Here is a 72089-nt window from a genome sequence, read left to right on the forward strand (position 1 = left end):
TGGAGAAACAATAATCTAGCTTTATTTATAATGTTCAGCTACACTAAAGAATACATCCTAAAGACTAATCCACAGTAAAAGCAACATAATTTACACCTAAGGAATATAAAATAGGTCGAGGTATATTATACCATCAACTCTCTTATCATGAGACAATGCTCCATTTACAAATTCTGAATCTTTTTTTCTTTTGGATTCAGAACTGATACAACTCTTGCTCTTAAATATGAATATAAATAAACCTTAAAATAATCAAGGATTGCTTTTCCAAAGGGAGGAAGACTAAGTTTTAGGAGTCAACAATATACTTTTACTCCCTGAGATGGCAGGCCATGAAGAGTAGATCAAAATCTGCTCGGTGAGTAAATTACTTTCCGAGTATCAGGTACTTTGGGAAGTGCAGTCATTCCTTTCAGGATAGAAAGCCACAATAGTTAAAGCCTGTTAAGCCTAATTCAGATAACAGAGATATAAAAAGGTCTGCATCTCTAAAGAAACACACTCCTTTCCTTCTCTGCTTTTCTGAAAATCATTTTAGATACTGAGAAAGGAAGCTATCAAAACACATTTACTCTTGGTGGGTAGATACCCTACCCTGGATAACAATATGACTATTTTTACAGCCTGGAGTTTGACCTTATTAAATAATAACAAAGTTGCCTTGGAACTAATATATCTCAAAAGTACTTAACTTATACTCAGAAAGTAATTTATCCATCTGGCAGGACCTATGCATTATTTATTAAGTGTTTACCTGTTGCGGGATAAGGAAGATGAAAACTGACAGCACATTTTAATAGTGACATCTTATACCAGAAAACAGATATAGGATCATGGAATGGAAAGAACCCAGCTAAAAAAAAAAGAAGGCTGCTTGGATGAAAAAAGGGAAATGAGCTAAAAATACAACACGGAAAAAAGAAGGTGAAAGGCTTGATAAATGGGAACTACAAGAATATTGCTTATTGCTGAACCAATAACAAAACACGTATTTCATTATTATTCTACTCTGAAAAGTCTGTGGTTACAGTGCAAGTGATGAACAAGGCCACTAGAAAATCATGGATTCCTTCCCGAAGGCTCTGGATTTTGTCATTCCCATTGTTGTCTACATGAGTTTCTGGCAGTTAGCAGGCTGCCTTTTCTCTATAAAAAGGAAGCAAGAATGAAGAAAACTGTTTTGGTGTGGCCTATCAGCTTGGGGTCTGAAAAAGGATTCATCATGGTCCTAACATTTCATAAAAAATCAGGGTTTAAAAAAAAAAAAGGTTAAAAACAAAAAATGAAGGTGAGAGAACAAGGCACCATCCAGGCAGGAGGACAATTGTCCCTTTAAACGTATGTCAATATGAAATCTAAACATTCTAATTTAATTATAATTTCAGACAAAAACTTTGAAGATGCTCAGGAGGTGAAAGAGGTGTCTGTAAGGGTACATTGGTAATTTTGAGGTTTTCATTTTTATAAAAGGAAAAACAAAAGATAAAACATATCATGGTGCTACAACTTATCATCCCACATCCCTCTAGTATTATCTCCAATTTATGCTGTCTATATATTTGTAAATAGTTTCCATATTGTCTCCTCAACTAGAATAAGAGGTCCTTGAAAGCAGGGGCTGAGTTTTTTCGTGTTTTTTTTTTTTTTGTTTTGTTTTTTTTGTCTTTCTCTGTGTCCTCAGTGCATAAGACAGTGACTGGCACACAGTAGATGCTTGATAAATACTTGATGAATTTATTTGATTTTGAAGCTATATTTAAAAAATGGTAGTGTTTTCTTCCCAAGTGATAATAAAAGCGAAGGTATTGAAATGATGCTATTTCCATTTGCTTTTGGAAAGGCTCAACTCTGAGAACTGCCCTATTTTCCCTCACCTACTCCCCAAGTTTTAATTAAATTGAAAATATGATTCTATCCATTTTCCCATTCTATTTCTAAATTAATTTTAAACTAACAACATATAGAAAGCTGCTAGAAATCAGATGTTATTTGCTCCGTGCTAAGCTTCATGATCACCTGATAGTTTTTTTTTTTAACTTGATAGTATTTCTAAAGGACTAGTCATATTAACTTTGTATGATTTGGCCAAATAGGAGTAGGTCTATGCTGATAAGATACTTTTAGTAAAAACTAGTATTTAAACCCTCTCTGGATCAGGGATACTTCTGGGGAATGTGGGGAGTCTGCTTAGAATTAGTTTAATATCTAAATATAGGTAGCTGTTTGGGGGAAACTTCAAATACTCTATTTTTATTTTGACATTCAGTCTTGCACAAAATCTCAGGAAATGATATTCGAACTGTCATTCCTAAACACTCGTGATATTTATAGTTCTGGAGTAAAATATGATAAAGTACACTAAATTTTAAAAGCTTCTTCATTCCTCAGATACCAGGTTTAACAAAGAACAAAGGATTTCTATGCCATACATGAAAATTCCCTTCAATTTATGGTTGTACCATAATGGGAAAATATTCACAGCAGTGAAAATATTGCGAATATGACCTGTTCTGAAAATTGAACACATGCAATCATTGATCAGGGTTTGCATTACTAAATATTTTGTGCTAAATCACTATTTAAATAAAATATCCCTTAATAGAAATTGAGCATTTATGGTAGGTCAATTAACAACAACAAAATAAGGTCTGTAACTTTTAAAAGAGCCATCACAATATCTGTGTCTTTACTCACAAATTACTTCCATAAAATGTAGCTCCTATTTTAGTAATTTTTTTCTTTACATTAAACAGTAGTCTAATTTTATTTATTCTCTCTGCATCAAGTTCCCTATAATTTCATAACTGAACTTTTCAGCTGACATTTTTTAATTTCTTTATATTCTTTACCATTTACAGGTAACTTTGACTCTTTTTAGGAGCCATTGGTTTTCCCTTAGTAAGAGTCCCTGCAATCAGAAGTTACTAATAGCTACTTTTCTTTATCCTAACTTTCCATTTTACATGTATCTTTGTTTCATTAAAATGTCAAACAATGATACAAATGACATTTTGCTAGGGATTTCTGTCACTTAATGTTTTGGTCTTATTTCATTTAGCATTACTAAGTACAGAATAGTAATCATAATCAATACACTGGTAAAATGAAGTGCTTATTTGCAAAGTCTAATGAATGAAAAGTTAGAGGAATAAGAATGTTCTGCCACATTGGACAACAAACTCACTCAGCTGTGGTCATCAGTGCTTGCTATGAACTCTTTAGAAAATTTCTGTTGCAAAAGTTCTTTTATAAACCAGCTTCTTTCCCAATTTATAGAAATTAGCGTTAGCTTATCTTTTGTCTTTCTCATAGAGTTTCAAGGAACTCAATCTCTGTGGTAGTTCACTGTTTTCTCTCTCTTTTGAAAGCATTAGAATCTAGCGAACAAGGAGTTATTTTTGAAAAGCCATTTAGTCAAGATACATATTTCTTCCTGAAGGAACTCATTAACCTACAGAATCAAAAGACTTAAGGCTGGAATTTGGAACTGATATCCATTACATATGATGAAATGCAAAAGGAGATGTCCATACATACCTAGTTGTTCTCAGTCTGATGATAGCTACATACTAAAGAAATCCAAATAGCTTTGAAGTGGTCTTAGCCTTGACTACCTTCCCAGAAACATATTGCTTTTTTTTCTGGATGACTTATGCATTTAGAATCTGAGAATATCCAAAGAAATGATATTGTTTTAACTTATGTAATAAGTTATTTATTAAAAAAAGAAGTTATTTTTTCATTAGCTCAGTCAAATTAAGGGGTATTTTTAAAAGGCAAAGGCACTGAAATATTTAAATTCTTTTTGCAAACAAACCAGTACATAATTTCTTTATTTCTTTTCTCATAATTTCTTTACTTCTTTTCTTTACCTCTTCCCTCCCCAATGTTTTGCCATTAACTGATCTTGGAGACCTACTTTTTAAAAAGAAGATTTTTAATTATTTTTAGTGGTTATCTTTTATTTGAATAAATACCTGAATTTTATGTCAGAGACACATATATAATCCAGAAAGACAAATGTAAAAGTGGTCACTAAACTGCTGGATTTCAAGCCTATGGTCCAATTAACATTTTACATCCTTTTCCAATGTAAGTATCTAACAAATGAGAACATTTAGCATTGTAAGAAGAAAAGGGAGCACCATCTCTTTTTTTTTCTATTTAAATTGGCTTTTAAACTTTTTTTTTTTAAGGAAATGACATTCTCGAAAGCTTCCTGGTTAATGACAATGAGAAACAGAAGACTAGTCGACAGATAAGTGTGACGCCTTGACTGCCATTCCACAATGCTGAATGAGAAACCTCAGACATTTTGGGAGGGATTTAATTTTCAGGGGAGGCAGTGCATCACTCTCTATGCTGTTTCAACTCTTGGCCCTTCTGCTAATGATAGCCACTGATAGTGCTGATGAATGCCATATGAAGTGGTGATTTTAGGGATATGGACATTTGTTCAGTAGGAATTTGACAGAGGCCACCTACTAATTCCACCAACAACTCAAACATCTGAGATGTTTACACATTTTGGTCTCCGCAAACCTAGGTCAAATTCAGACCAGTAACCATATCCCGCTACTGGTTCCCTGAGCCACCCAATCCCCATAAATGTATTTTAATCAGTTTTCATGTTAGGTTTATTCATCTCCCCAAGGTTGAAATTGAACTCTTTGAAGACTTGTATAAGGACAATGCCAATGGAAACAGTAGTGAATCCACATGCCATTCCCAAGAAATCTACCAGTCCTACATTACTCCATTCTCGAAAAAGAATCGCTGAGGCCAACAAGACCAAAGTGGTGAATACAACATAATAGATGGCACCAAATACAGATGAATCAAAGCACTCAAGTGCCTTATTAATATAGCGAAATTGAATGATGATACTACAGCCAAGTACAGCTAAAAGGACCAGACAAAGGTATAGGGCTCTTTGACTTGATGGATTATTATGAAAGATATCTTGAGCAGCTAGCCCGATTCCTTTAGTGCTTGGTACAGTGAAACTCCCCAACAATGAGCAAATACTGATGTACACCATGATATTGGTAGGTCCATGGGCTGGTGCTATCCAAAAGATGAGAAGCAGCAGCATGAGGAGCACTATGCACAGGTAGCCAACAAACACTGAAAAACAAATAACACATTGTTAATCAAAGGGAAAAAAATAAAATATGAATGAATCACACAGCACATTTTTAAAAATGATAAAAGCAAACATCACAAATCAGCAAAGTATGACACTGACATTAAATACTCTTTAATCTACTCTCATTAGACCATAGTATGTATAATCCTCTAACCAGATTAATTAAACTTTTTATTACGTTTCCCTCATTCTGTTACGTTCTGTTCCCATGTCATTTCTTGCCTTAATGGAGCTACAATACCATCAGTACTCTCTCTACCATCATACTCTTGCAATGCCTTCTCTTTTCATATTTCTTCTCATTTTCTCATAAATCCTTCATTGAGAAGCTACCCTAACCCTAGAACCAATTCTCTTTTTTCCCCTATTCTTTTTGTTAATATAAGTCTCTGTGGTATACGAATGTACCACTTGGGCTGACCATCTGTCATCTGTTAGTCTCAATATCTGACTGGTCCCTTTCTTATTTTAATCACACACATCCTCAGTAGTTATCTTTTATATTGCTTCTCATGCATAATCCATGTTTGACAACATGTTTGATAGCATGTTTGATAACATGCAACAGCTCGACACCCATTAGATTTTTATCCATTGACCTCGGAAGCGGCATTTTAACCTTTGAGATAATGAGATTCAGTTATTCACAGTCATTTGTCAAGAGTATATTAGTATTAGAAAGTCCTTTATCACTAAAGCAGACAGTCTGAGATCACCAAAAGCATTATGCAATTTCCCAAATGATCTCTAGCCCCAAACTTCTCATTCTTGGCTTACCTCATTGCCCATCTGCCCAGAGGCAGCTGGTGGTGCAATGGATAGATCACTGGGCCCAGAGTCAGGAAGATCTGGGTTCAAATGCAGCCTCAGGCACTTACTAGCTGTGGGGCCCTGGGCAAGTCACTTAACCTCTGTTTCCCTCAGTTTCATCAACTGTAAAAATGGGGATAATAACAGCATCTACCTCATACAGGTATGGTATGAGGATCAAATGAGATATTCGTTAAAAACAAACAAAACAAAACAAAACAAAATGCTTATCATAGTGCCTGGCACATAGAAGACACTGTGTAAATGCTTATTCCCTTTCCCTTTTCAATTCCCATCTATAGCATTCTTTACTAGATAGCCTAATTCAATAGACCACCCATTCAGTTACATATCATTAAGGGCAACATAATGTTTTCCCCCCAAAATGGATGGTTAAAACCTATTTCTTACTTATTATTATAGATCACTGAGCAGATTGTGTAGTACCAGAGCTCAATAAAACTAATACAATGTTACATGTGAAAAGAAACAACTGGAGAACTTCTCTATTAATAATTTATCCTTTAGTTTGTGTCTAATGGAAGACAAATTTCATACCACAGAATATCTGTAGTGAATAATACATCTTTCTGTATCAACACTTTGACTGATGTCAATACTCAATGTATTAGTGAACAATGATCTCAGATACATCAATCTTAGAGATTTGCAAGATAATGATATACAGGAATTTCTTATATAAGAAGATTGAGTTCAACTGCTCTTATAAATTTCACATTCTTCCTATGATAATACATCTGAGGCAAGAGGCGATGGTATCCAAATGTGATGGTCCATATTGTGACCAATGAGAATAAAATAGGGAGAGGAAACAGACCTGGAAGTTCAATGGTATAGGGAATTTCCAAATGAGGAAACTCTCTATATCCAAACAGGTTGACACTTTCTCTGTAACTTGGTAGAGAGCTTCCAAGAACAGTAGGAGGTTAAGGGACTTGTCCAGCTGTGTCTGAGGTTGTACCTGAGCCCAGGTCTTCCTGGCTCTGAGGTCAGTACTCTACAATGTCTTTTGCCAATGAAAAGAGATCACTATAAATTAAGTTAGCAGATCAGTCCCTTGTCTTGTTTTATCCTCCTTCTGGTTACAAATACTTTTAGGATAATTTGACTTCCTTAAACATATCAATGGCTGAAACCTCTACCATTACTTTTTTCGTGTTAAAAATCACTTAGAGAATCAGATTTCCTGGCATGGGAATTACTCAAGGCTGAGATGAATCTACCAGGGCTAAAGCTAAGATCAGTTTCTAAAGCTAGGCCCAACATGGACTGTCTTTTGACAATGAAAGTAAGATAACAAATGCTGTGGAGTGAATTAAAAGTCAATGCAGTCTGATAAACAGTGAGAGGTCAGAAGAGGAAGGAAGAGATAAGAAGTAGAGTTGGAATTTGGATTTCTACTGACTCAAAAACCAGAACTGATGGCAATACTCTTTGTATTAGGGATCAAATGTACTTAAAGCAATATTATGTCCAAAAAGCCAGGGAAATCCACAGAAAAGGCAGAATCATTTCCTACTGAAAAAAGCGAGTTGTGGAAGCCCTGAGCACAGGTGCAATAAATAAGTATTTTTCTGGAAGCAACTATAGACATTTTTTTTTTCCACAGAAGCCCTTTTCTTCTTTTGTTGATTTCTTTGGAACGCAGACCTGGTAATGGGTCATAGGGCACATGCAGTTTAGTAACTTTGGGAGCATGATTCCAAACTGTCTTCCAGAATGGCTATACCAGTGACAATTTTGTTTTCTCTTTGAATATGCTTATTTCCTCAATTTTTTTTGTCTTATTGCCATGATTAGCATTTCAAACACTACATCAATTAACAATGTGATAATAAACTGCCTTGCTTTACCCCTGATCTTGCTGGAAAATCTTCTAGTTTATCCCTATTCCATATAATGCTGGATTCCGGTTGTAGAGAGATACTATTCAGTCTTAACAGAAATAGTCCATTTATTGTGATGTTTTCTAGTATTTTTTTTTTTAACAGAAATAAATGTTGTATCTTGTTAAGAGATTTTTGTGGATCTACTAATGTAATCATGCGACTTTTATTGTTATTATTAATATCCTCTATTATGTTGATAGGTTTCCTAATACTGAACCAACCTTACATTAGTACAAATCCAATCTGATAATAGTGTATAATTTTTGTAATGTGTTGTTGTCTTCTTCTTTTTAATATTTTATTTTAAAAATCTGTATCAGTATGTTCATTAAGCAAATGAATTTGTAATTTTATTTCCAGATTCTAACTCTCCCTGATTTAGGTACCAAGAAAAAGTTTACATCATAGAAGAAATTTGGTAGGACTTTTTTTTTCCCTCCAGGTTATGTAAGCTTAGAATTAATTGTTTTTTTGAATGATAAAATTTGTTTGCAAATTCATCTGTTCCTGGGTTGTTTTTTTTCCTTTGGGAGCTTATGGTTTGTTCAATTTCTTTTTCTGAATTTGGGTTAAAGTCTTGTATTTCTTATTCTGTTAATCGAGGATTTTGTATTTTATAAATTTTCCTCCATTTTATTTAGATTGTCAGTTTTATTGGCATATAATTGGGCACAATTGTTTCTAACCCTAAATTACTTATTTTTTTCTTCATTTGTTGTAAATTCTTTTTAAATTTTTTATACTGGCAATTTAAAAAAACCAGAGTAGCCAGTGGTGTCCCTATTTTTTCCCCCAAATGACCTCTTAATTTTATTTATTAATTAAATGCCTTTTGGTTTTCCACTTTATTAATTCCTTTGATTTTCAGGATTTCTATTTTGAGATTTTATTGGGGGGGTTTAACTTGTTGACTTTCTAGTCTGTTTTTCTTAGTTGCATGCTGAATTCATTGATTGTTCTTTCTGTATTTTGTTGATAAAAGTGGATAGAGACACACATTTCCCTCTAAGGATTACTTTGGCTACATTCCAAAAATTCTGGTCTGTTGCCTCACTGTTATTACTACCTTCAAAGAAATTATTAATCATTTTTGTGATTTGTTCTTTGACCTACCAATAGTTATTTTGTTCTAAATAATTTTAAATGTTTCTTTAGTGACTATCATTTTTATTTCATTGTTGTCCATAAAAGATATGTTTAATATTTTTACTTTACTGTATTTTATTTGTGAGGTATTTATGTTTTACTACAAGGTCAATTTTTGTAAAGATGTTATACACAGCTAAAATACATTTATATACCTTTCTACTCCTATTCAATATTCTCCAGAGGTCTATCATATCTAATTTTTCTAAAATTCTATTCAGATTTTTAACTTATTTCTTGTAAATTGATTGATTAGATTTGTCTAGTTCTGAAAGAGGTACACTGAGGTCCCTTACTATTATAGTTTTATTGCCCATTTCTCCCTGTAACTCCTTTAAGTTATAACTATTTAGATGCTATTCCATTCAGTGCATACATGTTAAATATCAGTTTTAATTTGCTGTCTTTGTTACCTTTTGGCATGATGTAGCATGCCTATTTTATCTCTTTTACCCAAATCTATTTTGTGGTTACTTTGCTTAATGTCAAGATTGCTACTCCTACCTTTTTTACTTTATCTAAAGCATTACAAAACCTAGCAGAAAAAGCCTGAAAGAAATTTCATTGGGGCAGCTAGGTGGCACAATGGATAGAGTACTGGCCCTAGAGTCAGGAGGACCTGAGTTCAAATCTTCAGACACTTGATACTAGCTGTGTGACCCTGGGCAAGTCACAACCCTAATTACCTCACCAAAAGGCAAAAAAACTTTTTTAACATTCAAAGAACAATTAATCCCAATACTATATACATTATTTGGAAAAATAGGCAAAGAAGGAGTTCTACCAAATTCCTTTTACAACACAAATATGGTACTGATACCCAAATCGGGAAGAGCCAAAACAGAGAAAGAAAATTATAGACCAATTTCCCTAATGAATATTAATGTAATAATTTTAAATAAAATACTAGCAAAGAGATTACAGCAACATATCACAAGGATCATGCACTATTACCGGGTAGGATTTAAACCAGGAATTCACATCTGGTTCAGTATTAGAAAAACTATCAGCATAACTGACCATATCAATAACAAAATCAACAGAAATCATGATTACCTCAAGAGATGCAGAAAAAGCCTTTGACAAAATACTGCACCCATTCCTATTAAATACACTAGAGAGCATAGGAATAAATGGATCTTACCTTAAAATGATAAGTAATATTTATCTAAAACCATCAGCAAGCATTATCTGTAATGGGGATAAGCTAGAAGCCTTCCCGATACAATCAGGGGCAAAGCAAGGATGCCCATTATCACCTCTATTATTTAATACTGTACTAGAAATATTAGCTATAACAATAAGAGAAGAATAAGAAATTAAAGGAATTAGAATAGGCAATGAGGAAACAAAACTATCACTGTTTGCAGATGATATGATGTTATACTTAGAAAATCATAGAGAATTAATTAAAAATTATTGAAATTATTAGTAACTTTAGAAAAGTTACAGGATATAAAATAAACCCATCATCAGCATTTCTATATATTACCAACAAAGTTCAGCAGCAAGAGATATAAAGAGAAATTCCACTTAAAATAACTGTAGACAATATAAAATACTTGGGAGTCTACTAGCCAAGACAAACCCAGGAACTATATGAACACAACTATAAAACACTTTTTACATAAATAAAGTCAGCTCTAAACAACTGAAAAATATTAATTGCTCATAGGTGGGTTGAACCAATATAATAAAAATGACAAATCTATTTAAATTAATCTATTTATTCAGTGTCATACCAATCAAACTATCAAAAAATTATTTTATAGAGCTAGAAAAAATAATAACAAAGTTCATCTAGAAGAATAAAAGCGCAAGGATATCAAGGGAATCAATGAAAAGATGTGAAAAAGGGTGGTTTACCCATACCAGATCTCATACTGTATTATAAAAAGGTAATCATGAAAACCATCTAGTACTGGATAAGAAATAGAGTGGTGGATCAGTGGAATAGATTAGTACAAATTACATTATAGTAAATGACCATAGTAATCTAGTATATGATAAACCCAAAGATCTAAACTTTTGGAACAAAAATTCATTATTTGACAAAAACTGCTGGGAAAATTGGAAAGAAGTATGGCAGAAACTAAGAAGAGACCAAAACTCACACCATACACCAAGACAAGGTCAAAATGAGTACATGATTTACACATAAAGAGCAAATTAAAAAAGAATGGAATAGTTTATCTGGCAGATTTATGGATAAGATAATAATTTATGACCAAAGAAGATATAGAGAGCATTACAAAATGTAAAATAGATAATTTTGATTATATAAAATTAAAAAGTTTTTGCACAAACAAAACCATGCAACAAATTATAAGGAAGGCAGAAAACTGGGGAAAAATTTTTTTTGTAATAAGTATGTCTGATAAAGCCCTAATTTCTCAAATATATAGAGAACAGAGTCAAATTTATAAAAAATACTATTCATTCCCCAATTGATAAATGGTCAATGATATGAACAGGCAGTTTTTTGACAAAGAAATCAAAGCTATCTATAGTCATATGAAAAAATGCTCTAAATCACTACTGATCAGAGAAATGCAAATTGAAACAACTCTGAGGTACCACCTCATATCTATCAGGGTGGATAATATGACAAAAAAGGAAAATGTTGGATGTCTGTGGGAAAACTGGGACACTAATGCACTGTTGGTGGAGTTAAGAACTGAGAACAATTTGGAATTATACCCAGAGTCCTATAAAAGTGTGCATATCCTTTGATCCAGCAATACCACTGCTAGGTCTGTATCCCAAAGACATCCAAAGAAAGGGTAAAAGGACATATTTGTACAAAAATTCTTTATAGCAGCTCTTTTTGTAGTGGTTAAGAATTGGAAATTGAACGGATGCCCATCAATTGGGGAATGGCTAAACAAGCTGTGGTATATGATTGTAATGGAATATTATTGTGCAATAAGAAATGACAAGTAGGATGATTTCAGAAAAATCTGGAAAGACTCACATGAACTGATGCATAGTGAAGTGAATAGAACTAGGATAATGTTGTACACAGAACAGCAATATTGTTCAATGAAGAACTGTGAATGACTTAGCTATTCTCAGCAATACAATGATCCAAGACAATCCCAAAGGAACTAATGATGAAGCTTACTATCTGCCTCCAGAGAAAGAACTGATATTGTTCTAATATAGACTGAAGCATGCTGTGTACTGAAGCATGCTGTGTACTGAAGCATGCTATTTTTCATTTTCTTTCTTTCATTTTTTTCTTTTATTTGCATCTGCTTGTACATAATGACTAAAATGGAAATGTCTTACCTATATAACATATATATACACATATATATTACATATATAGCACATGTGTAACCTATATCTGATTGTTTACCATTGAAGGGAGGAGGGTGAGGAGGGAGGGAGGGAAATTAAATAAACACAAAAAGTGGAGGCAGGGGAACATCCCAGGCCAATTTCACTCTGAGCCATTCTTAAATATCTCAAGTGCGCCTGTGGTTACTTCAGTTATACTTGCCTCAATAGGCATTTGTCTGTGCTATGTTTCACACAATTGGTCGTGGTGGCATGCAGGCATCCATGGTTTTGGAGTAAAGGAACACATGGTACCATTATCTGAAGCTGCTAACTGGGAAATATGGTAAAAAATTCTAGAAAGAAGATTAGTTTAGAAGAAAACCACATCAGAACTTAAAGTCTGCTTAAAGATGCACAGCATACTTTCCCTTATTTGATTCCAAATACCATTTTGTATTACACATTTCATTCAATCGTGAGAATGGCTTTTTTTCAACACGTCAGTGTTGAAGCCAAAGAACATATGATCAGACTTCAAAATACTAGGCAAATTAGAAAATGAGACTATATAGGTGACTATTATGATATTAGAGGATTATACACACTATAATTTTTCTTTCTTTTTTTTTGTGAGGCAACTGGGGTTAAGTGATTTGCCCACGGTAACACAGCTAGTGTCAAGTGTCTGAGGCCGAATTTGAACTCAGGTCCCCCTGACTTCCAGGGCCAGTGCTAGGAAATTTTTCTAGAGAATATCACATTAGGAAAATTTTTCAGGACAGTTAAAAATTCCTTAAGTTTCCTTAGGCTACCTCTCTTCATAATATTTAAACAAGAAAATGAGTTACCTGGATTTGTAAGTTTCTCTTCCAGCTCAGCCTGAGTTGTTACGCTCTCAGATTTCGGGGAATGAATGATAAGAACAACAGAACCAGCACAACTTAGCAAACATCCCAACTTGCCCAAGATGTTCAGTTTTTCTTTCAGAAGGTAAGAAGCTAAAATAGACCTTCCACAACAAAAAGAAAATGAGAATTTTAAAATCAAGCTATTTGTCATAACAGTAATGAATCTTACTTTAGGTGCTATTTTGTTTAATGATTCAGAAGAACTCGAATTTCTCTGTAGTATTTCTTAATTGGGTTTAAGGTAATGAACGAGAGGGCCTACACCTATGATTTCATTGGTAGAGGGAACTCCTGCGTGACAAAACTTCCCCTACTAATGTGGGGTAACACCTTCTCTGTAACACATACCCTTAAAGAGTTGCCCAGAGTCCTGAGAAATTAATGACTTGTCTAGGGTCACAATGCCAGTATGTGTCAGAGGTAAGACCTGCCCGGGTTTATACCCACTGTGCTATACTGTGCTTCTTAAAAGATTTAATAGTAAGAAATTAGAAAGTTTCAGAGAAATGAAAAAACAAATACAAACATGATATCACAAACAAATTTAAATGTTTCTAGTATAGTGATGGTGGTGATGGTGGGGATAATAAGAGATCAAATAGGGCTCACTGATCATTTGAGTTTCACACAATTCCTCTCTGGTCTACTTGATGAAATTACAGGGTAAGGTAAGAAATATATGACAAAGATAATAAGACTTTATGGTCTTAAAGGAAGTACAAATAAGTGTTTATATTCTGTTGCCACTTTAAGGGGCATGAAGAAACTCTTCTATCACTTTGATGGAATTATAGGCAGAGTAGCTATCGACTATGAGGCAGCTAAGTTGTGCAGTGGATACAATACCAGATCTGAAGTTAGGAAGACTCAATTTCCTGAGTTCAAATCTGGCCTCAGACACTTACTAGCAAGTCACTTAATTCTGTTTGCCTCAGTTTCCTCATCTGTAAAATAAGCTGGAAAAGGAAATGGCAAACTACTCTAGTATCTTTGTCAAGTAAACCTCAAATGGGGTCATGAAGAGTTGGACACGACTGAAACAAATGAACAACAACAAAAAAAAGTTGCCAGAGTAAAAAGAGAAGTCTATCTCACAACAGAATAGGAAGATTATCATATCTGATAAGTCATATAAAAATATCACCCATAGTTCTAAGAGTTACACTGACTCTTTAATATGATGAATCTAAAGTTATTGTCAATTTATTTCTTAATTTCTCTACAATGAAACTAACAACAAGGGGTTAATTGTGATGTATCTTATGAGAACCTAGATGCTGAAGTCATTTTACAGATCAATTGTTAACATAAAGTTGCTTTGAGGCCACTAATAAGTTTCTCATTATATTGCCCACTTACTATGTGCTCAGCACTAACAACCATCACATTTGTATAGCGCTTTTACATTAACAAAGTGTTTCTCACAACAATGTTGTGAAGCAGATAAATTAAGCACTACAGGGGGCACAGATTTCTGTCTTCCAGCACCTCACAGAAATGGAGCAAATCTGAGCAAAAAGCACAAGACAGTAGAGCATTAAGTCATGCGATGTTGACTGACACAGAAAGGGACATAGCCAGTAAAAGTTTCACTGAAGAGATAGGACCTGAAGGGTAGGATGGAGGTGGATAGGCAGAAAGGTCTTCTATGTATGGGGAATAATGTCAGCAAAGGCATTAAGGCAGGAAATAAGGATGATATGGTTATAAGACTTGTTTAGTTGTTATAAGTCCTGTCTGACTCTTCATGATCCCATTTGGGGTTTTCTTGGCAAAGGTAATGGAGTGGTTTGCTACTTCCTTCTCCAGCTCATTTTGTAGATGAGGAAACTGAGGGAAACTGGGTGAAGTGACTTGCCCAGGGTCACCCAGCTAGGAAGTATCTGAGGTCCTATTTGAACTCAGGAAGATGAATCTTCCTAACTTCAGGCCTGGTGCTGTATGCACTCTGGCACCACCTAGCTGCACAGTTATAAGACTAGAGGGTTTTTTTGTTTAACATTTCCCCCTCTGTAATCAAATGATACCCAGACACAAATTTGGCTGAACCAAACAGTCAAAATTATTTTCCTTCTTTTAATTTTTAATAGTGATGACATCATAATAGGAAGGGTCTTATGAAGGGTTGGAGAAGTCCTGATGTTATTTGACAAGTGATTTGGAATACAAAGTTCCTCTAAAAAGAGATGCATACTCTGATTTTCTGTTCTGTTTTATTACACATACTATAGGTGCTAAATTAATTCTCTATATTCCATATTAAGGGTAACTGAAAGAAAATAGTAGTGCTAATGATTCAAAAAATAATACATTTTTGGCTTTGGAATGCCACTTCTCTACATGTCTGCTGTTCTAAGATTTCATAATACTTCAAACTAGATAACAAAAAGCTGTCCAGCTTTTCTGATCCTTCCCTGCTTAGATCTCTTCCCTTTTTCCCATTTCACTATGAAGGGACATCTCTGACATATGCAAAAGACCAGACTAGGGCAGTTTTAACCCATCTAAAATATGTTTGGTTTACACTTCTTCTTCAGAATGATTATAACTAATCCTATGTATGGGCCTAAGAAGCCTTCTTACTATTTTTTGAGCTAGAGTAACTATGATCATGTTTTTATTAAGAAAGGACTTAGCGGAGACCAAATGAGAATGTATATATGTGAAAGTGCTTTGAAATCTACTAAGGGCTATACAAACAAAAGATATTAAGTGTAAGACAACAATGAAAACAAAGCCTTGCATGAAACCAAGACTAGTAAAATCTGCCAAGCTCTAAATGAAAATAATCCTGTTAACTATTTGCTAGGATTTCACTGAACAAATAATTTTTGGGCATAGGAATTCACCATGTAAATAATGTGGTACCTAATCTAGAAACTTAAGAAATACTGCAAACATTCATTTGGAGATCTGTCTGAGAGCCACTTTGGAGAGGAAGGCTAAATGAGAAGAAGGGTACACACCTTTAAAAAAGGAAGAAATAATTCCCCTGTCTTCAGAAAATTTTAAATGAACTGGTCTGTTAGGAAATACTAAGACTAAAATTTTAATAATAAATAATTACAAGGGTGGATAGTGAAGCTTATCTTAATGCAGGTGAAACTTCCCTTTCAGAAGCCTGTGATGATGATAACAAATGAAGCATTAGGGATAAAGCAATTTTGAAGTTACTTCTCATATGCATTAAGTCAGTAAAGACGATAAAGAAGAGAAGCCTCAGAAAGACAGGCATATTCATACACTGTACTTCAGCTATGAAGTAGTTCAACCATTCTTGGAAAACTGTTTGAAATTATCAGAGCAAAGTGACTGAGTTGTTCATACACTTTGACCCAGAGATATAATTCATTACTGGGACTATGCCCCGCCTAAAGAGGTCAAAGACAGAGTTCCCACATATACCAAAATAATCCTTCCAGGACTAACTCCAATCTTGATAAGGTATGTGAGTCTAGAACAGATGGGCCCCTTACTGAACATGGAGAGGATGCAGAAACCTTGCTACTGTGGACCCAGCAGTTGCTCTAACTTTTAGATTTGCTACAAGAAAGCATCCTGTGAAAAGCATTATTAGAAATCAGCACTAGGATTTAAAAAAAAAAAAGCATCAACAGATTTTTAATTTTTTTTTTTTTTTGGTGAGGCAATTGGGGTTAAGTGACTTGCCCAGAGTCACACTGCTAGTAAGTGTCAAGTGTCTGAGGCCGGATTTAAACTCAGGTCCCTCTTGACTCCAGGGCCAGTGCTCTATCCACTGTGCCACCTGGCTGCCCCTATGTTGTTGTTGTTGTTGTTTTTTTAAATAAAGAAGAAATTGCTGATAATGATGGCTTAAAACCAGATTTATTAGAACAAATCTCATGTGGCAAAAGTTGTATTCAAACAGTTGGGAGTTTTTTCCTCTCTGTTTCTTTCTCTCTTCCCTCAGCTCTTTTTCTAAAAAGAGTACTTTCTATATCTGCTAGACATTTCAGAGATATGACAATGCCAAGAGGCACAAATTGTCTTGTTTTACTACAAGATGTTTATTATAGAATCCTGGGTTTAGAGCAAGAAAGGCCCTTAGCAGGCAAGTTTCTGACCATTTCTCATCAACTAGGAAAAACAAAGATCCTAAAATCCTTAACATTAAGAAGCTAACATGTTAAATACTACTTCAGCTATTAAATTTGTGAATACCATCTAAGTGAAGTAACACTACAATTTAAAAGAAAACAATAAAATAAATATGGGAACTGTGTTACAATTGGGGAGACACTGCTGTGTTCTAGAAAGCTGGGTGGTACAGCGGGTAGAAGGCTGGACTTGGAGTGAGGATGAATTCAAATCCTGTCTTTGGACACTTACTAGCAATGTGACCCTGAGCAAATCATTTAACCTCTCTGTGCCTCGGTTTCCTCCACTGAAAAGTGGGAACAATAATAGCACCTACTTCCCAGGGTTGCTGTAAGGATAAAATGAGATAGCTGTGAAAAATAACTGCCACAGTGAACAAGTCTACTAGGAATTGTTTTTTAACGTAACAAAGGACAAAGCCACTTGAAGCCTCATCTGTGAGTAGGAGGGAAATGAAACCGGCCTGGGGAAAAGGAAGCTTATGTTCTCCTCCCAGCTCTGCCAGAACTAGCTTTGTGACCTTGACGAATTTTTCCAGCGTCTCAGGGTCTCCCTTTCTTCATCTATGAAAACGAATGGGCTAGTTTATGTGTTCTTAAAGATTCCTTTCCATCCTATGATTCCATAACCTGGAGTTCATTTGTGCCTTTGCTTGTGGCAAAATGAAAGCTTAGACAGTCAGATACCATATAATTATATGCCAGGAGCAAGCAATTTATACCTATGATGATAGCTATTCTCCATCTCTGCTGGGATTTGTGTATAAGGTACAGGGGTTCATAACCTGTGGTTCAGGTTATAAGGGCAGCTAGGTGATACAGTAGATAGAGCGCTGGGGCTGGGTTCAAATATGACCTCAGATACTGACTAGCTGTATGATGCTGAGCAAGTCACTTAGCCCTGTTTGCCTCAGTTTCCTCATCTGTAAAATGAGCTGAAGAACGGCAAACCGTCCTGGTATCTTTGCCAGGAAAACTCAAAGTGGGGTCAGGAAGAGTCAGACATGACTGAAACAACTGAACAACAACAACCATCTCAACACAAAATCTATGATCCTTAAAAATAACAAAAAAAAAATTTGGGGCAGCTAGGTGGGGCAATGGATAGAGTACCAGCCCTGAAGTCAGGAGGACCTGAGTTCAAATCCAGCCTCAGACACATAGCACTTACTAGCTGTGTGACTCTGGGCAAGTCACTTAACCCTATTGCCTAGCCAAAAAAAAAAAAAATTAATTAAAAAAAAACCAAACCAAACCATAGATTTCAGGGGGTCCTTGATAATGAATAGGTAGAAATTACATCTTTATTTTCACTAATCTTTAATTGAAATTTAGCATTTAAATATTTAAACTTTTTTTTTTCCTGAGAAGTGATCCATAGGCTTCACCAGACTGCTGAGGGGGTACATAACACAAAAAAGATTAAGAACCCCTGATATAGAAAGAAGAATGAAACAATGTGGAAAATGTGATAGTTACTTGAAAGTTACCCAAAATGCCCTATAAAGTTACAAGTTTGGGTTTTGTGGAATCTCAGGAATTCCCAAAACAAGGTGTTTGATTACATATTAAATGCTGCTTTGTATAAGCAAATGAGATTTTAAAAAAAATCAAGAATACTGTATTTTAAGATGGCTTTTTTGGTAAAAGGTTTGATATTTGTTGAAAGTGTTGAAGGCAAAATGGAAGAGTGACAGGAACCTGTGCAGCCTAGCTCCCTTCCACAAAACTCCTCTAAACAGATCCAGAATATGTGCCACACTAAATCGTGACGAAGAAACCCAGAAAAAGTCACGGTGAATCATCTGTCCAGCCTAGCTTGGCATAAGGAGTGAAACAGGGAGGTCTACGGACACTGAAGACTGAGGTCAGGCCAGGAGCATGTCTGCTGTAGAACACTCTGACGTCCAGGGAGAAGCTGTGCAGTTGGCGAGAACCATGCCTAGGTTCAACCAGCGCCATACTGGGGCATTGCAGCAAGGACAGATGTGAGCTCTAGGTTTTGTTGCACATTAACCAGTTTTGGGTCAGTCACACATGGTGGACTGAGAGAGAGACTTATGCACCAAGGTGGCATTCCTGAGAAGGGAAATCCTGAGAGGTGGAATGAGAAAAGAGAAGTTTAAAATCAACCCGTAGCAAGTAGCAACATCAAGGTGGCTCTGAGCCCAAGAGCAGACCAGGGTCCCATTCCCAGCATCTAGCTCAGCATGCAGAAGAAGAACCAGGGCAGGAACCCCAGTCCAAAGGGAAGCCTACAATTTCACCCCTCAGAACCAGCAGAGCTTGCTAGCTGGCCAACAGAGGCCAAGTCCAGCAGCAGTCTACTCTTGCTTAGACCTAAACACAAGTTAGGAACTCAGACCAAGGAGGAAACAATCAGGTTTTACCCTGGATCAGGTCACTCGGGTAGCACTGGCAGCTTGCAGATCCCCAGACTATCCCTGAGATCACAGAACAACACAATACTCAATATCAACAGGACCAATGCAGACCTTCCGTCTAGAAGCACAACAGGACTCAGCCCTAACATTAAGTCTAAAGGCAAGAAGCACTTGAAAGAATGAACAAACAACAACAACAACAAAAAGATGTGACGGCAGAGAAGCTGAAGACACAAACCTAGAAGAAAATGACTCCATAACCTCTAGAAACAAAGGCTCAGAGAAAAACAGAGCCTGGGCAAAAACTCAACTCGAATTCCAGGAAGAGATGAGGCAAGAGTTAAAAATAGAGTTTAAAAAGTTTTTTATAAATTAAATAACAGTGCTTTAGGAGAAAATTAGAAAAGAATTGACAGCTATGAAAGAAAGAATTGGAAAGGGAATTAACAGCTTGGCACAAGAGTACAAGACCTTGCCCAAGCATCAAACTTCTTGAAAATTAGAATGGACTGACTAGAAGCCAATGTCTCCATGAGGCAACAAGAAATATTAAAGCAAAGTCAAAAGGCTGAAAAAAAAGAAGAAGAAGAAAATGTAAGGTATATCAAAGCAAAAAATTGACCTGGAAAACAAATCAAGCGGATAAAATTTAAGAATCATCAGACTATCTGAATAGCATGACAAAAAACAACAACAACAACAAAAAAAGGAAAAAAACAAAACAAAACAAAAAAAAAAACTGCCCAGATCTCTTAGAACCAGAGTGCCAGCCGGAAACAGAAAGAATCCATCTCCAAAAAGATACCCCAAAATGAAAAGTCCCAGGAATATGATAGCTAAAATTTAGAGCCTCCAGGTCAAAGAAAAAATACTGCAAGCAGCCAGAAAGGAAAGAATTCAATTACTGAGGCATACCAGTCAGTATCACCTATGATTCAGCAGCCACCACTAGAAAGGAGCAGAGAATCTATAACACAATATTCCAGAAGGCAAAGGATATGATCTTATAGCCAAGAATAACTTACTCAGCAACAATGAGTAAAATGATATGGGGAAAATGAACCTTTATGAAATAAAGGACTTCCAAACATTCCTCATGAAAAGACCAGAGCTGCAGAGAAACTCTGTAATTCGAACACAAGAGTGAAGAGCAACAAGAAAAGGCAACTATGGATGAACTAAAGGACAAAACAAGAATGAACTGCTTACATTCAAATATGAGGAGCTAATATATGTGTCCCCTCTCATCCCTATCATCATCAGGGGTCATAGAGGCAGTCCAATTACACGAGGTTTGGGAGTAGTTCTGTCATGTCTCAGAGTTTTTAAAAGAATGGTGAGGGAAGAGGATATACTGAGGGAATTGGAGGTTGGGAATGAAGGGAAAGGAAAGTTAGAGAAAATTATCTCATATAATCAGGATGAACAAGGAGATATCTATACCAACAAGGAGTAGGCTAACACCTGACACTTCTCACACACACACACACACACACACACACACACACACACACACATGAAGTTGGATACAGAAATACATTTCACTCAGTAGTGAAATAGGAAGGAAAAGGGAGAAGGGGGGAGGAGGAATCTGAAGAATGGGAGACTAAGGGAGGGATCAATCCTAAGGAAAAAACAAAAACAAAAACCAATAACAACAACAATAACAACAACAAAAACTCTAAAGGTGTACAAAAATGTTTATAGCTCTTTGAGGCAGTAAAGAATCAGAATCTGAGGAGCTGCCCAGAAACTGGGGCATGAATGAACAAGTTATGGTAATATAAATGTGATGGAAGACTAGTGTGCTGATCTCTCATCACCAAAACCAATCACAATTCCAGAAGACTAATGATGAAACATGCTACCCACCTAATGAGAGTAAGGACTCAGAAGACAGAAGGAGCCTTTTTTTTTGGTAGGGCCAGTGTGGAAATTTGTTTTGATTAACTAAACATGTTTGTAATTCGTTTTGTTTTTCTTATGTTCTCAACTACAGGGAGGAGTGGGGTGGGAGAATGTGAAGGGATATTTTGGCTGATTAAAGCAAATAAAATATATATTTTTTAAAAGTATCATCATGTTGTTTCTATAAGCCACAAAGGAAAATCACTCGCTCTATAGGAGTGTGTTTGTATACATACACACACATACATATGTACATATATGCAAAAGGGAAAATTTATTAGTCTTTTAAAGAATTTTTATAAAAGTAGTTTTATAAAATTTTTGAATAAAATATGATTTATTGGATAAATGAGTGAAGAACGGAATTAATGAATTTGTGAGGTATTTCTTTCTAAAACAGTGACTCCCTAAGGCCTGAAGGCAGTTGAGTTTTGCACAATACTTGGAACAGTAACATTTCCAGTGTGACTAATTAAACATTAATGGTCAGCCAAATGATAATGAGAGTACCTTAATAGAAATAACTATGTAATATGTGAATGAAAACTTATTAAGTGCTTACTATGTACTGCACACTGGGCTAAGTATATGTTAATATGTATCCAATAGCTATGATTTCATTGATGCAAGTACTCCTTCCACAGACACATATAATTCTTATATGATACTTAGTAGATGGTCTTCTAGTCAGTTAGCTAATTTCTATCTTTATTAAGCCCCTACTATGTGTCAAGTGAGGCAGCTAGATGGCTCAGCAGATAGAGTGCTGTGCCTGCAGTCAGGAAGACTGAGTTCCAATCCAGCCTCATACACTTAGTAACTCTGTGATCCTCGGCAAGTCACCTCTGTTTGTCTTGAAGACAGCTAGGTGAATCAGTGGATGGAGCACTGGGCCTAGAGTTGGGAATACCTGAGTTCAAATCCAGCCTCAGACACTCACTAGCTGTGCAACCCTGGGCAAGTCACTTAACTTCTGTTTGCCTTAATCCACTAGAGAAAGAAATGGCAAACCAATATCAATATCAATATCAATATCCAATATCAATGCCAAGGAAATCCCATAGGGGTCCCAAAGAGTCAGACAGGACTGAACAACTAAACCATAACAACATCAATCCGCCAAGCACTATGCTAAGTGCTGGGGATACAAAGAATGACAAAAAACAGTCCCTGCTCTCAAGTTGCTCACACATGACATATGAACAACTATGAACACACAAGATGTATACAGCATGAATTGGGGGCAGACTCAGAGAGAAGGCACCTAGACTAAAGCCTGAGAAAGCTGCTTGCAGAAGATGGGTTTAGCAGAGACCTGAAGGAAGTGAGGGAAGCCAAGAGGCACAGATTAGAAGGAAGAGTGTTTCAGGCATGGGATATTCAGTGCCTTGAGAGGGAAGCAGCAAGGAGCTCAGCACCACTGGATTGCAGAGTATATGGAGGGAGATAAGGGATAAGAAGACTGGAAGAGCAGGAAGGAACCATGTTAGGAAGGGCTTTAAAAGCCAAACAAAGGATTTCATATTTGATCCTCGAACCAATAGGGAACCAGTGGAGTTTATTAAATATAGGGTGATACTCAGAGCTGTGTTCTAGGAAGATCAGTCTGAAGTTGCTACAGTCAAAATGTCATCACACTACAACCAAACTGGTGATAAGCCTTTCCAAACTTAGTTAGGCTGACCCTCCGAAAAAGGACACTCAGTTCTTTACCAGGCCCACAGCCAATGCCTTTCCACTTTGGCAGGAACTGCCAAAGCTTATGATCCATCAGCATAGACTTTAAGAACCCAAAGTTTTTTGTGACCAAGAGAACAATCTGACCAAGGGTGCAAAGGTAGGAAAGTTGAATATCTGCTAGGAGAATTAACGGTAGAGTCTGGTTGGCAATACGACTTTTAAAAGAAGGGAAGTAGTAGAAGATAAGCCTGGAAAGGCTTTTAATAACAGTCTAAAGAGTCTGAACATTTAGTAAGCAATGGGGAAGTAGCGGCAGTTTCCGAGCAGGCTATTTGCCTAGGTGATGCAATGGGTAGAGAGCCCTGGAGTCAGAAAGACTGAGTTCAAATCTGGCCTTAGATTCTTACTTAGTTGGGTGTCCCTGGGCAAGTCATTTAATTTTCTGCCTGCCTTAGTTTCCTCATCTATAAAATAGGCCTACCTACCAGAGTTGTTGTGAGAATAAAATGAAATAAAAGTTTTGCAAATCTTAAAGTGCTCTATAAATGCTAGTTGTTGTTGACGATGATGATGATGGTGGTGGTGATGATGATGATCAAAGCTGTGCTTTAGGACAATTAATCTAGCAGCAAAATGTAGAATGAATTAGAAGGCAGAGAGGTCAGCTGAGAGACAATTACAATAGTCCAAAAGGAAGGTAAAGGGCCTAAATCCAAGGTGGTAGAAGTACTACCTCAGAAAGAAAGAAAAGGATAGATTAGAACAGTGATCCACAAACTATAGTCCAGGGGCCAAATTTAACCCACGGTCTGTTTTTGTATGCTAAGAACTATTTATACTTATAAATAAAGTTTTATTTTATTTTAAAATGTAAATAACATTTTTAGCTCACAAGATACACAAAAACTGCTCACCCCTGTATCACACACACAAAATATCACACTGAGCTGATCCAACCCTTTTGGAGAGCAATTTGATTTTGATTGCCCAAAGGGCAATCAAACCATGCATGCACACCCTTCTATCCAGCAATACCACAACTAGGGCTGTATCCCAGAGAGATCATTAAAAAGGGAAAAGGGGGGGCAGCTAGGTGGCGCAGTGAATAGAGCACTGGCCCTGAAGTCAGGAGGACCTGAGTTCAAATCCGGCCTCAGCCAGAACACTTGACACTTACTAGCTGTGTGACCCTGGGCAAGTCACTTAACCCCAACTGCCTCACTAAAAAACAAAAAAAAAACAAACAAACAAAAAAAAAAAAGGGAAAAGGACCTACATGTACAAAAATATTTACAACAGCTCTTTTTTGTGCTGGCAAAGAATTGGAAATTGAATGGATACCCATCATTTGGGGAATGGCTGAACAAGCTGTGGTAATGGAATACTATTGTGTTATAAGAAATTATGAGCAGGCTGATTTAAAAAAAACCTGGAAAGACTTAAATGAACTGATGCTGACTGAAATGAGCAGAACCAGAAGAACACTGTACACAATAACAGCAATACTGTGATGGACTATGATTGACCTAGCTCTTCTCAGCAATGCAATGATCTAAGACAACTCCAAAAGACTTGTGATGGAAAATGCTATCCACATCCAGAGAAAGAACTATGCAGTCTGAATGCAGATCAAAGCATACTGTTTTCACTTTTTTTGTGCTTTTCGAAAACCCTTTTGTTTTGTTTCTTCTTTCACAACATGATCAATGTGGAAATATGTTTAACATGATTGCACATGTATAACTTATATTAGATTGTTTGCCATCTTAGGGAAGGAGGAAGAAGGGAGAGAAAAATGTGGAACTCAAAATCTTATAAAAAATGAATGTTGAAAAGTAAAAAAAAAAAATGATATCACACCAACAGAAACGGGGTTTATTGATTTGGATGTTTTGTTGTTGTTGTTCACCCCATTTGGGGTTTTCTTGACAAAGATACTGGAGTAGTTTGCCATTTCTCTCTCCAGTTGATTTTACAGATGAGGAAACTGAGGCAAAGAGGGTTAAGTGACTTGCTTAGGCTCACACAGATAATAAGTGTCTGTGGCTAGATTTGAACTCAGGAAGATGAGTCTTCCTGACTCCAGGCCCAGCACTCTATCCACTGTACCACCTGGTTGTCCTATTGACTTAGATAGGAGAGGGTTTTTGTTTTTTGAGGTTTTCTGCCAGATGACTATACAGTGATATTCCTAAAGCACAGGTCACTTCTCTTGCTCAATAAACTCCAATGGCTGTCTATTAATTCTAAGATAAAATACCACCTTTTCTGTTTGGCAAAGAAAGCCTTTCCCAATCTGGCTCCAACCTACTTCTATTCATTACTCCCTTTCAGCCACTGTACAGTCTGGCTAAACTGGCCTTTTTGTTTTTCCTCATGCTATTCCTCTCTCTCTACCTTTGTCTAAGCTATTCCCCATATTTGGAACATAGTCCCTTCTCACTTCTGCCTCTTAAAATCCCTCATTTCCTTCAAATTCAGTTCAATCACTATCTTATGGTGAGGCCTTTTCTGATCCCTCTAAGCTGCTCATACTTCGCCAGAAAAATCACCTTGAACTTATTTGTATATACATATTTATGTCCCTGTCTCCCCTAATATAATCTAAGTTCCTTGAGGGCAGGGGCTGTTTCTCCCCCACCCTTTTTTTTTTTGCCTTGGTATGCCCACTGCTTAGAACAGTCATGTAGCACATAGCAGGCCTTAACAAATGCTTGCTGATTGATTAAGGTTGTCCTGTTGTCAAAGAGAGGAAAGTCAGAAAAAAAGCATCAGTTGATAGGAAAGATGAAGAGTTTGGTTTTGGACATAGTGAGTTTGAAGTCCTCCATGAAGTCACACTTGGATACCGTCTTACCATGCGGAAGTAACTCTGGGTTCTCAAAGACAGTAGCAATGGAGCACAAACTTGGGTGGGTTCTACCCAGTTGGAAAGGTTTTCAATACAGTCCTGGCCACAGACCATGTCTGCTCTTTAAGAACCAACCTAGCCAAGTACAGAGAAGTGAAACAACAGTATGTTGGTGATTATTTGGCCATGGCAACCAATGAAACAAAGAAAAACATGATCCTCATTCCTGTTCAGCCCCTTCCCTTTCTGCAGTAGCAGTGACCAAGAGGTAGAAAAGGGAACAAGAAGTATTAGAAATCACTACTCTTCTGGAGTGTCATCTGTTGTTACTATATGACTGAGTAATAGAATACTACAATCTTCAAAGAACTGAAATCAAGAGTCATCCAAAGAGCAGTGGAGAGGCACATGGTGGATACGAGGCTACAACATCTCACTAATGAAAAAATGCACAAAAGTAGCCGCATAAATGATTTTAACTATATGCAGGCCAACCACATGGCAAAAGGAAGGGGTAACTGAGGAAGAGATGGCATGCTTCAACATTATCCACTTCATGTCAAGAGAATTCCAGGAAGATCTCCAGTATAATGGGTGGACCCCCATGAAGGATCTGCAGGAACACAAAGGCAAGAATCACATAAGATTGATGTATGGCAAGCTGCATTGCTGGAGCCGGTACCTAACCATCAAGATCACTGATCCATCGGAGAACTGAAAATTTTGAAAAGCTGGAAGTATGTTCAGGTAGAGATACCCAGGAGATAGAAATATGAGTCAGGAGCTCAAGAGGGTTAAACTTAAAAAGTCAAAACTCATCTGAAATGATACATGTAAAATAACCAAGGGAAAGAACATCAAGAAAAAAAGAATGCAAAAGGCAAGACTATGAAAAATATCAGTTAGCGGTGGGAAGAACTAGGAGAGGGCAATGTCATGGAAGTCAAGGTAGAAGAGTGATTAACATGGTTAAATACAGCAGAAAAGATAAGGAGAAGATAGACTAAGAAAAAGGCCACGGGATTTAAAGATTAGGAGATCAATAAAGACATCTGAGAATAATTTTGGTGCAAAGTTGGTAGGAATAAAAGATTACAAATGGGTTAAAGAGTGAGTGGATGTTGAACAAAAGGAGGCAGTAGGTATGGTCAACTATAAGTTTGGCATGGAAAGTAAAGAAAAAAATGGAGCCTAAAAAGGTAACATGGTCTGGAGAAGCTTTTTTTTTAGGCCAGTGAATCCTTTAAAAAAATTTTGAGAGATGTAGCGAGTATAAATAGGAAGAAGTATATTAACTAATGATAGCTTACATGCAAAAGGTGACATAAGGGATATCATCCAGGAAAGAACCAGAAAACAGGTGAGCCAGTTATATAACTCCAGAAAAGATGCTTTTCTTATACCCAGGAAATATAAAAATACCTAGATCAGAGGTTGCTGATGTTTTTGTGTATCACAGATACCTTTGGTGATCTGGTGATGGCTACTAAGTAATGGTTTTCAAAGAGGCAGAGGAACTAGAAACCAAATTGCCAACATTCACTGGATTTTGGAGAAAGCAAGGAAGTTCCAGAAAAACATCTACTTCTGCTTCATTGATTACACTAAAGCCTTTGACTGGGTGGATAACAACAAAATGTGGTAAATCCTCAAAGAGATGGGAGTACTAGATCATATTACTTGTCTCCTGAATGACTGAACAATTACAACAACTAAATAATGTTTTTAAATGCATAAAATCAAATAGGATTACAAAGGAAACCAATTGTGCTGAAACACACTTATCAAAATATTAAATAAAACAAATTCATGAATTACAGGTTAAGATCTCCTACACTAGATGAAAGCTTCCATTGGATAGATGTTTTCAGCAGGATTAACTGAAGTATACAAGGACTGCATGGTATGAGAGGGTGTAGATGTGTGGCAATCTGTGCTAGAGGAGGGAGTACTCAAACTGATGAGATCACAGACCCAATGAAGGACTAACTCCTAGGGAGAAGTCAAGGAGCTAGTGGAAAGGGGAAAATGGAAAATACAAAAGGAAAGGGACCTTGATGAAAGAAGGTCCTAGAGAAATCAGAAGGTGTTGTTTATTCTGTGTATAGTTATTTATTGGGATCTAAGTATTTTTTCCCCAAGGGGATATATCTTCCATTGCAACTGAAATCAGAGAGAAAATGTGATTAAACACATTTTTAGTTAATAAAACTGTCAGCAAAGTGTAAAAAGCAAAAGTTACATCAGAGAGGTTATAGACTAACTAAATATGCAGAATGAGACATATTTTTTAGCTAATGTGGGAATTTGTTTTATTCAAATATTTATATTTGTTCCACCCTCCCCAGTTTTTTCCAGGTGAGGGGAGGGAGAGATCGGAGGAAAAATAAATACTTATTAATTTAAAAAGTAACTCTTAAAAGTTATATCAAATTGAGTATAAAAATAGGAATTTTAGATACTTTATATATTTGTCACCTTTACAATCTATGCCCTATGTAGACAGGATATATAGCTATACATAAAGCCCTAGATTCCAATTCAATTTTTCAAATGTTTTGAAATTATGGAATGTCTGCACTCTCTGCGCGAGGTGGCAGGGAGGACACAAAAATTAAATTCGCCTACTTTGCTTATACTTTCAAAAGGACTCTGGAATTTCTTTAATTTAAAAGCTTCTGATTCAATGGATTAAAAAAAACAGATTTTCTCTCTGTTCTCCCCTATTTTTCTCTGTAATCCGGCTTCTGCCAAAGACAAATTGGATACTAATATTTAACAAAGAATTTATTTTTTACATTAAGCTATGCAGTGAATATTCCATACAAATAATTAATATAGTTTTTTTTAAATTACAGATTTTAATTCAATTGGATTCATAACTAGCTTTGGAATACTTGCCAAGAAGTCAGAGAAGAGTTGCTAGTTCTTTTGGAAAAGTACCAGGCTTCAAGAGTAATAAACCAAAAACTATTATTCATACCATAACTGGAAGTTTGAGGTGTCCATAATTAAGTCATATTAACACATTCTAAAATATACTAAAGCAAATTTCTGGAAGAAAAGTTATCTAAAAAAGCAGGATTAAATTAAATGTGAGAAATTCTGGCTTACAGTAAAAAAACCAAAGATATGTAACTTACTATTTTTATTCTTTTAATTGAAAAACACTAAGTTTAAAGCAAAAACCCTTTCATATCCTACCAATCCATGAAGTATCACAATGCAAAATTCCAATGCTCACCCAAATGGAACACCAAGGGCACCCAGAGGAGTGACGAGCACAGTCGGAACTGCTGTATAAGCCAAGAAATTTCCAATCTGACCAAGAGCCACTGTTAAGAAAATCATAAAAATATGTCTTATAATCATTACATTAAGATGTATGTTAGCATAAAAGGATTACTATTTGGACCAGAAGTGAAGACATAGTGATAGAGCTTAAATTTTACACTATTAGTTTGAAAAAAAAAACAAAAAACTACTGATGTACATACTACAAAATACCCTACCCCAAAACTCTGGAGAATTATTATCAAACTATTAAAATGATTTAAAATATATTAGTTTTATAGCCAATATTAGAATAATACAGCATTGAAATAACTAGTTTTCAGTCACCTAACAGCACTGGCAATCCAAATAAAAACAAAGTATGAGCTACATTAGAATAAGGGAAATGAATTTTATGGAGTCTCTTCCCTCAACTTATATAAGTAGGGTGGATAACAGATAATATTATATGTACATTCCTTAGGTCCACAAGATGGACCTTGAAACCAATGCTCTCCAAATGTCTTAAAAATATCCATAAAGAAAGAACTCTCAGGTTTGGAGCCCAAGTTGGTGTTGAAATCATATACATTTCAATGCTAACTGAAAATCTGTAATAATTCTTTAAGGAGAGAATTTCAATTAAAAAGACACTTCATATTTCTTATCATAAAAAAAGCTTTAAAAATAAACCTCATAGAATCCGTTCAGTTTCTAACATGCCTTTCCTTTGGGGAATTTAAGGTGCAGAATTAAAATTCTCACTATACATATATATATATATACACACACACACACATATATGTATATATATATACACTATACAAACTATCATATAAATTACTGTACAGCATTTATTTTGATGAACAAAAGTGAATATTTCAACATATTAAATTCTACTTAATTCATGTGATACCTAAGTGTTTCCTTGGTAATTTGAAAAAATAGGATATTTAGGATATAAGTGGCCTGAAACTATGGGCACATCTTGTGCACTGGGAAAAGCTGACTCAGAAGCAAGGTTTGAGGTAGAAGAAAAAGATAATGGCATAATTTTTCCCCCTATTCCTTCCTCCCCATTCCCACCACCAGTTCTCTCCATCTGTCCCCACTCTCAGCCTCCTTGTCCTTTCTACCCTAACTTATTCCATTCCAAAAAAAGGAAGAGAATAGTGAGGAGGAAATGAGCTCCGGAAGGTACTTCAGGTACTCAGAAGAAGCAGAATGAAATTAAAGCCACCCAGAAGAACCAGTACGTCATTCCCCCAGACCCCTAACTATGCTTGGAATGAATGATTGCTTTTAAAAAAAAAGAAAGAAAAGTCATTTTAAGATATACTTACTTGCAATTGTTCCAGACCACCAAACTATGTCTGTTAAATATGAAGTACCTGTGAAGGACAAGAGGAGAAAAAAAATATAGTAACAGATGTGTGTCTGTAAAGTGAACACAACTGCATTTTCATGTAATGAGAAAAAGCAAGTTCTTAATCACAAAATTAGTGTTAGAAGGGGTCTCAGAGGTCATTAAGTTCAACCCTGCACCTGGACAGGCACCTCTCCTCTATTATCTATCTATCCACCCATCCGTCCATCCATCTATATTACATATCTATGTTCTACTAGTATATAAAATATGCTATACAGATGATACATACTAGCCTATATACTATAGACTACATATATGCTATAAACTATATATACTATACATAAATTCTCTATTTCTCTCTATGTATATATACACATACTATCTATATCACACATACATACTATATTTTCTATGTGGTATATAAAATACGCTAATGGATGATATAACTATATAATCTATATACTACATATATACTACAAACTATATATAATATATTTAGATTCTATTTCTCTCTCTATATATAGTGTCTATCTATATCACACATATATACTATAGTTTCTATGTGGTATATAAAATATGCTATATAGATTATACATACTACATAGTCTATAACTACATATATACACTATAAACTATATATGCTATATATTTCTATTTCTCTCTATAGTATCTATCTATATCAGGCATATATACTATATTTTCTATATAGTATATAAAATATGCTATATAGATTATATATATACAGTCTATATGCTACATATATACACTATAAACTATATATACTATGTATAGATTCTTTCTATTTATATAGTATCTATCTACATCACCTATACACTATATGTTCTATATAGTATATAAAATATGCTATATAGATGATATGCACTATATAGCCTATATCAGGCCTGCACAATTTGTGGCCGGTGGGCTGCTTACAGTCCGCAGGCCACTTGTGGAATGCCAAAGGATTTCTTCTACCTTCAAAGGAGGTTTTCCTCTACATTTTTTGCAGGTTGTCCAAAATCCTTTGGCATGTGGCAAGTGGCCAAGGGCTGTAAGCGCCCATAGGCCACAGGTTGTGCAGACCTGGTCTATATACTACATACAGATTATAGAGTATATACACTATAAACTATATATAGATTCTCTCTCTCTCTCTCTCTCTATATATATATTTATGCACACACATAGTATCTACCTATATCACACACACATATACTCTATATTTTATGTAGTATATAAAGTATGCTATATAGACAATATGCACTATATAGTCTATACACTACATATAGATTATGTTATATATAAACTATATATATACTATAAACTATAAACTATATATACTATATATCGATTCTATTTCTCTACATCTATATACATATATGAAACTACCAAGGTATATCTGAAAAACTGATCTAACCATTAAAATAATTTAAAATGTTTTAAATTTTGTACCAAATATTAAAGCATACACACATACACATATATACATATATATACACACTCAAACCTTCTCCCATATCCCATGTTTGTTGATGATACTATCATCTCAGACAAGCAGTCCTGAAACCTTGAAATCACTGATTCTTCCTTCTCCCTCATACAGAATTAGTTGCCACAGCCTGTCAATTATACATGGCTAACTTTTTTTCATCTACTCTATTCTCTCTACTCTTATTCTGGCCTTCATCCTACTTCTTGCCTGGATTATTGTAGTTGCCTAACTCATCTCCTTGTTTTCAGTCTGTCCCCTCGATTCAATTAGGGAAGCATTTATTAAGCACCAACTATGTATAAGGCACTGGCGCTAGATACTGAAGATAAAAAGGCAAAAATGAAACAGTTCTTGATCTCAAAAAGCTTATTTTCAACATGTACACAAATAAAGAAAAACAAAAGTATATGCAAATTTTAACAGAGAAAGGAAGAGAGATGAGGAGGGAATAAGGGAGGGATAGAAAGAGAGAGGAAGGGAGGGAGAGGGAGGAGAGAGAGAGGGAGAGAGAAAGAGGGAGGGAGAGAAGAGAGAGAAAAAGAAAAAGAAAAGGAGAGAAAGGAGAGAGGGAGAGGGGGAGAGAGAGAGAAAAGAAGAAAAAGAGAGAGAGAAGAAGAGAGAAAAGAGAAAGGGCGAGGCAGATGGAAAGGGAAAGGGAGGGAGGGAGGTAGGGAGAGAGAGAGAAAGAGAGAGAGGAGAGGAGAGGGAGGGGGGAGAGAGAGAGAGAGAAGAGGAGAGGGAGAAAGGCAGGGGGAGGGGGGGGGAAGAGAGAGAGAGAGGAGGGGGGAGAGGGGGGAGACAGAGAGTGAGGGGGGGGAGAGAGAGAATTAATAACTGGGGGAAAGGGATGTCAGGAAAGGTGTCTTGTAAGAGGCAGCACCTGAGATATTCTTGGTGGTTGTTTTTGTTTTCGAATGATTAAGCATTTATTCATTTTTTTCTTCCTACCTCCCCCATCCACGAAAAAAAAAAAGAAAAAGAGAACAAAACCCTTGTAACAAAGCAATTCCTATGTAGCAAATGTGTCTCATTCTTCATATCTAATCCATCACCTCTCTGCCAGGAGGTGGGGGGCAGCATTCTTTATCATTACTGCACTGATCAAAGTTCTTAAGTCTCAAATTGTACACTTTTGCAATGGTATGGCTGGTGTAGAAATTACTCTCCTGCTTCTGGTGTACCATATATGCTTTCATTGCAAGTAGGGATTCTAAGAAGCAGGTGAAGCAGGTAAGGTCCTTGAGGGCAGGGGCTTTTTTTGTGCATTTGTATCCCCAAAACTTAATACTGTGCTTCAAATATAATAAGAACTTAACTTCTTGTGAATTGATTGTTAGATACTGTTAGACTACAATATACCTCTAGGAAGAAGTGAAGAAAAAGAGAACATTCCAGCAATGGAAGATCATATGTGAAAAGACATGGAGGTGAAGCAATGTGGCTTATGAGGAATGGTTAGTAGGCCAATGTGACTAGAACTGAAGTACTGAAGGAAAATAACATGAATGTAAAATGAAATTAGAATGGCAACTAAGAAGTTAAGGAAAGGCTTCATGAGATTGACTCGAGTTCAGTAATTTGGGAAACCAGATATTCCAATGGGGGAAATGAGAAAGGATGGCATTCGAGGCTTGGGGTACACCAAGTTTGAAGTCAAAGAGATGGGAGATGGCGCATCACCCCAAAAAGTAAGTATTCTGGTAGAACTGCGCAGTTTAAGAAAAGGGGTAAATAGAGGCAGCTAGGTGGCGCAGTGGATAGAACTCCAGCCTTGGCATCAGGAGGACCTGAGTTCAAATCCGGCCTCAGATATTTGACACTTACTAGCTGTGTGACCCTGGGCAAGTCACTTAACCCCGACTACCTCATCAAAAAGGAAAAAAAGAAAAAGAAAAAGGTAAATTGTAGGAAATTTGTAATGCTAGGAATGGACCAAGTTTTGAAGAGCTTTAAATGACAAACTCAAGTTACATTTGATCCCTGGCCCCACTCCAATCCAAGTCAGCAAAATAGGAGCAGGTAGATGATGTAGGTCCAGACCAGCCCATGTGAGAGGGACGAACTGCATCACTGCCCTCTCTACTCCAGCCTTCCCAGTGAGCCCCAGAAGAGGAAAAGGGCTACTGATGATGATGACAGTTAGCATTTATATAGCACTTGCTATGTGCCGGGCCCTATGCTTTATAATGAGTATCTTATTTGATCCTCACAATCACCCTGGGAGGAAGGTGCTATTATTCTCCCCAATTTACAGACAAGGAAACCGAGGCAGACAGGGGTGAAATGACTTGTCCAGGATCCTATAGCTAGTGTCTGAGGCCAGATTTGAAACCAGAACTTCCTTATCCCAGGCGTAGCACTCTATTCACTCCCCCCGCCCCCCCCATCCGGGGCCCTTGCCCAGTAACAACATCCACTGGAGGCTTTAAGCATTATTATCCATCTGCCAATTATTACTTCCCCAATGGCTAATTTCCTCTGACTATTTTCTCCCTATTCCTGGATTACTCAATTACCAACCATGCAGAGTCACCTACTGCTCAAATCCCATCTCTTATTCTCTAATCCTCATTCTTCTCAATCCTCCCCCACCCTATCCTTCTAAAAGGGACTGCATGCCCCTATTACAACACCATTTCCTCCTGACTAGAGTTTCCTCTCTGCTCCTTTCCACAACTGTAGCTTCACTTTTCCTTAAAGGATGGCTATCAGAGAGTAGTAGATAAAGAGCTGACTTTGAAGCAGGAAGACCTGGGTTCAGGTTCTGTCTTTATCATGTATTAGTTGTGTGACCCTGGGCAAATCATTCTAATTCTTAGTGCTCAAAGTGACTCTGTAGCACTATAAGTATTAGTTGCTCAAAAAGTGTCTTACTTGTATTGGGTGAGGGGGAGCTCCTCACCAGGGGGAAGGGGCTCCAGGACCAATGAAATCACAGGCCCAGTTCCCGTGCCCACTGCTATCCCTATGTTTATTCTATACATTATTATCAAGGTCATTAATAATAATATTATTTTTCTGTACATTCCATACGTACTCCTAAATTGTTTCCCTTGTTGCGGGTTATTAAAAGAATTGTGCAAATTTCCTCACTCGCTTCTTCCTGTTCAATTTTGAGCCCAGTTCATAGGCCATAAGCAACATCTTCAGTGAGATGTTTAGAATATGAAAGAGAAGGATAAGTGGAAATTTTAATATCACCAGTGCTTATCTTACTTCCTTATGTTCCCACACTGAAGGTTTTACATGACAACTCTCAGGAATTTCACAAATTAAATGGGGTATAACAATGTTATTTGAAACAATACCACAAAAAACATGTATCACTGGAAGACCAATGGAAGATTCTTTGTTTCAACAGGGCCTTTTCAGGTTCAGGCAGTGAAACCCAAGGGGCTGTCTTCCTGTCTAATTCCTAAGTTACAGACAAAGAAACCTAGAAATAGAACTGAGTAGAAACACTGTCCCACACATTGCCCACCGAAAACCACAAAACCCAGATGAAGTGGTGGTTGCTGGACTGGATTCTCCCTCCAAACACAAGTGCTCTACATATGATCTTGTACCTCTGTTGCAGCTCAGAGAACAAATTAATCACTTTTCCCACCAAACCATTTCCTTTTTGCCATCGTTCTATTTATGTGAAGGACACCACCATTCTTGCAAAGCATTCAACTGAACTCAACAAATTATTTATTAAGTACACACTGTATCTTATGTACTTGGGGTACAAAGATGAAAAACAGCAAAGTCCTTGACTTTTGTGAACTAGCCAACTAGGAGACTTGGGGTCAACACCTTGGCAAGGTCTTTGACCCTTCCTCCTTTAATTTCCTACAGACAGTCCCTCCAGTTTCCTTTGGATGGTCTCACATACTTCCCCATTACTTTATGTGTGTGTATATGGAGAAAATATACCACCATCATTTCCCGATACACTTTTCCTGACCACTACTCCAAATCCACCCTTATGACAAATGAAACCAATCAAATATGACTGTCATAGCAACCAGTTTGTCACTATACACTACATTTAGCATTGAGGGGAGAAAAATATGTTCTCCTGATCATTGCACTGAAGGTGAGCTTTGCTGCTTAAACGTAGGTTTCATTTACATCATTACATCTCAACTTCAGGATCACAGTACCAGGCACCAGCTCCTTCACCTCCAGAATCAGAGCCTCCAACAACCAACCATCTCCAACCAACACAATCTATCCCAGAGTGCAAGACTCAGGCACCTAATGTCTTCATGAGGAGGAACTGATGAACATCAAGCTCAATCTCCCTTCTCTAACACTAAAAGAGAATGGACATCCACTATCATTTATAAGACAGACATCCTTTCTTACACAGTTTGCACTTTCTCTCCTCTTCCCCCTTTTCTTCAATACAAAGGAGTGTCAGCATACTCTTTGTTTCTCTCCATCACTTAGCAGCCTCTCTTCCTGGTGGCAATTATGTAATGGTCCCTAAATTACATCTCCTCCTTCCTAAGGAGTTTGGTTCTTGGCATTCAGTCTTCCCCTCCACCCTAAACTGTGCTCTGATACCACAGTATTTAATGTACATACTGATTTTTCTTCAAACACATTGCCCTCCCACTTTCTCAATGTCCTCCACACCCACGAGTTACACCTTCAATCTATATAAGGCACACAGACATAGGGTCACACCCTTGATTTCATCATCACCCACAAGTGTTTAGCTCCCACTAATAAGAATTATGAAACCACTTTCTCCAGATGCTCAGGTGAAATCAAACCCTGGATTACTCAACTGCCCCCTCTTCTTATCATACACTGTTGGAGAGTACTGCCGGAAGTCACCTACCCAAGGGTGTTCATTGGATGCACTACAAAATTTATGTTATCAAATCTCAACAGGTATCCTCACTATAAAAATGTATTACTTTTACTACACCTCATTGATTTTTTATCATATTCCCCTCAACTGATGCTCCAAAACTCTTTTCTAAGCCTCATGCCTCACCTGTGGTAGGACTAGGATTCCCCCATTTCCTACAATATGGATTAATTTTCCCTAAAAGGCAACGAAACTGTCTCCAGGACTTAATTGGGCCCTTTCCTCTACTGATACTGCTTCCTGGTCACGTTAGGGCATAAAAAGTTTCACCCACATGCAACTGGGGCCCCTACAACTTGGTGGATTTCTCAAGATGTAGTTGTTGAGTCATTCAGTCATATCTAACTCTTCATGACCCTGTGAACCATACTATCCATGGGGTTTTGTTTTTTTAGCAAAGATACTGGAGTAGTTTGCCATTTCCTTCTCTAGTGGATTAAGGCAAACACAGGTTAAATGACTTGCTGACACACAGCTAGTAAGTGTCTGAGACCAGATTTGAGCTCAGGTCTTCCTGACTCTAGGCCTAGCACTCTATCCACTGAACCACCTAGCTGCCTCTATTCTTTACCATATCCTTCCCTAACAATCAGACTAAATCTCTATATTTTCCTACCATCTATAAACATATTTCCATATGAGGGTGGCTGTGTACCAAGAAGCTAGGTGCCACTGTATCCTTGCTGTGTTAGGGCAAAGCAAACCTGCTGCCAGCCTGATCTCCCAAATGCAATGTGGATCATACAAAGAGGAGCAAACTTCCCTTTGACTCAGGCCTTTCATCTCCCGCCCTGATCATCCCTTGAGGAAAGAGGAAGATGAATGGCAGTGGCGATTTGATTCTAGCACCAGACTCCAAACTCCTTTCCCTTTGCAAATAAGAGAGGTGCCTTCCACTCACTGATGACCATTTTCACATACTCAAGTCATATCCTACACATCCCAGTAATTCTAAACCCTTGTACGCCATCATCCTAATCCCATTCTCTTTTCCTCATCTCAATACCTTGGTGAACCAATTCAACTCTACACTGTCCTCTTCTCTAGAGTCCCTGGCCCTCTCATCATTTTGCTATTTGTTTCCTGCTAAACTTCAACCTTGCTGATCACTGCCTGTGCTGCTGAATCAAAGTGGAAAAAAAATGTCATTGTTCTGAGTCCATTACAAATATATGTTACATGACAATCCTACCATGCCTGCCTTATCAATTCACTATCCCTCTCTCCACTGAAGCTCTCTCAATTTTTTTCATCATCCCTCCTCAAATCTCCCATGGTTCCCCCCTCCCCCACTCTCTCAGCTGAGAAACTTGCCTAATGTTTCACTGAAAAAATTGAGGCCATTCACCATAAGCTCCTCCTTCTCCCCTTTGCCTTCTTTCACATAACTCATAAATGCCTTCTTCTTCTATTTCCTCCTTCACCCTTGTCTCACAAGATGAAGTGGCTTTATTTGTTACCGACGCTAACTCCTTGTTCTGCTCAAGAGATTCCATTCCATCCAGTCTCCTTCAACAAACTGGCCCCTCCACAATCCCCACTCCATCACTTATTTTCTTTCTTTCTTTTCCTTTCAAATACTACTTTATTTTTGCCAATTGCATGTAAAAAGATAATTTTTAACATTCATTTTTAAATAAAATTTTGAGTTCCAAATTTTCTCCTTCCCTCTTCCCTAAGACAGTAAGCTATTTGATATAGATTATATATGTGCAATCATGTAAAACATATTTTCATATTAGTCATGTTGTCTGTCACTTATTTTGATCTTTCCCTGTTTAGTGGATCATTCCCTTCCATCTATAAACATGCCCATGTTTCCCCCATCCTGAAAATATCTTCACATAATCCCTCCATCTTTGCTAACTACTGTCCTATATCTCTTCTGCCCTTTGTGGCTAAACTCCTTAAAAAAGCCATCTACAATAGTTGCCTCCATTTCCCTCCTCTCACTCTCTTCTTAACCTTTTACAATCCAGCTTCTGGCCTTACAATTCCACTGAAATAACTCTCTCCAAAGTTACCGATGATTTCTTAGTTGCCAAGTCCAATGGCTTTTTCTAAATCCTCACTCTCTTGATCTCTCTGCAGCCTTTGACACCATTGGTCATCTCCTCCTTCTTGATACTCTCTTCTCTATGTTTTTAGGACACTACTCTCTTCTAGTTATTGTTTTACCTCTCTGACTGCTCCTTCTCACTGTCCTTTACTGGATCCTTATCCACACCCTCTAACTGCAGGTGACCCACAAGGTTCTGTCTGGGGCCCTCTTCTCTTCTCCTTCTATACTGCTTTACTTGGTGATATTTTACTGATACATTACATCACCCCCATGGATTTAATGACCATTTTTTTACGCTGACAATTCTCAAATCCTCTGCTGATCTCCAACTGCCTTTCAGGCATCTCTAACTAGATGTCCAGTAGACATGTTAAATTAAACATGTCCAAAACCAAATTCACTATCTTTCCCCCTAAACCCACTCCCTGTCCTAACTTTCCTATTACAGTTGAGAGTAGCACTGTCCTCCCAGTTCCTCCAGTTCAAAACCTAGGTGTCATCCTTGACTCCTCACTATTTCTTATACCCCATATACAATCTGTTCCCAAGGTCTGTGGATTTCACCTTTGCTAGATCTCTCAAATATGCCCCCTTCTCTCCTCTGACACTGCTGCCATTTTGGTGCAGGCCCTCATCTCCTCATGCCTGGACTAATGCAGTAGCCTGCTGGTGGGTCTGCCTGCCTCAAGCCTCCTCCCACTCTTATCCATCCTCCTTTCAGTCACCAAAGTGATTTTCCTAAAGGGCAGGTCCAATCACACCACTCCCCTACTCAATAAACTCTAGTGCCTCCCTATCATTTCCAGGATCAAATACAAAATCCTCTTGCATTCAAAGGCTTTCATAACCTAACCCTCTTTTTATACCTTACACCACCACTCTTCTTACACCTTACCCCTCTCCATGTACTCTTCAATCCAGTGTCACTGGCCTCCTGGCAGTTCCACGAATAGGAAACTCCAGCTCTCAACTCCAGGCATTCTCTATCTCTCATTAGAGAGACATCCCAACCCCTAATGAGAGACATCTCTGTCCTCCAGGCCTGGAATGCGCTGCCTCCTCATTTCCTCCTACTGGCTCTCCTGGCTTCCTTTAATTCCCATCTTCTACAAGAAGCCTTTCCCAAACCCTATTAATTCTAGTGTCTCCCTTCTCTTAATTATTTATTTATCCAATACATAGCTTGTTTTGTATGTATTTGTTTGCTTATTGTCCCTTTCCCCCATTATATTGTGAACTCTTTGAGGTCAAGGACTGTTTTTGCCTCTTTTGTTGTATTCCCAGAACTTAACACAGTACCTGGCACAGAGCAGACACTTAGGAAGCCTATATTGACAGGTTGAACCATTCCATGACTTTCAAGACCCTTATTTTATCCAAACAAAGAACCTGAACTAAGAGAGAACTGATGGTAGAGATGCCTCGAGCATCCTTCCACCCTCCCTCTTAGCAGAGGACCTGGCCTTATAGTTTATTGGGTAAAGAGAGGCCTGAGCCTACTCTTCTCCCTAACTCGGAATTCCTTGATATCGTCCCCCATTTTTCTCTTCTTTCACTTCAGTCTCTGGTGAGGAAGTAGCCCTTCTCACCAAGTCCAACCAACTCCTCAATGTATACCTTTGATCCCATCCCCTAATGATCCCTCCAGACTTCCCCCATGATTATGTCTCTTCTCTCTAATTTTTAATCTCTCCCCAGATATTGGCTCTTTCCCCATTGCCTATAAACACACCTAGGTCTTCCACATCTTTAAAAAAAAATCAAGTTATAGCATCCTATATCTCTCTTCCCTTTCACAGTCAAACACCTAGAAAAAGCTGTCCAAAGACACTTATATTATACTCACTTCCTCTCTGCCCTTTTTTCAATCCCTTGCAATTGGATTTTCCACCTCATTCAATTGAAAGAGATCTCCAAAGTTACCAAAAATCTACTGATTGTCAAATTCAATGGAATTTTCTCAATTTTCATTTTCTCTGTCCTCATCCTTCTTGACTTCTCTGTTGTATTTGACACTATTGGACTACCCTCACCTCCTAGATCCTCTTTCCACTCGTTTTTGTGGCACTGCCTGCCTAGTTCCCCTCCTGCCTGTGTGACAACTCTTTCTTAGACTCCTTTGCTGAATCCTTATTCATATCATGTCCCATGTGGTTATACCCCAAAGATTGTATCCTAAGCCTTTTCTCTCTATATATTCTTTCATGGTTTCGGTTATCTCTATTAACATGACTGCCAAAAAAAGATAAAAATAATAGTATAAGACAATATATATATATATTCCCTCTAGGTCTTGTCTTCCCAATACTTTCAAAAAAAAAGTTTAAATTTCATGAGGGAAGGTGCTATGTCATGCTTTTTTCTCCCATTTATTACCTTGAATGGAAAAGATGCATAGTGTAGTGGAATCTGGGGCTAGGCTTCACTCAATACATTCAGTCCAGTTATTCACACTCAGGATTAGAATATAATAGGGGACTTTTTGTTGTTCATTTGTTTCAGTTGTGTCTGACTCTTCGTGATCCCATTTGGGATTTTTTTGGCAAACATACTGGAGTGGGTTGCCATTTCCATCTCCAGCTCATTTTACAGATGAGGAACTGAGGCAAACAGGGTGACTTGCCCAGGGTCAAACAACTAATTAAATGTTTCAGGCCAGATTTGAACTCTGGAAAATGAGTATTCCTCATTCCAGGTCCAGTACTCTATCCACTGTGGCCACCTAGCTGTCCCATAACAGGGGACTAATGGACTATAAAAATGCAACAAAAACTATATATAGAATGAGATTGAAAAGGATATGGTGCCTGAAGCTTAAACTGATACTAATTCAGATAAAAAAAATCATTCCAAAGACTACAACAAGATTAAATCAGAAAGGTAGTAGTTCCTATATGGCAACAGCAATTCAAATAAACGCCCTCCTCTCCCCCCACATCAATTCCCCATAAGGTGGGCCTTTTATACTTCAGGTGGTAAGGAAGCCAAACCAACAAAGATGCTGAGAAGTCCCAGCCTCTCTGCCCCCTTAAAGGAAACAAACCCATCCTACACAAAACTGGTGTCATTTCTATTACATGAGGGAAGACTTAAAAGAGTGGTAGCAAACTCAAAAAGAAATAGGGACCACTAAACCATACTAAGAATCCCTGCTGGTCACATATTGACCTAGAAAACCAAATATTAACATAATCTGTGTTCTATTATATTTTTATTTTGTTAAATATTTCCCAATTACATTTTAATCTGGTTCTGACAAGACACAGCCTCTCCTGGTTTAGTTTTCTTTCTTTCTTTTTTTTTTTTAAGGCAATTGGGGTTAAGTGACTTGCCCAGGGTCACACAGCTAGTGTCAAGTGTTTGATCTGAGGCCGGATTTGAACTCAGGTCCTCCTGACTTCAGGGCGGGTGCTCTATCCCCCAAGCCACCTGGCTGCCCCTGGCTTAGTTTTCTAATCAGTAAAATGGGACTAAATTATATTTACAGAGTAGGTATGAGGAAAATATTTCACAAACCTTAAAATACTATTTAAATATTAGCTGCTGTTGTTATTATTATGTCCACCATAACAACAAATGATGAGAAATTTGAGACTTGGAGTGGCTAAATTATTTGCTCTCTTAGTAGCTAGAGAAACAAAGATCCTTTTCATCTGGGTCCCAGATCTACCTGCCAGGGGGTGTTAGATTAAAACTTCCCTCTTCAAAGTTACTTTGCACCCTGACTTGATGTCCACATATGGCTGCCTCTACACGCATGCTACCCTGCTGAGTTTCCTGAATCTCAATCTATCAAAGTCACTATTTCCTTTTTAACCTGCTGACCAGTTTTCCTTGTCTAAACTGGCTTTTTCTGGTTTCTTCTATTTTCTTTCTATTCTTGGCTCTTTTTAAAACTCTCTCCACTACCACCCTACGACTAAAATCATAACTCAGAGCCTTTATCTGTAAGTCATGCTCTCCTCTCAGACAACATTAACACAGAATCATTAGTGTGATCAGTACTATATGGCCAAAGATCTCGGTTCCAGCCAGTCTCTCTATCTCCCATGATGCAACACTCTCCCTCCTCCATTCTGACTTCTGACCTCTCTGTTTTCCTTTAAGTTCCAACTAAAATCCCACCTTCCCTCTGTTAATTATTTCCTATTTATCCTATATTTAGCTTACTTTGTATATATTTGTTTTTATGTTGTCTCCCTCATTAGATTGTAAGCTTCTTGAGGGCAGGGGCTCCCCTATTAGACTGTAAGCTTCTTGAGGGGGCAGCTAGGTGGTACAGTGGAGACAGCACTGAGCCTGGAGTCAGGAACACCTGAGTTCACATCCAGCCTCAGACACTAACTAGTTGTGACCCGTGGGCTAGTCACTTAACCCTGTTTGCCTCAGTTTTCTCATCTGTAAAATGAGCTGGAGAGAGAAATGGCAAACCATTCCTGTATCTTTGCCAAGAAAACCCCAAATGGGATCACAAAGACTCAAACATGACTGAAAAAAATAAACAACTGAACAACAAGCTTCTTGAAGGCAGGGGTGGTTTTTGACTTTTTTTGTATCCTGAGGGCTTAGCCCAGTGCCTGGCACATAGTAAGTGCTTAATAAATGTTTACCGATTGATTTTTGGATGGTCTTCCTATGCTATTTAGTCCAACCCCCTCATTATACAAATAGGGAAACTGAGGTTAAGTGGCTTGCCCAATGTCACATAAATGGTAAGAGGCAGCCTATGGACCCAGATCCACTCCATCTAGAGACAGCAAGCTTTCTCCTGGATCAAGTTGCCTCCATCAAATACAGTTACAGTTTAGTACCTCTGGCTTCAGCCTGACTGGAGATATTTGTGTGTGTATATATTTATATGTATGTATAATATTTTTTGCCATTTTGAAAAAAAATCTGTTTATTTTTACATGCATTTGTAGTCTGTCCCTCCCACAGTCTCACCCTACATTGAATCAAAAAACAAAACAAAAACAAAATCCTCATAAACACACAGTCCAGTAAAATAAATGTCCACATTGGCCAAGCCTGAAAAATATGTGTGTCTCTGTATTTTAAATTCATTATCTCTCTGGCAGAAGGTGAGTAGCATGTTTCATCTTCAGTCTTATGGCTCATTATTGCATTGATCAGAGTTCTAATGTCTTTTAAAGTTGTTTTTCTCTATACCTTTGTTGTTATTGTATAAACTGTTCTCCTAGCTCTGCTCACTTTATTCAGTATCAATTCATAAAGGTTTTCCCCAAACTGGATATACTCACAAATCTACATAGTATATTAATATTTGGGATGGGTTGTTTGTGTTTTAATTTCTAATACAGACACCACCTGTAAACACTGGCAGCTTTAAATCTTCGATGCTACAATGCTGTGATTTTGCCATATTACCCGTCAACTTACCCCAACTCCCCAACCGGAATGCTAGCTCATGGTTCTGTTTTTCCCCTTTGTTCAGAAACCTTGGGAAACTAAGCTAAATTTGAGCATAGCAGTTTGAACTGTCAGACAAAGAAGTCTTGTAGACAACACAAAAGAGATTTGTAGAAATCATGATACCAATTGCCAGTAATGTTGGCACACATAAAGTTTATGCCTAAACATCTAATATTTAGCTATAAATCTATGTGAAAAATTTCCTTGTAATATGCATTTTCTATTCTGCATATATGCAAATATATCTGGGATTGATACTAATCCTAATGATCATAGAATAAAAAAAGATCCTCCACTCCGACATGGTGTGGCCAGTAACAAAAGAAGTGTCTACTCATAACAAAGAGCGGAGGATGAGAAACTCTGTGTCCTTTATGAATTAATGCCTTTCCTTCAAAAAGGTTTTATAAACAAGTTACAGTCTTAGCTGAGCCCTTAATAAAAAGTTGAAAAGCAAGAGCTTGCTTCCTGACGTTAATATAGCTAAATATATATTGTAAATATGAGCACTGGTTTATAGATACAGGTATTCCACAAGTAATAGATAATTCTGAAAGTCTGTTTACTAATTGGTTGTATGGAACTCAGCGCAGCTAGGTGGCACAGTGGATAAAATGCCAGGCCTAAAATCAGGAAGACTCATCTTCCTGAATTCCAAGTGGCCTCAGACACTTAGTAGCTGTGTGACCCTGGGCAAGTCACTTCATCTGTTTGCCTCAGTTTCCTCATCTGTAAAATGAGCCAGAGAAGGAAATGGCAAACCACTCCAGTATCTCTGCCAAGAAAACCCCAAATGGGGTCATGAACAGTTGAATATGACTCAAAAACGACTGAACAACAGAAGGAACTTGGAGCTCATTTCCCCCCTAAAATATTATTTTATATATGGTGATTAGATTCTCAGGCCAATTCACAAAATCCTATTTTACCCATATTGTGAATAAAAAAATTTGAAAACTGAAAAAAAATTTCAAAAATTTCAAAAATTAAAAAAAACAATTTTAATCAGACCTGTGATTTCATGGGTATACAAAGCTCCTGGGGAAAACTTCCTCAACTATCTCCATTGGTTCTTGCTTACCCAGAATCACAACCTGTGTCAGAGGTATAAAGAATTAAGTGTTTTGACTTAAAAGGAAGAATTTCTAGTCCCTCAGAATGAATGTAAAATAGAGATCCAATCTTAGTTGAAGGGATGAGAAATATAAAGTATTCAAAAGCAAGATCTGCTTTTTGAAAAGTACATTTAACTTTTTTAAAAACAAAGATCCTCTTCTTCCTCCCACCTTTGTACTTCCTCCCCCCAATTTGGGAAGCAAGAAAAACAAAATCCTCTGTTACAAACACATATAGTCAAACAAAACAAATTGCCACATTTTTTGTTGTTCAGTTGTTTCAGCAATGTCCAATACTTTGTGACCCAATTTGGGCTTTCTTGGCAAAGTGATATTTCCTTCTCTAGCTCATTGACAGATGAGGAAACTGAGGCAAACAGGGTTAAGTGACTTGTCCAGGGTCATACATACATTAGTCATGTCCAAAAAAAATGTTTCCATCTCCATTCTAAGCCCTTCATCCTCTCTATCAAGAACGGGTTGTCTGTTTCGTTATGAGACCTTTGGAATCATGGTTGGACATTGTGTTCATCAGAATTCCTGAGACTTTAAAAGTTTAATGTCTTTACAATATTCGTAAGCAAGATTTACTTTGGGTAATTACTGACTAGACAGGGAAGCATGTATAGTACAGTGAAAAGAACATTGGCTCTAAAGTCAGAGCACTTGGGTTCAAATCCTACCTCTGAGGCTTACTACCACCATGATTTTAAGTAGATCATTTAACCTCCCCAGGTCTTAGTTGCTTCATTTGTAAAATGAGGTGGTTGGATCAGATGACTTCCAAACTCCTTTTCTATCTCAAAGTCTATGATACTATGAAATAGAAAAATGAACTTAAATGGTCTAGAGTAGCAAATCTCAAAACTTTTTGGTCTCAAGACCCCTTCACATTCTTAAAAATTATTAAGGTCCCCAAAGAGCTTTTGCGTATAGGGGTTATATCAATCAATATTTACCATATTAGAAATGAAAGATGAAAAACTTTAAAAATATTTATTCATTCATTTAAAATAATAAATCTACTACATAACATGAACAATATTTTATGAAAAAATAATTTTATTTTCCAAAACAAAAAAATTATTGAAAAGATACATTATTTTACATATATTTGTAAATCTCTTTAACACCTGGCTTAATGGAAGACAGTTTGATCCTCATTTTCTTCTACATTCAATCTGTTGCAATGCTGTTTTAGTTACAGTATATAAAGAAAATGGTACTTTGCACAGATATATAGTTGGGAAAGGGTTAATATAACATCTTAGTATTATTATGAAAATAGTTTTGATCTTGTGGAACCCCAGAGCTACATGGATCACACTTTGAGAACTGCAGGTCTAGATTAAAATTGGAGTTTGTAATCTGTTTTCAATTCTATCATGTAAAAATAAGGATAAATTACTATTTGTCTGCAAAAATGTTCTACTAGATACATTCTTATTTAAACCATTTATTTGTTGGGTTTTTTTTTTTTCAGAGCCAACACCTATAGCAGAAGCTCTTATTTTCCACATACTATTATTTCTTTATGGAAAGATGATCCACCAGGGCAGGGTGAGGCATTTGGAATCCCGTGACATCCTCCAATCCCTTGACAAAGAATAGCTGAGTCAGAGACCTCCTCTTAGCATTGGATAAAGATCAGATGGTATTAGATCTAGCAGTAGCTATTACTGTCCAGTTGGTCACTGACAAGTTGGAAATTCCTATTGGGGACAAATGAGTTCCATTTCAGAGATTCCAGTCTTACCTCTAAGTAAAAAAAATTAATTGCACTGAGGCTTTATCATATAATATCCAAAAGTGTTCTCCTGCATTACTCTTCTCAGTCCAGGAGAACCTTCGCATGCTCTAACCCTAACCTTACACCCTAAAAGACAGGACCTGTGATTTCACTGTGTAGGGAGCATTTTCTACCAACGCAGCTAGGCAACTCACTGGTAATGCGTGGTCTTAGAGAGTCGCTTGTTAACGTTGAGAGGTTAAGCCATTTGCCTTAGGCCATTCAGCCAACCCCGGTCACAAAAAGTCAGACACTGAAATGACTGAACAAGAACAACAACAACATGCAGGCAGGAAACTCAAAGGTGGGACTTGAACCCAGGTCTTCCCAACTCCAAAGCCAGCTGTCTATCCACTCTGACTAGACCATGCTGCCTCTTACTTTTTTTATAGGACCTAAAAACAGACCCAATACCAAGTACACATATATTTATAACCATCTCTCTGCCTATCATTTTGCTTAACCACATCACTCAAAACCTCAACCAAAAAGATTCAATTGTCCTTTCCATATTAAACTGTCACATATTTTTTTTTTCTGGTGCTATTATTGTTGTTGTTGTCATTCAGTCCTGTTGACTTTTCATGATCCCATTTTGGAGTTTTCTTGGCAAAGACCCTAGAGTAGTTTGGATTACCTTCCCCAGCTCATTTTACAGATGAGGAACCGAGGCAAGCAAGGTTAAGTGACTTGTCCAGAGTCACAAAGCTAATAAGTGTCTGAGGCCGGATTTGAACTCAGGAAGATAAGACTTCCTGACTCCACGCCAGCCTTCTAACCACTGCACCAGCTAGCTACCTAGTGTTATCATTGTATTAATCAACCTAAGTTAAAGTCTTAAATTCTTAACATCCATGTTTCAGGTAAAAGTTTTAAATTCATAATAACCATCATGGTCACAGTTCAGACCATGCACAATTTTAGGAACTGAAGAATTCTACTTTATTTCTGAGTAACTGACAACATTTACAATGGAGAGGCCTCAATTCTAGAATTTGTTTTCCATAAAGCTAAAGGCCTCTTATTCTAAGTATGCTGCAGAGCAGTAATTTTTTCTTCAAAAGGGGATATATGAAAAAGTCAATGTCTGATTATTCAGGGACTGATTACTCACTCATACTTCTTCTTCTCATTAGCTTAAACATCAGGGTATAAGTAGTAAATTGGAAATAAATAAAACTACCAAACAAATTTACTCATCCTTAGAATTGGCAAAAAAAAAAAGCAGATTCTAAAATTTGATACAAGATGTTATTTGAATTATCTGCCTATTTTAAATCTTATGTTCTCTCTTCTCTATTAGTACAAATATCAAAGTTGCTTTAAGCTACTTACTTTTGGGGGGGGGGTATGTGTGCCTGAATGGGATAGTAGTAATCTAGAAGTCAGTACACTTGTTGTCTAACACATGGTGTCTTGATATTAATAAATGTGTGTGTGGTTGTGTTTTCATATTCTGAGAGATGTACAGCTGTGCAAAAACAAAACAAAACAATGTAGCTGGTCAATTTCAAGTCATATCTAAAACTCTTGCCATCACTAACATAAGCAAAACTGATAAACAGATATCATGCAAAGAAAACACGATGGGTAATGAAAGAATGAAGAGAAATCCTGAAATCATGAGGCTGACAGTCACAGAATCATAGATTCGGAGCTAGAAGGAATCTTACCTTAGAGCCATCTAATCAATCCAACCCCTTGATTTGATTGACAAGAAAAATGAAACTTAGGGATTAGATAACTTATTCAGGTTCACAATGGTAGCTGACAGCAGACCCTGTCCCTTAATTTCAAATTCAGCATTGTTTCCATTGCACCAAACTGCTGATACATGACTGTGAGCTATCGCTACATTACTGGGTTCCACATTCAGCTTTTTCCATCCGTTTTGTACACAGGATGAAATCCTTTCACTCTGATATAGAACTGTTCACTCTAAGTAAGAAAACCTCTATCTCCTGCCTAGAGTACTACTGTCAAATGTATTTATGTATTTAAATGTATTTAAATATCTCAAAGAAGGAATTCATGGGCCATAATTCCAGAAACTAAGAATAGTACACTTACATTCTAGAATCTGACTAATCAAACTAATTTAATTACTTTTGCAACTCATAGCTTTGAGGTAATTGTCTTCCTTAGGCATTGTGTAAAATCTGCTAGAATATTGTTACTAATTCCATGAATCGCCAAAGGCACAGAGGTAAAAACAAAACAAAACAAAACAAAAAAAAATTGACTCATGGTCAACTTCTGTTTGGAACTTCTTTTATATTTGAAAGCTCTTTAGCACTCTGAGTGATGCTGGCAAAGAACTTCGAGTCTCTTCTTTTGGGGTTTGATCATAGTTTTAGTATTTTTATTTTGGTTTCTGCCCAGAAGAAAATACAATGGATTTGTGGGTTGAGTTTTTTTCTTAATTATAAACAAATGAATAAGAATCACAGAATTTTCGAGTCGGAAGGGGTAATAAAGGCTAGCTCAATCTATAAATGAAAGATTTCTCACTATAATAATCAATCAATAAACATTTACTAAGCACCTCCTATGTGCCAGGCACCGTGCTAAGCACTGGGGATACAAAAAGAGGCAAAAGGTAGTCTCGGCCCTCAAGGAGCTTACAATCTAATTGGGGAGACAACATGCAAACAAATCTATACAAATCAAGCTACATTCAGGATAATGAGGAAGTAATTAGTAGAGGGAGTAACAACCTAATACATGATTGTCAAGTCTCTGCTACAAGACCTCTAACCCAAGGGAATTCTCTATTTCTTTGGCTACCCCTAATAGTAAGGAAGTTTATCTTGACATCAAGTCTAAATTCCTGTTTTTTGCAACTTCTACCCAACATTCCTGATTCTACTTTCTGGAGTCAAACAGAGCAAGTCTTAGGGTAGCTAGTGGATAGGGCACCGGCCCTGGAGTCAGGAGGACCTGAGTTCAAATCTGGCCTCAGACACTTGACACTTACTAGCTGTGTGCCCCTGGGCAAGTCACTTAACCCCACTGCCTAGTCAAAAACAAACAAACAGAGTAAGTCTAATCCCTCTGCCACAGGATAGTACTTCAAATACCTGAGAACCGCTATCATGTCTTTAAATATTTCTAGTTCCTTCAAATGACACTCATGTAACATGGCCTCAAGGCCCTTCAGATGCTTAGAACAGAACACAATACTTTAGATGTGCCACCTGACCAGAGTACCATGGAACCTCATCTCTTCATTCTTGGAAACACACTTCTCAATGCATGGGATGGTCACATTAGCTCTTTTTTGATTTGTTGTTCTGTCATGTCTGACTCTTTCTGACCCCATTTGGGGTTTTCTTGGCAGACGTAATGGAATGGTTTGCCATTTCCTTCTTCAGCTCATTTTACTGAGGCAAATAGGGTAAAGTGACTTACCTAGGGTCAAACAGCTAGGAAGTATTTGAGGTTGGATTTGAACTCATGATGAGTCTTCCTGACTCCAGGCCTGGCTCTCTATCCACTTCACCATCTAGCTGCCCATTTTTTGGCTGTCACATCACAATGCTGACTCATATTAAGCTTTCAAACCACTAAAACTCTCAGAACTTTTTCAAACAAATTTCTAAGGCTGCCCCATAGTGCATTTGTGAAATTGTTTTTTTGGACTCAAGGGTAAAACTTTATATTTGTTCCTACTGAGTTGTACAGTATTCAGTTTAGCCCAATGAAAGCTGTCAAGGACCTTCTCAGAGCCTGACTCATTCAATGAAATAACCATCTCTCCCAGTTATATGTCATCAGCAAATTTAATAAGCATACCATGTACACCTTGATTCAAGTCACTGATAAAAACTGCAGTAGACATAGAGCTAAAAAAATGGCAGTCTAGTGAACAATGGGTGAGAGAAGTATGTTCTAGTGGGTTTAGGGAAAGGATGACAGTGATACAGTAATAAGGCATGAGGAGCCCATGTTGGAGCACAACCTTCAACTCCTCGGATGATACTTAATGAAGCAAAGATAGCTAGATGCCCCCTTTTCAAACACAATCTGTTCTCCTTTCTTCCCATTACCATTACTCTTATAAAAGTAATGGGCGTTATGTATGGTTGATCTCAGGAAAATTTGAGTCTCTTTTCCATGGTTTTCTCTTGGGCTTCCCACTAATGCAGAGGTAGAAAAATGTGTCAAGAAAGCAGTTTTTATTTTCACAAAATTCTCCTGGAGCCTACTCAACAGCCTGGCTCTTGAGCAGCCTGTCAATCACTTGCTTCTGTTTTGGTAAACCACATCAAAGTCCTATTCTAATGTCATATTGGGATTTGGAGGTGACTCTGGGCTCTCAAAGCATTGCCAGCACAAAGAATCCAGGTCCAACAATAGACTGCATAACTATTATTTCAGAACCAGACTAGGTAAAAGCCTAATCGTCAGAAGCATGGCCACCAGGTGATGGATTTTATTGGCCACAGAAGCCTACTAAGGCAGTTATAGATTACAATCTACATCCTGAAAGTATTAAATATTAAAGCAGGTGAATTTCACTAACTTTGGACTGGTCTATTCCTTAAAGTGGATAGAAGACTATGGTAATTGTAATAGCTAACCTTTATAAAGTTCTTCAAAGTTTGCAAAGCAAGATTTTTATATATATTATCTCCTTTCATCCTTATAGCAATCCTGCAAATAAGGTGCTATTACTACTATTCCCATTTTACAGATGATGAAACTGAGGCTAAGAAACACTAAGTGACTTGCCAATGTTCTAACAGCAAGTAACCATCTGAGCCAAGATTCAAACTTAAATTTTTCCCAAGTACAACACTCTATCCACTATACCATCTACCTCTCCAGATGGGGTAGTATTTCTATCAGTAAGGGTGGAGTGGAATTGGTATGAATAGGAGACTGACCAGGAGCTAAACTCTGAGCCAAGAGGTTCAGATTGTTGTTGTACAAAATTAATGGGGATCAGGTATAGGGAAAAGGAGAGCTTGATCTGCAACTCCCAAGGTTAACCCATCATTTTGAACTATAACTTCAGACTATAAGGTGGAAAGCGCTGGCAACATCAGTGCCATTTGTCCAGATGTTGCCAGGAATAGGGGTGGCAAGAATAGCATCAGCAAAAGAGTTGATTTTTAGGAGAGGAAAGGACTGAGTTGACAGATCTGCCTAGCATTCCACCAGCCTTAGAGTTGAATGGCCATATTCTTTGATATTTTTACAATGAATTGGATGTTTCCAGTCAGAATCTAATCAGTGCTATGTCTACAATGCTTCCTTTTCCTAGTGTTTAAGTAATACCAAGATATTGCTAATCATTTTATCTAACTAATTAAAAGTTTAGAGGTTGACTATAAGCAACAAAAATAAATTTAAAAGTCTGCTCACAGCCCCAAGTAACTGTGCACAATCAGGCTTTATGTAAAGGTTTGAAAGTCAGTAACTTTTTTTTTAATGTGAAGGTAACTAAAACTCTGAAAGTGAAAATGGTTGCTTACTTTGGAGGAGATCAAACTTTAAGCAGGACAGAGAGACAGAGTACAGTAGAAAACAGGTCTGGATCACCAAAATCACTTCCATAAATGAAGACTACTGTATGTCATTTTCTCTAATGCTACTCCTCTTCCAGCCCTTGAACGAAAAACTATTTCCACTCTTAGACGCTTTGAAAGCTGATCTAGGATAAACTGTGGCTGAAGCACTTAAGAGAATTTCATTCTCAGATAAAGGTTAAATATTTCCCAATTGAGGATAGGATTATCCAACAGAAAGGGAATAAAAACATTTTTAAAATGCACTTTCCTCTCATTTTACATTACTGGGGGCGGGGAGAGAGGAGAGGAAAGCAGGTATCTGAATGGACGCAAGAATAACTTCTTTAAGTTTGTTTGAATAGAAGGTTCTCTAGAACGGACATGACCTCTGGAAGATTCTTCACTAGTTTGACCGTCTATTCTCTGGTAGCCAGTGTTATTTACAAGTCACCCCTGAGTAGATCATGTACCTACATACCCGGAGGGATCTAAACTCTGTTTAATTAGTACTTTAAGTGAAAAAAAATTTTTTTTTAACCTATGCCCAATGCTTCTCCAAAACCCCAAGCTATGTCCCTGCTAACCGTCTACAAAACTAAAAAAATTAAAAACTCAACCTTAACAGAGACCCTACCCCAACATTAAGGTTGGGCAGGGTTGGGGGGTGGGGGTGGGGGGAAGTGACTGCGGCCAAAGGAAGGGAACAGAGGTTACGGAGAAGACGGTCTCCTCGAGCAGGACACACACCGCGGGAGCGGAGCGGAGCCCCGCTGCTCTGCAGCACGGGTGGGTCGGCTGCGCTCCCAAGTGCGGATGGGCGCTGCAGCTCCATCCCTGCCTCTGCTCGCACTGCGCCGAGCGCATCTTCCGCAGGGGTGGGCGCTCTGGACCACTCGGGCTACCGGGGAAAGGGTGACAGCATCACTCAGAGAAGCATCAGCTCGCGAAGAAGACACTGGAGGAGGGAGGTGCGGAGAGCGGGAGAGAGACGGGAGCATCCCTAGGCGGCCCGGGGCCAACACAAACCCAAATGGTTAAACGCTGCCCCCGAAGCTTTGATCGCTGCCAATCCCACCCCACCCGCGTGAATGCCGCCGGCAAGCACCGCGTTCCCTGCTCCGTACCTCGTCTCTTTGCCCTCACGATGCCTTTCTTCTGCAGCACGAAAGTGGATCCGTTCACCAGGCTGGAAACTACCGCCACGCTCAAGCCGAGGGACACGGCGGCGGGGCTGGGGCTGTGCGCCCCTTCCCCGGCCGCTGCGGCTGCAGTCATCATCCTCCTCCCCCAGCAGAGCCCGAGCTTCCTCCCTACTTGCTCCCGAGAGCTGCCCGGGCTCCCGCGCCTGCGCACTCCGCTGGGATCACGTAAGAGCCTGTATGGCTCAATTTTGCTTTTGCTCCGGGTTTTAGCAGCGACTGCGAGGGGAGGGAATTAAGCAGGAAGAAAAGCAAAACTTTGGGTTCAATGCAAGGGTAGAAAAGGGAGGGGATGAGGGTAGCAAAAAGAGAAAGTCGCGCTACACCTGTTTTGTATTTTTCCAGGATGCAAGTAATATCCACTAATTAATATTTATGGGATGTAAAAAAATAAAATAATAATAGCTAGCATTTATAGAGCGCTCTTAAAGATTTACAAAGTGCTGTACCTAATTATTTCTTCCGATCCTCATAATAGCCCTGGGAGGTAGGTGCTATTATTATCCCCATTTTACAGATGAGGAAACTGAGGCTAAGATAGGTTAAATGAGGTCCAAGGTTACAGCTAATAAATGAGAGGCAGAATTTAGATCTTCCTGACTCCAAGTTCAGCACTTGTCACTTCTCGTTTACAATCTAAAGAAAAAAGAAGATAGGTAAACGAGAACCAATGTCGTAAATACCAGATTTTAGTGGAGAGAGTTTAGTGTTTTGTTTCCTCTAATAGAACTTAGGTTGAAGCCAAGCTTTAGGGAAATGTTCAGAAAAAATGTGGAAATTAATATGTGTTTTTGAAGAATGAGGGAGTTGTAATTTGGCTTACCCAGATAGGAAAACTTTTCCAGGGGCGGAGAAAAGATGACTCATATTTGCATAGCGCTTTAAATGCTTTGTCTCCTCAGGAGAAAGTGAGGTTGATGACTCTGCACAGCCCTTCCTCAGTTAAATCCAATTCACTTGCATGTTATAGCATCACCCCCCTCATGTCACGGTCAACAAAGGACAAACAACAATCAAAGATATTTCAAGATAGGTAGTAAAATTGTTATTATCCCTAGTTCACAAATGAAGAAACTGAGACTCATGACCTTCCCATGGTCATACAGTGAGGAAGTGTGAGGTTGGAATCAGAATTCAGTAGTGTAACCATAAATTCAGAGCTCTTGCCACCTGAACTCCAGTGGCTGGATTATTATGAATGACAGGGCACAGAAGAGTAGATGCAGAAGTACTTTCTTTTTGGAAGAAAAGGTAAGAGATTAAGTGGAAAAGTGACAGGGACAATTTCTGAAGCCTAGAATGAAGAGTTTAAGTGGAATACAGATGATAATAGAGAAGCCATTGGATAATTCTAAAAAGTAGTATGACTTAATTCCCCAAGAAAGATCATTTTGGCAGTGATGTTGCAGACTAATTGGGAGGTCAGGAAAGAGAATGACCAATTAGGACAAAGCTATGCTATGCCTAATTAAAGTATCTTTCTGTTACTGTTTTTAAGTATCACAAATGAAATGATTGAGGCAGTAGAAAGGACTTGATTAGGACCCGATAACTGTGAAGTCCAAATTAACAAGCATCCTGTACTAAGAGTTGGGGTTAAGGTAAAAGACAGTCCCTGCTTTCAAGAAGCTTAAAATCTAGTGGGGAAAGATAACATACAAATAATTATGTACAAACAAGATATATGCAGGATTTACTGGAGATGGTCACAGATGGGAGGTACTGCTATTAAGGGAGAACTAGCAAAGGCTTCTTGCAGAATTGGGATTTTAGCAATAAATTTTAGCAATTTTAGCAATTTGAAGGAAGCCAGGGGAGCCAGGAGTCAGAGGCAAGAAGGAAGAGCATTCCAAGCATGGAGGACAATCAGTGAAAGTACTTGGGAGTTGGGAGAGGGAGGGTCTTATGTGAGGAATAATAAGGAGGCCAGTGTCACTGGGTCACAAAGTTAAAGGGAGGAAGGTGTAAGAAGCTGGAAGGGCAGAAAGAGGCCAAGTTTTGAAGTGCTTTTAAAGAGGTTTTTATATTTGTTCCTGGAGCCCACAGGGAGCCACTTTGAATGAGGAATGACATGGTTAGACTGAAGTTCAACCATTGGAAACCCAGAGTTGACATATGTAAATAAGAGAGCTTGTTTTGCATGGTAGTTAATAAACAAATAGGGAGGTCTTATTTGCTGTGATGTGAAGAGCCCTATAAGATTTTAAATTGTTTATTGTTGTTGTTTCATTTTCAGTTATGTGGAGTATTCAACTCCTCGTGACCTCTTTTAGGGTTTTCTTGGCAAAGATACTGGAGTGGTTTGTCATTTCCTTCTCCAGCACATTTTACAGATGAAGAACTGAGTCAAACAGGGTTAAGTGATTTGCCCAGGGTCACAGCTAAGAAATGTTTGAGGTCAGATCTGAACTCAGGAAGATGAATCTATTCACTGGGCCACCTAGCTGCCCAAATTATTGGGTTGAAGTGATTAGCCTCTGAGGTCCTCTCTGATCCATTCCCATGTCACCAAGTGCTAGAGATTCTGGAGATATTATTCACGTGGATAATGTATTGAGTTGTAAATTATGCCAATGTTTACCTTATACCTTCTGCTACTTTTATGCTATATAGATTTTATGGATTTGTAATCTTATCAATGTAAATACTTCTTCGAACAGTGCAGATAACAACCTATCCATTCCTCTTTCCCTAGTGGTTAACTAGAATATGTAAATGTTATAAGAACAGCTTTTCTGATCACCCTATGAAACAAGTTTGCTTGGAATAGTCAAATATTCAGTTTGGCCAATGGGGAGATCTCACTCAAACGTTCTCCTCCCTCCAACAGTCCAGGGAACTCACTCAACTGATTAACCAGCATTACCCTAATAAGCATATTTTACAAGCACTGTTTAAACTGTGTCAAGTGGGAAAAGTATAAAGTTTGAAAGGACCTACTGGATTTATCATGACATACAGGAAAACTATAGGAGTTCATTCACCTCTATAACATGCCAAGGAACACTGGTTAGAATATAGTCACTGACCTGTATTGTGGCTGGCCTTACAATTAAACTGATCTGAAAGTGATTATGTCTTCAGAGACAGGTGAACTCCTGGAATCTTAGACAGCTAGTATTAGCTGAGGACTGTCTGAAAGAGGCCACTGGCTCAAACACAAGACTACTTACCTTACAATGCTACCTGATAAATATCCTTCTAACTTCATGTGGGCAATATTCTTATTTTTTTAAGCTACCTTTGTCTATACCTGTCCATCAACAATAGGCAACTGTATATATTTGTACACAAAAAAATATACATACATATATGATATTATATATATATATGTATGTATGTATAGTGTGAGGTACCTTTGATCAAAAGACTTTCCCCCCCACCATCATTGATAAAATTATAAAAGGTAAGGAGCACAGTTAACCGAAACAATAAAGTGTTAATTCAACAAAATGCGAAGAAGTGTCTATGCTTTGTAAGATACGGAGATCTTTGGTCAAATCTGATGGAATTAAAGGGAGATTTGCCGTTGACCACAGTCCTGGTGGCCCTTTAAAAAAGTGATACATGCACTCTCTTGCAAGGTTTCTCAACTTTTTAAAAAATTTGTCTTGTACCCCTTTGGTAGTCTGGTGAATCCTATGAACCTCTTCTCAGAAAGTTTTAAAATGCCTCAACTAAAATACATACCATTACAAAGGAAACTAATTATATTGACATCTAATTATGGAAATTTTTAAAAAATTTCACAGACTCTAAGTTAAGAACCCCTGTAAATAATCTAGGCAGGAAATAGTTCTGAGAAATTTGAGCTGTAGTTGTAGAAAAGTGAGTCATCTCTGGCCATCCAGAGCTGAAATTCAGAGAGGAACAAGCCCAGGGACCTCAGCTAAGAGACCTGCTCAGCAGAGATGCTGTCCCCAGAGGGAGCAGCATGAGGGCCTCATCAGAAGGGAAGGACAATCCAGGCTTTGCAGTGCCAGAGGCATGAGTTACCTGGGCCATGGATACTCTATGTATGTATTTCTCTATTAGAACATTTTATTTGTATGACTTCTCTTTCCACTGATACTGTGTGTAGTAAAACTAGAATATACCCCAGGTTTATGGAGGAAGCACACCAGTGGGGGCTCATGACCTATTGTTTTAAGAGTTCAGCTATACAGAGTACCTTTAATCTGGGGATAATTGCCCTCCTAGGAACCTAATCTTGTAATTTTATTTAGGATAATAGTCTTCATAAGGTTGATACACACATGCATATACATATATGTGTATGTATACTAACATACACACATAAATGTGTATATGTATGTATGTATGTGTGTATGATGAAGAATGGCCCATGTCCAGAGGACAAATCCACACATGGGAGAGCTGTGAGCCTGCTCTCAGGGGAGTTATGATGTGTGATAGGCATGCCTTAGAAGGATATTAAAGTATGTGTAGACAATCTGTAACTATTCCAGTTAGCTACGTGACGAATAGTTGTCTGGTTGTCTATAGAAGCATTAAGAAAGGACTAGGGATAGAAGCCTCCGACATTTTCTCTTCAGCGGCCCTCTTGGTGAATCTCTTGGATGCCTTTGCTGATGGCATTTGGTGAAAAACAATGTGGTTAGGGAAGTGGCCTTGGGCTGTCTCTGTGAGGGCCAAAAATTGGCGCTGTGAAATGGGCCTCTCTGTTTGTTCTTTTCCATTCTAAGTGAAGAGGTTAAAAGGCTCTGATCTTTGAGGTTTCAAATGGTTATGAGAATGAGATTCTGATCTCTCAGCATCACAGTATCCATGTGTTGTAGCCAATTCAGATGCATAGATGCCTCATGGAGAAGGAGTGATCTTCAAGACCTACTTTGGTTTTAGTTCAAACAAGGGCTCTGCTGGCAATAATGCTTACTTTGAACAGAAACTTAGTAGGACCAGTGTTAAATAGAAACTGAGCTAAGTTTGAGCCAATTCTCCTCCAGAGACTGAAGTAGGAGACAGTAAAGTGTACCCCCTAAGATGCTGGGGCCAGCTTTGTTTTTGTTATTGTTACTGCCATATCTTTGAAGTAAATATTTCTTTACAAAATCTAATTGGTGTTAAGAGGTTAAATGGAACTGGACTGCAAGTCACTGGCATCTAAAAGTAGGGGTTGAGCCAATGGCATTAGAAGAGAGATACTCCAAAGCCCCTCAGGGTACTCCTAGAAACTGGTTCTGTGATAGTACTCCAGAGCACAAGATTCCCGAGGCTTTGAGGTTCAGCATCCTTGGCTACCTCTGTCAGAGTCTAAGGGGAACTGGTAATTAAGATATACACATATACATACACACACACACATGTGTGTATATGTATACACACATGCACACAATATACACACATCCCATACATACATACATATACATATACACACATACATACAAACAGCAAGGTGCCTGACAGGGCAACAGGAAGCAGCATGTGCCCCAGTGAGCAAACCACAACCTTGACCACCAGCTCTCCTTAGACTCTGACAGAGATGGCCAAGGATACTGAACTCCAAAGCCTTGGGAATAGCTGTCCCCCAGATCACTGGCCCTGCTTCCAATTTAGCCCCGGCAGCCATCCTGCTAGAGGAGGTGAAATCCTATCAGCTACTTCTGTAGAAGGTACTGTCCCTACTACTTCAGCAACTACAGCTTCTAAAGACCCAGATAAGAAAATTCCTGTGCCCTTTAAAGCCCTTTGCATTGTCAAACCATTCTGTGTCTGAAATGAATGGTGTTATCAAAGTGACATAAGGAAAATACATTACCACGTGCTTTGCCATTGCACCCCAAGAGCCATGGAGCTATTCAGTTTGTCTTGCAGCTGAAACCTCCCATGTATAATTTTTTTTTCCTTTTGAAAGTTACCTTCTTGGGGGCAGCTAGGTAGTACAGTGGATAGAGCACCAGCCTTGGAGTCAGGAGGGCCTGAGTTCAAATCCGGTCTTAGACACATAACACTTACTACCTGTGTGACTCTGGGCAAGTCACTTAACCCCAATTGCCTCACCAAAAAAACGTTCTGGAGAGCAGGGACTCTATCTCCATCACTTAGTACAATGCTTTGTAGTGAGTGCTTATTAAATGCTTTTGCATTTATTTACTTATTCATTGATACATATATAGATATATCTTTTCCAGTCCCATATATAAATGCTTTTGGGATTTGAAGGTGAATCTACTCATTTCTTTTGGTTTCATAAACTCAATTAACAGTTAAGTTAAAAGATTGCCTAAAGATAGACTCTCTATAGTTATTTAAGTGGGGGAGAAAGTGGGTATATCCTATAGTTGTCTGCAATATATAAAGGCAGAGAAGTCAAAAGCAGGAGTAGAGATATTCTTAGTCACCACCAGGACTTTGGGGCAATAGGCTTCTCTGTGTGTGGTTTTTAAATTATTACTGCATGGTGAATATAACAAAAGTACCCCATTATTTCCCTGGGGTGTCTGTGTTCCTGCAAATTATAGCCTGCCTTTTCAAAGGAGTGTTTCCCTAATGAGTTTTTAAATTTGTCAGGCATTTTGGAAATAAGATCTACTGCTTTGTGTGCTTGGATGCTTACAGGAGTAAACATTGAACACAACATGAACCCATGGAAACACTAGCCTAAGTCTGACCATGCCGTGAATGCTGTTTTTCCTGTATCTTAGCTACCTTTCTCCTTTTCCCAGGTTACCCTACCTGCCCCTTCTTGTCTCAAGCCAGGTTCAGAATCCAAAGTTCTGTTTTTAATTACACTTTTCTTTTCAGCTGTTGTTAAAACCTGGAGAACTGGAATTTTCTCATTTAAACTCCAACCGTTTTGAACCTGCTCAGTCGTATATCACAACTAAAGTTAGAAAGTTAGACAACAAATAGCATAGTAACTTTTGTCTCCATAGAATTGCCTGAGAAAACCCAGAATTAGTCATGCCTGAAAAGACATAACTTTGAACACGAAAATCCATTTTGTCCTTTCTGAAAGGTGCTCCCTCTAGTGACCGCTCCACCTAATCACAAACTTCACTGGGTTTCTTTACTAGTACAGTATTCACTTCGTTTAAGCCCATAATTTGTAAATAGAATTAATTCTCTGTGCATCTGATAGTGTTACAAAATATAAAGCAAAAAACAAAAACAAAAAACCCCAAACATTCATTTTAGGAGAATTTTATCTGTTTTTCTGGTAGGCATCTGATCAGCTCCGTATATTTCCAGCGAAGTAAGCTCTCATTTTTGGCTTTCATTGCATGTTCCTTTGGAGGGTATGTACATATTCTTTCCCACGAATTGATCAAAAGGATGGATAGAGTAAGGACGACCTGGGTTTGAATATCACCTCAGATACTTAATAGTTCTCTGAGCAAGTTATTTGACCTTCTCAGTTTCCTCTTCTTTAAAATGAGAGGGGGAGGGGTTGGGTTCATTGATCTCCTAAGGTCCCTTTCAGCTCAGAGTATGTAAGCCTAAGATCTCAGGGGCCCAGAAGGCCTGCATATTTGTCAACTCATTCAGATCTCATTGAGGATGAATGATTAAGTGTCTGATGAGGAATGAGTTAGTTGACCCAGGTTTATCAGAGCCTCCCCTTCATGGTGGGTTTATAAAAGAGAGCTGACAGGGATCAACCTTTTTCGTTTTTGTTGTTGAGTCGTTTTTCAGTTGTGTCTGACTCTTGGTGACCCTATTTGGGGTTTTCTTGGCAGAGATACTGGAGTGGTTTGCCTTTTCCTTCTCCAGCTCATTTTACAGATGAGTAAACTGAGGCAAACAGGGTTAAGCGACTTGCCCAGGGTCATACAGCTAATAAGTGCCTGAGGCCAAATTTGAACTCAGGAAGATGAGTCTTCCTGACTCTAGGCCTAGTGCTCTACCAACTGTACCACCTAGCTGCCCCTGTTAACCTCTTTCAGAGAGCTTCAGAGAGAACTGATCACAAGCCATATACCAAAGACCTAAACCCAGACCAGACACAGACAGAAATCTGTGCACCTAAACAGTCCTTCCACCCGCTAACCATGAGGCACATTTAAGTTGTAGGTAGTCTTACTCAAGTAGTTTGGGGAGATGGGAGAATTCTTAGGCACGGTTATGGAGAGACCATAGTGAAACCTCTCAGCCTGAGAGATGGCAGTCAGGGCAAGGGGAATTAGGTGGACAAGCAGTTGGAGTTCTTGAACCTGAGCCTTTGGCAGGAGCAGAGTTGCTAGAATGGGGATCTATCCCTTGGCAATGGAGCTGGAGGAACTGGAAGGAGCTGGACTATAATATGGAGGAACAAAAAAATCTAGACATTGTCCTCCACAACTACCACGAGTTATTTGGACAGTGCAAGTCCCTTGGGAAAGGTAGTAGCTTCTCAACCTACCCCAAATTCTTTTCTCTCTTTAGCGATTCCAAGCCTTTAGGCTAGTGCCATAAGACTGAAGGGCTATATGGATTCCTGAGGTGAGAAGGGACTCATTGGAATGTTGGGAAAGGGGTAGTCTTTTTGAAAAACAAAACAAGAACACGTTCATTTTCCTTCCATGTAATGAAGGTGGGACTTGTCAGAAAGGTGAGAGTGGACTCTTTATAGGCTATTGTGAATTATTTATTTTTTCATTTTCCCAAGGGGAAAAAAAAATTGTTGCCCTAAGTGATTTCATAGAAACCAGGGAACCTTTTTACTCGTTTCTCAAGAGACCTAGGCATGAATTATTCACAGAGAAAACTCTGGGTGATGGTGAATGAACAAAAGAAATATAATCTTGGGACCGCCCCCAAGGTTGAACCTGGTCCATATACACCATGTGTCAACAACACAATTTTCAGTCTGTGTGTGGCCCACAGCACTCCAGAATGCAGCCAGAACCAGATTAAAATGTAATTGGGAAATATTCAGCAAAACAAATAAATATAGAATAAAAACAGATAATGTTCACATGTGGGTATCTAAGTCAATATGTAGCTTGCAGGGATCTTTATGTATGACTCAGTAGCCTTCATTTCTATTTGAGTTTGACACTCCTGATATATGTAGTTGACTTTGGGATACTGGGGCACAGGGTATAATTCTTATCATTTGTTGTTATTTGGTCATGTTAGTCACGTGCAACTCTTCGTGACCCCATGTGGAGTTTTTTGGCAAAGATACTGGAGTGGTTTGCCATTTCCTTCTCTAGCTTATTTACAGATGGGGAAACTGAGGCAAACAGGGTTAAGTGACTTCCCCAGGGTCACACAGCTAGTGAGTATCTAGAGTTGGATTTGAACTTAGATCTTCTTGACTCCAGGTCCAGTGCTGTATCCACTATGCCACCTCCCTACCCTAATTCTTATCATTATCCTTAATATATCATAGCACTATAAAAATGTTCATCACACTGACCAGAACTCTCAACGTAGATTAATTTGGAGACTATTTCAAAGCTCATTATCTTTAAATAAGTAATTTATAATTCCCTGTTGTAATGTAATGTCTAACATGCCCATCATTATATATTAAGATTAAGACATTAATAGGGAACCATTTGCTAGTTAATTAAGTCCCTGTTTGTACTTCTAAATAAAGGGTAATCATCTATTAGCTAAGTAACACTCTGTTTCTTCTTGAAGACATGTAAAAATAATGATTGAGACTAGAACCTTGTGATCTCACAAATACTTTTGAAATTTAAGAACGTTATTGATTTAAAAAACTTTAACTTTTATTAATGACCTTTTTTAAAAAAAATCACAATCATTTTCCTTTCTAGTCTTTGCCTACCCTCCCCCACCTTCCTATTCTCTCTTGGAACAAAGAAAAGCAGGCAAGCAAAACCAACCATGACTATTCACATCTGCCACATTTGGCATCTGTAGTAGTCATCTGATCTGTCACTTTAATATTGGTCACTGAATTTATTCTGAGCCCTTTTGTGTTGTTTTTATCACATTATTGCAGTCATTGTATATATTACTCTACCTTTTCTGCTTACTTTGTTTTGCATCAATTCATGAAAGTCTTTCTGAATTTTTCATATTGGTTGCTTCTCATTACATTTGTAAAGTACGTGGTCTCTTTAAGACCCTTTTCATAAGGAATAATTAATGATGAAATAGGGCAAAAAGAGGGATTTTTGTGAAAAGGAAGAAATTTATATTGATTGCTACATGATGTGAGATATTGGTGGTTTTATGGATGAACATTTTGATGTATAATAGGAGTAGAAGAGAACTTTGTTTTAGAGTAGAAAAGAACTCCTAAAATAATGAGTGAAGAAACAGCTTTCAGATGAGATTTGGGCAGGTTTTTTTTTTTTTTTAACAATATGAAGTGATACCTCACTTGTGTAGGAACCGTTTATTGTTATAAAGAAGCAGAGAAAGATCTTTTATTCATTAAAGATTAGAGAAATGTGATTATAAGAGACATAGTTTCAAGGGCATCAGAGGGATTAAACCTTATTGGAGACTTCAGTATGATGGGTACCTCCCTTAATTTGCATATATGTTATTACTTAAAAGTTAACAAGTTGAAAAATCACAAAAACACTTGGAGATATGATTTTTAAAGGAGGATAGATTTGATAGAAAATATTTGGCAAGTTATGATAGATAAAGGCAAGTCACTGAGAGTAAAGCATTTTCATTTAAGCCAAAGAATGTCAAGATTCCCCATAGTGAGAGAACAAGTAGGAGAGGAATAGCAATCACACACACACACACACACAGAGCAGGAGGGATGAAAAGTTGTTATGTGGGTGAATCTAGGTGTGAGGCATGGGGCCTCACTTTGTCTTTTGACCTTAGTGTAAGTTATTTGTTATGCTTCATTGTAGGGGCATTGAAGGAGACCCTCCCTCATTAATAGTATTACACATTCATATAGCAAAATTTGTTCTACTTTTTCTTGTTTGGTGGGCATTCATGTTATTTCTGGTTTTTTGCTACCACAAAAAGTACAGTTGTTAATATTTGGATATATGTATTGTATCTTTCTTTTTGTTTTATTACTTTTTTGGGATTTCTGTATTGGGATTTCTGAGTCACAGGCCATAAAATGTTTAATAACTTTTCTTGAACAATTCAAAATTGTTTTCCATAACACTTTGACAATTTACAGCTCTTAACAACAATATATTAGTGCCTGATATTTCATAGCTCCTACAGCCTTGACTAATTCCATATTTTAGTAGAAACTGCCTTTTAAAGGCAACTGGTGGCAGAATGGATAGAGTGCTGAGAAGACCTGAGTTCAAATCTAGCTTCAGACATTTACTAGTCATGTGACTCTGGGAAAAATCACTTAATCTCTGTTTACCTCAGTTTCCTCAACTGCAAAATGGGGATAATAATACCACCTACCTTGCAGGATTGTGGTAAAGATCAAATGAGATAATATTTGTAAAAAATGCTTAGCACAGTGCCTTTCATATGGTAGGCACTTTATAAATGCTTATTCTCTCATCTTCCTCTACTTTTACCATGTCTCACAACTTGAAGGATGTGAGGTGAAATCTTAGAGTTGTTTTAAGCTTGCATTTCTCTGATTAGGGATTTGGAGGGGTTTTCAGTATAATTACTGATCATTTCCATTTCTTCTTTTGAAAACTGTTCATATCCTTTGCCTACTTGTTTCTTGGGGAATAACTTTTGGTCTTTGGAGTTTGTATGTAATTCCTTATGTAAGTTAGAAATAAGACTTTTTCAGAAGTTTTAAGCCTTTTTTTCTGATTTTATAACTTCTCTTATTCCATGTTTATTTTCTTTATGTAAAAGCTCTTAAATTGCAAATAACTGAAATGGTCAATTTTATCCTTTTATGAAATCCTCTATTCTTCGTTTCATTAAGAATTTTCCACTTAGCTATAATTGTACCTCTTTTTGTTATGCCTTTTGTTAGTGATATGGTGCCATATATTTAAATTGTGTATACATTTGGAGCTTAATGTGGTATATGGGGTAAGATGCTGGTCCAAGTCTATTTTCTGCCAAACTGCTTTCCAATTTTTGCAGTAGTTCCTGTTGAAAAGGAATTCTTTAAAAAAAAAAGAAAAGGAATTCTTTACTTCTAGGTATTGCTTGTCTATTTTTGTTCCATTTCTACTTTTTTTTAAACCAACATCAAATTATATTCATTACTTTGTAGTATAATTTGGAACCTAGTAATGCTAATTCCCCTTCATTCTTGAATTTTAAAATTATTTCTCTTGAGATTCTTGACCTTAGCTTCTCCAGATGAATTTTCATATTATTTTGTCTTGTTCCCTGAAGTAGACCTTTGGTAGCTTGCTATAACATAGAATTTGCAAATTAGGATCATATGATTAAAGATCTAGGCCTGGAAGAAACATCAGAAACCATCTAGTTCAACTCCACATTTTATAGTTAAGAAATTGAGATAGCAGTATTAAATTAAGTACCATGATTTTTATCATATTGGCATGACCTAGCCATAAATAGTAAATATGTTTCATTATGTAAGTCTTTTATTTATGTAATGAGTGCTTTGTAGTTGTGTTTATATGTGCCCTGAGTGTGTCTCCAAAGGTTAACTCTAAGGTATTTTATGTATTTTATATTTATTTTGAATGAAATTTCTTTCTTCTTCTTTCTCCTAGGTTTTGTTAGTGATATATAGAAAGGATAATGGTTTTTATAGGTTTATGTTGTAACATGTTACTTTCCTAAAGTTACTGTTTCAATTAATATTTTTTCATTGCATCACTAATGTGTAAACTAAATCAATAATCTGATATTCTGCAATTCAATTAATGAATTAACAAGTATTAATTAAGTGCCTATTTGTGTCAGGCACTGTACTAATCACAAAGACAAAAACAAAAAAATAGTTCCTTCACTTAAGTAGCTTACTTTCTCTTGGGGGAGACAAGAGAAATAAAATAAATAAAGACAAAATTATTTGCAAGGTAATTTTTGGTGGAGACACCAGCAAGTAGGGGAATCTTGAGAGCTGTCTTGTGGTACTTCAACTGAACTCTGAAGGAAATGGGATTCTAAGAGGTGGCAGTGAGGAGGGAGAACATTTCAGCAATGGTAAATGGCCTATGGAAAGACACAGAGTCAGGAGATGAAATGTCATTTGTGAGGAATAGCACGAAGCTAAGTTTGGCTGCATTTTAGCTATGTGAAAGGGAATAATGAATGTTTACACTGGAAAGGTAGGTTTCAAGCCCGCTTGTGAAGGGCTTCATATGTCAAACAGAGGAGTTTGTATCTAATCCTAGAAGAAATAAGGAACTATTGGAATTTATTGAGGAGAGTGAGATGGTCAGACCTGTGCTTTAGGAATATCACTTTGGCAGCTGTGGAGGGTAGATTAGAAAGTAGAGACACTTGAGGCAAGGAGGCCATTACAAAAGACCAGCCAAGAGGCTATAGAATACCAGTTTTCTACCCAGAGCTCTATGGGACCTTAGATGTGAGGTCGTCTAATCCAATTCTGTCATTTTATGGGTGCAAAGAAGTGCCCAAAGTTACACAAATAATAAGTGGGAGAGTCAAGCTTTAAACCCCAAGCCAGGATTGCCAAATTTCTTTTTCCCTTCTATCCTTTTTGTATTCTGTGCTTTGTATCTCCCCAGCTACTTAAACCCTCTTTCTCTCCTTCCTTGTCTTAGCCAAGCTCCACCCTTATTTCTCTTTTTTTCTACGATTCTAGATTCTAGATTTATTTTCTTGTTGTTATTTCAAAACTACATCTCAGCCTTCTATCATCATTGGGCTGAGAACAGGGCAAAGCTTCTGTTGCTAGACTGGATAACAACCTGAGACTAAAATTACACATACCTCTACTTTTCAGCCTTTGATCCAACACAGATACCTTATCTCTGGGTCCATAGTCCCATTAATCAGTCCCTTTCTTCCAGGACCACAGCTGTCGATGCCAGACCCTCACGCCAATGAGTTCCAAAGAATAATTTACCACAGAGATAGCCAAATTCACCCTTGTAATGAACACTAGCAAACAGTCAAATGAAACTTCTCTCAGAAACTAGTTTGCCCCTATATTTGACTTTCAGCGTCAGTAGCCTCCTCACTCCGAGGGAGAAAAATGTGTTTGATCATATTCATCTGATCATTATGCAGAATCTGAGTTTAGCTGCATCAGTGCAATTTTCATTTGAATTATTACCTCTCAACTTTAGGAACACAGCCACAGGCACCCAAATCCTTTACTTCTAGAACCAAAGCTTCCAACAGCTAATGGCGTCTCACCTCAGTAATCCAGGCCAGAGCTAAAGATTCAGATATCAGATCTCATATACTGGAATAGTTACTCATATCAAGACCAGTCTCCCATATTCTAGAACGCTTGAAAGAGAAATGATTTACTCTATATCATTCGCAAGACTATGGAGAGTGAGAGCTCCAGGACCAGGGAACTACATGGCTAGCAAATTCTTATCTTTTGTTCTTCCATTCCCAGTCATACAGAATCCATGGCTGCTTAAATAAAAATCACCTTCTTCCATGCCACTACTTTCCTATCTCTCATCCCCATCCATTTTAGCCCTACCCCTTCCATGTTCCCATCCAGCATTGCCTTTCCTTGTTTTTTTTTTTCAACCGGTAAGTCATTTTATTCTTGTTACTAGAATATTTGCAGGAAATAACATGTTTCTGAGAAGCTTAAGTATCCATGACAAAGCAAGTAGGGAATACAAGGACCAGATCATAACAGGCAGGGAAGATCTTTTTCCAGAGAGAGAGAGAGCAAGAGAGAGAGAGAGAGAGAGAGCAAGAGAGAGAGAGAGAGAGAGAGAGAGAGAGAGAGAGAGAGAGAGAGAGAGAGAGAGAGAGCAAGAGAGAGAAAGAGAGAGAGACAAAGAGAAAGAGAGAGAAAGAGAGAGAGAAAGAGAGAGAGAGAGATATTTATCTCTATCCTAGTCTTGTCTACTGCTACTACTATTGTTCAGCAGAGAACAGGGCATAAAAGCAAAGAGCCTGCCATCCAGAGTCACAGGATTCCACCTCCATGACCACAGAGAAGTCTCTCTGTCTCCAGTGGCTCCTACAGGGAACAAGGGAAGTGCATCGGTGCTTGTGGAGGTAGAGGATGTAAAGGCTCCACACACAGAATCAGAATGGTCCAGGGCAGAGTTGGACCTGTGAGTGGGGGAGTTTAGGTATCTCCTCCCAACCCCATTTCCCAGAGTTAGGTTAAATCTAATGCCTACTGTCCACCTCTAGCTCCCTATGTTTGGGGTCCTGGAATTTCCTTCTATCCTTAACAAATTTCCCTTCATCTTAGACCTCGGATGGCTTCCTTTTATCTTCTGGTATTTAAAGAGACCAGGCTCTTCGCAGAAGACACTTTATCACTGACTATCCTTCTTAATATTAATTGTACCTTTTTTTTTAAAGGCAATTGGGGTTAAGTGACTTGCTCAGGGTCACACAGCTAGTAAGTGTCAAGGGTTTGGTCTGAGGCCAGATTTGAACTCAGGTCCCCCTGACTTGAGGGCCGGTGCTCTCTCCACTTCAACGCCTAACTGCCCCTAGTTGTACCTTTTTTCATGTTACCAACCACACGGACCTGGAAGGGATGCCAGCATACTCCAAATATATTAGTCTCTCCAGATCTGGGTTGCAGTTATCTATTGGCTCCCAGATCACTCTCTTCTGCATACCATCTTCTGTCCTTACATAGGTTGATGTTTTCTTTAGTACCCTGACCTCCCAGTTCCTCAGTATCCTGAACTCCCATGAGCTACTACTCCTTTGTTCTACTTCAGCAACACAGAGGGATGGTCATACCTAGGATTTCACCATCACCCATGAGTGTTCTATTTCCAATCATCAAGAATTCTGAAATTTCTGTATCCTATAATATTATTATATTATATCCTCATTATATTATCCTATCCTCCTCATTATATATATCCTATAATAATAATATAATATCCTATGCTTCCATCTTTCCCTTGAACCTCATTCTTCCTTAACCTGGTCTTTATTCCCACCGTTGCCTCTAGGCCCTCAGTACTCTCTCAGGCCGTTATCCCTACTCTGGATTTACTTTCCTCCATTCTCAGTATTGATCCTATCATTGTCTAGTTTCATTTCATACCAGTGGTATCAAATTCAAATAGAACCAGATCCCTGTGGGCCACATTTTAGAAAATCTAAGTCATCTAAAATGACTTCGAAAAACACAAATTACTATTATCTGTTGTATTTTTAAAATTTTGCTAAATAGTTCCCAATTGCATTTTAATCTGGTTATGACTGCACTGGTGAGGGTCAGGAGTTTGCCATCTCTGCTTTACGGTGTCCTCTACTTTCCATTCCCTCATATATCATTGCTACTCTTGCCTTGCCAAACCCCAACCTTGGATTGCCCCTACCATCTGCTTCCTCTGCTCCTATTCACATGTTGTTAAACTAAGCTAGAGGAAGACATCCAGCTATGTTGATTGGGTCAGCTGTAAAGATTTCTGCTTTTCTTCTAATTTTGGTTGCATTGGTTTTGTTTGTATAAAAGCCTTTTAATTTAATGTAATTGGTACAGCATTAAAACAGTAATTGTCTTTGGTAGTGTAGTCATTTTTATTATATGGTATCTAAGCTTAACAGGGCCCTCATTGCATTAAGGCAATATTTTTGCCCCTCATTGATTCCTTATCACACTTCACCTAGCTGCTGTTACAAACCTTCTGTTCTCTCTTTAAACTTCCTGCCTTTCAGCATAGGACTTCATTTCATACTTTACTGAGGAAATAGGTCTCATTTACTATGTGCTCTGTCTTCCTCCTCATGCTTTACATCTCACAAGTCATTGACATCTCTCATTCTCTCATCCATTACTTCTCTAGCTACATAAAACCACTTCTAGGCCTAGGAAGTCTAGGCCCTTGCCCTCTCTTTCCCAAGGGCCCCAATTTTTTAGTGTGTATAGAATTCCATTCTGAAGGAGCCTGCACTATTAAGGTAGGGTTTAGGTTCTTTTTCTTGCCCTCTGTGGCCCTTTGTCTCCCTCCCCTAAACCCTAGGGAGAATCACTTAAAACTTAGACATGGCTCATATCTAGGATGTTCCCAAAAAGTGAGAAGAAAGGATCTCAATGTACACTGTCGATCAGATATAGGACAGGTATTTATTTCCACCATACAAAAGATACCAGGCAGGAACAGGAATAGGTATGTCAGCCTAGTCAGGAGGTGATGGTGCCTTGCCTGTACTGGAGAAAGTACTAGTAGTTGGGAGGGGGGAAGTCTTCTAGAATGCTCTGCCATCACTGGAGAAGGCCCAGTAAGTCATAGAAGGCCCAGGTGCTGCCTGTATATGTCAGAGGGCTAGAGGAAGCTGATAACGGCAGTCCAGCACTAGAGATGGTCCTGTGGCAAGGTCTACCTACAGAAGGCAAATCTTGGGGTCTTGTCTCTGATTGCCTACTTGGGACTCAGCACTGGAAATGGTCCTAGGGCAAGACTTAAGGTAAGTATGTGGCAAATTCTATCAAATATTCCAAGGACAACTAACCCAATCTTATATAAATTATTTGCAAAAGCAGGGAAGGATAGCATCCTATCAAACTACTATGAGTCAATTCTGGCCCTAAAACTTAAAGCAAAGAGACATGTCAGTGAAAGAATTCTGTAGACCAATATCTCTAATGAATATTAATGCAGAAAATGAATAATATATTAGAAAGGGTTACAATAACATATTGAAGATATTATATGCTATGACCAGGTTGACCATAGAAATGCATCACCATACATATCTCCCAGGAATTTAGAGTTGGTTCAATATTAGGAAAACTATAAATGTAATAGGCCATATTAAGAGCCAAAATAAAAATCATATGATTTATATAAATCAAAAGAGGTTTAAAAAAACTT

General features: G+C 37.8%; 1 protein-coding gene across 1 annotated transcript; it reads right to left on the minus strand.

The window, feature by feature from the left end:
• Positions 1 to 3751: 3751 nt before the first annotated feature.
• Positions 3752 to 54343, minus strand: NIPA1 (NIPA magnesium transporter 1). Its single transcript, XM_027859490.1, has 5 exons — positions 54190 to 54343; positions 30766 to 30813; positions 29394 to 29484; positions 13149 to 13309; positions 3752 to 5127 (listed from the first exon to the last, which is right to left on the minus strand). The coding sequence occupies exons 1-5, from the start codon at positions 54341 to 54343 to the stop codon at positions 4616 to 4618; spliced, it is 966 nt and encodes a 321-aa protein (XP_027715291.1). The 3' UTR covers positions 3752 to 4615.
• Between the last annotated feature and the right edge of the window lie 17746 nt (positions 54344 to 72089).

The sequence above is a fragment of the Vombatus ursinus genome, unplaced genomic scaffold, assembly GCF_900497805.2.
Source record: "Vombatus ursinus unplaced genomic scaffold, bare-nosed wombat genome assembly UNPS02014168.1, whole genome shotgun sequence".
NCBI lineage: Eukaryota > Metazoa > Chordata > Mammalia > Diprotodontia > Vombatidae > Vombatus > Vombatus ursinus.

Coding starts and splice junctions, on each gene's coding strand:
- NIPA1 (XM_027859490.1), bottom strand. CDS start 54,343: ATGATGACTGCAGCCGCAGCGGCCGGGGAAGGGGCGCACAGCCCCAGC. Junction 30,814..54,189: donor CGTGAGGGCAAAGAGACGAG/GTACGGAGCAGG, acceptor TGTCCTTCACAG/GTACTTCATATTTAACAGAC. Junction 5,128..13,148: donor AGAGAAACTTACAAATCCAG/GTAACTCATTTT, acceptor TTTGTTTTTCAG/TGTTTGTTGGCTACCTGTGC.